The sequence below is a fragment of the Triticum urartu genome, chromosome 6A, assembly GCF_056163025.1.
Source record: "Triticum urartu cultivar PI428250 chromosome 6A, HENAU_Tu73, whole genome shotgun sequence".
Lineage (NCBI taxonomy): Eukaryota > Viridiplantae > Streptophyta > Magnoliopsida > Poales > Poaceae > Triticum > Triticum urartu.
This window is the reverse complement of record NC_141878.1, coordinates 593,564,985-593,636,081: the sequence shown is the minus strand read 5'-3', so window position 1 is coordinate 593,636,081 and position 71,097 is coordinate 593,564,985. Positions and strand designations below refer to the sequence as shown.

At 45.4% G+C, this 71,097-nt stretch overlaps 6 protein-coding genes and 1 pseudogene across 7 annotated transcripts in view; 3 read left to right on the top strand and 4 right to left on the bottom strand.

Moving 5' to 3' along the window:
- Nucleotides 1–421, bottom strand: part of LOC147966910 (uncharacterized) — a 1,507-nt gene extending 1,086 nt beyond the window's left edge. The window contains exon 1 of the mRNA XM_087527409.1: nucleotides 165–421. Coding sequence (XP_087383535.1) covers nucleotides 165–421 — 257 coding nt within the window. The remainder of the gene's footprint in view (nucleotides 1–164) is intronic.
- A 4,048-nt stretch (nucleotides 422–4,469) lies between these two features.
- Nucleotides 4,470–5,883, top strand: LOC125517057 (mitochondrial metalloendopeptidase OMA1-like). The gene is made up of 3 exons (XM_048682276.2): nucleotides 4,470–5,249; nucleotides 5,367–5,518; nucleotides 5,634–5,883. The coding sequence occupies exons 1-3, from the start codon at nucleotides 4,470–4,472 to the stop codon at nucleotides 5,881–5,883; spliced, it is 1,182 nt and encodes a 393-aa protein (XP_048538233.2).
- Nucleotides 5,884–30,472: 24,589 nt separating this feature from the next.
- LOC125517056 (mitochondrial metalloendopeptidase OMA1-like) lies at nucleotides 30,473–31,933 on the top strand. The gene is made up of 3 exons (XM_048682275.2): nucleotides 30,473–31,300; nucleotides 31,411–31,562; nucleotides 31,684–31,933. Exons 1-3 carry the CDS (start codon nucleotides 30,473–30,475, stop codon nucleotides 31,931–31,933), a joined length of 1,230 nt encoding a protein of 409 aa, XP_048538232.2.
- Nucleotides 31,934–34,062: 2,129 nt separating this feature from the next.
- On the top strand, nucleotides 34,063–34,875 carry LOC147966909 (protein FAR1-RELATED SEQUENCE 12-like). The gene is made up of 3 exons (XM_087530975.1): nucleotides 34,063–34,146; nucleotides 34,229–34,516; nucleotides 34,639–34,875. The coding sequence occupies exons 1-3, from the start codon at nucleotides 34,063–34,065 to the stop codon at nucleotides 34,873–34,875; spliced, it is 609 nt and encodes a 202-aa protein (XP_087387101.1).
- A 1,568-nt stretch (nucleotides 34,876–36,443) lies between these two features.
- Nucleotides 36,444–39,295, bottom strand: LOC125515529 (G-type lectin S-receptor-like serine/threonine-protein kinase SD2-5). The gene is made up of 2 exons (XM_087529151.1): nucleotides 39,101–39,295; nucleotides 36,444–38,991 (listed from the first exon to the last, which is right to left on the bottom strand). Exon 2 carries the CDS (start codon nucleotides 38,521–38,523, stop codon nucleotides 36,553–36,555), a length of 1,971 nt encoding a protein of 656 aa, XP_087385277.1. The 5' UTR covers nucleotides 38,524–38,991; nucleotides 39,101–39,295; the 3' UTR covers nucleotides 36,444–36,552.
- Nucleotides 39,296–48,000: 8,705 nt separating this feature from the next.
- On the bottom strand, nucleotides 48,001–51,594 carry LOC147966908 (G-type lectin S-receptor-like serine/threonine-protein kinase SD2-5; annotated as a pseudogene). The gene is made up of 2 exons (XR_015609094.1): nucleotides 51,379–51,594; nucleotides 48,001–51,269 (listed from the first exon to the last, which is right to left on the bottom strand). The product of XR_015609094.1 is annotated as a G-type lectin S-receptor-like serine/threonine-protein kinase SD2-5 (transcript).
- An 8,698-nt stretch (nucleotides 51,595–60,292) lies between these two features.
- Nucleotides 60,293–62,773, bottom strand: LOC125529037 (G-type lectin S-receptor-like serine/threonine-protein kinase SD2-5). Its single transcript, XM_048693444.2, has one exon. The coding sequence runs from the start codon at nucleotides 62,771–62,773 to the stop codon at nucleotides 60,293–60,295; it is 2,481 nt and encodes an 826-aa protein (XP_048549401.2).
- Nucleotides 62,774–71,097: the final 8,324 nt, after the last annotated feature.

The following is a 71,097-nucleotide window of genomic DNA, read 5'->3' as shown; positions in this document are numbered from 1 at the left end:
GGAGCACCGCCATGGCGCCTTCATGAAGGAAACGATGTCCACGGACGCCGCCGCCATCGGCCAGTACGGATGTAACGCCAACTTGAGTTTTTTTTTTTCAATTCATGCCATGCGTGATGGTTTCAGCGGCATTGGCACAAGTAGCTCCGATAAAAAGCACATACCTTTGAGCCAGCTGCAAATCATGCGCTGGGGAGGGTCCAGGGTTAGAAGTGGGCATTTGTTGAGGTGCAGGCTGATCTTCATCGGTGTATTGCGCTGGGGATGGTCCAGGGTTTGGAGTGGCTGTTTGTTGATCTTCCTCGGGGCGTTTGGAGTCAGAGTCTTCAACGCAGGGCTCTGGTTGGTCGTCGCGGTGGCGGCGTCCAGGCGGCATGGGTGGCGGTGGAGGAGGGGAGGAGCGCTGTGGTCCGGCCGCCATGACGGGGAAGGCACTAGGGCTTGGAGATTTCCTTGGGAGAGGAGGGGAAAGGTGCGGGGTTGGGCCGTGCCTCTGGACTGGACTGGACTACCGTGTTTTCCTTTCGAGTGAAAATAAGCTTCAAGTAGTAGTATTAGTTTTTTGGAAATGGCCAATGCTATTTCAAGTAGTAGTATTAGTTAACTTAGCCAATACTATTTCTACACGATTACTGTCTCCTAGTCCAAGCCGGCCACAGAATTACATGTCGTGATTAACTCCAATACTTGATCCTCTACTGCGTGATGATGGTTCTTCTTGCGACTCACAAGGCGAAATCAAAGGTATGGTTCAACAGTTTGATAATCGTTTCACCTCCGAGCCTTGTGATGATCTTGATGTTGTTCTTGATGCTATTCCTCACAAAGTTACACATTAGATGAATGGTTTTCTTTTTTGTGTAAATATAGAATTTCATTAACCAAGGTGGTTCTTTACAATCCTCTTGACAAAGATTGCTAATCTCATCTGGTTCAGTAGAAGTGCATGCTTTAGTCAATGCAACTAAACAGCCGACCTTATGGAAGAGACTAGGCAATACATTTATACGTCAACACTCCTCGTGTGTGGCTCCTTCCGGCCTAAACGTGAATCTAAAGTGGGCTATGATTTAATTGCGCCAGCCGGGTCTTGAACTCAAGACCTCTTGGCTCTAATACCATGTAAAAGTGCATGCTCTAGGTAATGCAAGTAAAGACCGATTTGATGAAAGAGACTAGACAATAAATTTATACGTCAAACAAGTCGTACGAGTAGATAATCTACCCATTTGAGCAAGTGTGTGAGCTACCTTGTTCTGTCCCCTACCCACATGGGTCACCGGGTCCTCTTATAGATAAAGAATAGACCAAGGTACACGGCTGAACGATATAGTGAGGTGAAAATTCATTTTTCATATTTCAACCTCGCATTAATTAAAATATGTGGGAGATGAAATGGACGTGGTACTGAAATTGGTTTGGAAATTCAAATGGACGCGGTCTAGAAATTTCAATTTCAATTTCATATTTTTATCCCACATTATATATATAGTTGCATTTCAATTTCATATTTCGGTCCGCATTATATCTACAGTTCCAGATTCCAAATATTAAAAAAAATCAAAAACCAAATTCTGGTTTAACAGATGCGGAAAACACAAAGAAAATTAATGCTACAATTTTCCATGGGAGAGGGATGGATAATGGCAGAGTCATCCATGCACATTACGTCCTTCTCTCTGGCACAAAAGGAGATGGGACCCTCCTCTTATGTGACATTCATTTCTATACCACGTATAAGGCAAAGCAAATCCACAAGCATATGAGTCCAAAAAGCAAGGACCTTGAAGCTAATGAAAGGCAGATGTTTACCCGGTACATGCTCCGCTAGAAAAGACTTTGGCTCCTCTTTTAGGTATATATAGGGTTCCCTCAAAAAAAAGGTATATATAGGATACATTACCATTAAGTAGGGCTGCTACATTTTTCACCGTACTTTGCAGATTGTTAGTCCATTGCTAAGTGTACTAGAAGAACACCCGTGGGTTGCAACGGGGCCACATTAAATTTAAAAGTTCAATATTAATATTCTCATATATATCAAATGACATTGGCGATCTTTTTTACCATCAATTCCTCACACACACACTCGGCCTCCCTCTTCCTCACTCTCTCCCCCTCTCCCTCTCTCTCTCTCTCTAACACACACACATATCCATCTTATTGGGTACGGGACCATAATTCATCTATTTCACACACACACGCTAGTACATAACAATATGGATTATGTGTATTATATTTGCCACCACAACTGAGGGAATTAATTTCATGTAAATCGGCCAGCCACAGCTCCAAGAATACGAGGAGGAGGTGGCCCGGGTCGGCGTCGGCGCCGTCCGGCACGGGCCACGGGCCCGCTTCCAAGCGCGTCTGCGCATCGGCCACCCACGCTGTGTCCTTCAAGTGCCACTTCCACCGCACCAACTCCCAGGGTCACGGCCATGGCCAGGGCCAGGGAAGCCGCCCTTCTTTGCCCCCTTCACCGGTCGCGGCCAACGCGGTGCCGCGGCACCCGGCCTCGCCGTCCTCGTCCTCCAGCACCGTCGCGACCCAGTGACGCAGCCCAAGCATCGGCCTCGAGAATCAAGAACGCTCGACAACGTAGAGGGAAGGAAAGGTCATATACATGTCATAAGAAAGGGAGTTTATTTACTGCTCCCTCGATGTATTGTTTCCTTTGTTTGGAGATTGATTACCATCCGTGAGTTAAGGTAAGGTTTACGTGATTGAGCGATTTTTTGAAAATCAATTATTTGTTTTCTAATTAACGTAATTGAGTGATTTAAGGTAAGGTTAATTAATTTAGATTTGATCTTTAGAGATTGTTCGTGATTGATTCTACATTACTAAATAACTTGCGCCAGTATGGAAAGTTCTGATCTGTTTAGATTTCTTTCGTTGTGTGAGAGGGTGACGCGAAAATAAACCGATGAAGTGAGGGGAGGGGACGAAAAAAATCTACGAAAAAAAACCAGCGAAGGTGGGAGGAGGTACCAAAAAAAACCATGGAAGGTGGGAGGAGACTACCAACTGCTTCATTAGGAGTAGAAATTATTAGAGATTAGAGATTATTTGTTTCCTGAAAATCTATTATTTGTTTCCTAAAGCAAATTGCATTAATGAGAGAGATTTCGTAGATTTGGCTAAGGTAGGAAAGAATCTATTATTTGTTTGCTAAAGCAAATTGCATTAATGGGGGAGATCCGTTGATTTGGCTAAGGTACGAAAGAATCTATTATTTGTTTGCTAAAGCAAATTGCATTAATAGAAGAGATCCGTTGATTTGGCTAAGGTAGGAAAGAATCTATTATTTGTTTCCTAAAGAAAATTGCATTAATGAGAGAGATTTGTTGATTTGGCTAAGGTAGGCGATTTTTGCGGTTCGTGGCGGCTTAGTGTGAGGTGGGACGAGGTACCAAAAAAAACCATGAGAGGTGGGACAAAAAAAACCTGGAAGGTGGGAGTTGTCCGTGGTTAACCTACGAAATTTTGTAGATTTTTTTAGGACGAAAAAAAACCTGGAAGCGAGACTACCAACTGCTCCCTTAGGAGTAGAGATTTGGTGGCGTACCTGGCAACACTTGGTAGGTTCCAAGTGTCTTACTTTTGCCGGGTTTATTTTGGGAAGCACTCGCCAAATAAGCAAATACTCCCTCCGTCCAAAAATAAATGACTCAATTTTATACTAAAATTAGTACAAAGCTGAGTCACTTACTTTAGGATGGAGGGAGTACTTATTTGACGAGTGCCCGCGGAAAAGAACTCGGCGAGCTGCCACGCACTTGGAGTAAAACATTTTTTCGGTAGTGAAGGTTGAAAAATCCAGTAAGAAAAAAAATCGGACCTCACCCAAGTTTAGAAATTTCAGAGATTTATTTTTTTTTGGGGGGGGGGATTCCATGTATCTAAATTCACGTAATTTAAATGGATTTTGATTGAATTTGAATTTGGGTTGAAATTAGTTTAAAGTTGGCTCAAAATTCCAAGGCTACGTATATTTTGACGCCGACCGAAATCACCGGAATTTCTGATTTTGGCTGAAATTTTGACTCCTATGGTACTAGCTAGCTAGAATCGGAGGAGAGACTCCTTCCTATGCGAGAAAACTTAACGACTTTTTTTTTTGACAAAAGAAAACTTAACGACTTAATCTCCCTCGATCGCAGACCAAAAATGCTAAAAGTACGGGGTCTTACATGCCTTTACACGCTCCTTTCTAACCAACTAAACATGCCCCCTGATTTTCAGGTGGGTGGGGCCCCTCCCTCCCCTTAGTCCAATCACAAATTGCCAGCTCAATCTCACCTTGTAAAACTCTGTAAATCTCCGTCGATGTAGCATTGCTGATCGCAGACTTGACCGAGATCGCAACCCTAATAAACCATGGCAACCTGTCGAGCACGCCACGACGTAGACGCTAGTACGACACGGATCCAAGAGCGCCCATCCCCAAGACTAGCTGAGAGAACATGAGCGCCTTGATCAGGAATCTGCGCCCCGCGCTGTCCGGGCTACTCCGGCCCAAGCCCGCCGCCCGAACGACTGTTCCGCCGCCGCCGACCGCCAGGCGCTACTACCACGCGCCTTCAACGCGGCGATCTCACGAGGCCCTGAAATCGCCCGGCCGTGACTCTCTCGTCCGTCGACCACCGCCGTCGCCGCAGGCACCAGCGGTCCCACGCCCACGGTACTACTCCTCCAGGCGACCAAGAAGTTCTAACGAGGTGAAAGTCCAGATAGTCATCGCGGGGGTCGTCATCGTCGGCGGTGTGGTGGTAACCATCTGCTACGGCACCTTCGAGACCGTGCCCTACACAAACCGCCGCCACTTCGTCGTCCTCACGCACTCGGGAGAGCTTGAGCTCGGCGAGTCGCAGTTCAACAACGAGAAGAAGGAGCTGGGCGACAAGGTCCTCGCTCCGTCCCACCCTGATTTCGTCCGTGTCAACAGCATCGCCGCGGAGATCATCCGCGCCGCCCGACGCAGCCTCGCCGGCCACGAGGACGATAAGCTCCTTGACGGAGAAACATGCGCCGGCGACGCGGCGCTGAGCCCGAAGAAGAAGGCTCCACTTGGAGCGTCGCAGGCAATGATCAAGCATCTCGACGGGTTCAAGTGGGAGGTGATCGTGGTCGACAATAAGCAAGTGAATGCCATGTGCGCACCCGGTGGCAAGATCATAGTCTACACCGGCCTGCTCGACAAGTTCAACACCGACGCTGAGATCGCCGCGGTGCTAGGCCACGAGGTATGTACATACCGTGCTAGCTAGATTATATTGAGTGGTTATTTGTACCGTCTCCTAGCAGCCGGCCGGACGGTGGATTCCCTTGTAACTTGGCATCTTGTGTAATTTTGCTTGTAGGTTGCGCACGCCATTGCAAGGCACGCCGCAGAGAAGCTCACCAAGCACATGTGGATTTTCATGCTCACGGTTTTCCTGCTCATCTTTATCGATGCGCCGGACCTTATTGATAAGCTGACCGAATACCTCCTCAGCCTGCCTTTCTCACGAAAGTATATACTCGGTTTCACATCATATATATCGTTCATGCTGATTTACAACTATTTTTCCTTGTAAAAGTTATTCTCCATGCATGATAAATACATGTTGCTTATATATCCTATGTAGGATGGAGATAGAGGCGGATCACATTGGAATCATGCTGCTCGCTTCCGCTGGTTTTGATCCACGCATTGCCCCTAAGGTCTACGAGAAGCTCGGAAAGGTCGGTGGGAATTCATCACCGTTGAATGAGTACATGTCTACTCATCCTTGCAGCAAGAAAAGAACGCAGCTTCTATTGGATGCCAAGGTCATGGACAAGGCCATGGCGTTATATACAGAAGCAAGAGCCAGAAAAGATGAAATTGATCAATGATTATTCGTCATCTTTTTATCAACACACATTCGAGACATTTGCCTCCGTGCACCCCCTTTAAAAACTTGTAAAGGATTTTTTTGTCCAAACATTTATATTATCTTAAAATAATAATTGAGATTATATGAGCAGTTAGGCCTTATCCCTACACATGATCACCGTATAGGCACATATATACGGGAGGGATTAGTATATAGAATCTGGGTATTGGGTGCAAAAATAGAAAAAGGAACATGGAACATTGGATTGGAGTTGGAGATGAGTGGCCCAGATCCAGGTGGAGATATCACAGGTGACATGAGGCTAGTGGGGAGTAACATATACTAGTATCATGCATATGATACTACCTCTATAGTGTATAGTATCATAAAGTAGTATCATAGTTGACCATATTTATTGCCATGCATGACACAAAGTAGCATAGCATTTAACATGATACGGTGTCTATTTATGTTACTCTAACCCTCTCTCTCTTATTTAATAGTGTGCCACATAAGTATGTTTGCTAGTCCCAAGTGCATGTTACCGGTTATGTTACTCTTACCATGGCCAGCCTGATGTACATTTTATGAAAAAACCTGACAATGGCATAGAACTTGACTTTTACAGTAACCACCTCACCTTTCTCGTATCCCATCGTTTTGTCGTTAATAAATAAGAGTATTTTTCAAATCCTGACAGCGTTGATGCCTCCTCTGTTCTATCCCATCACTAATTATACAAGAAAACTGAACACATCGGTCAACAAAAAGTATCTCAATATCTATCACAGATATTGTGTGCTGAGAAAATTGAGCCATCCCCTTCAGTTACATCTCAAACTAGACCATCCTGGGCACAAATATTTGAGTACATGTCAAGCTAGACCATCCCAGGCACAAATATATGGGTACATGTCAAGCTAGACCATCCCAGGCACAAACATATGGGTAAATATTTGAGTACATGTCAAACTGAGCCATCTCTTGTACACATATCTCTACTATTAAAGCAGAATCAAACGTCGTGATGGTTCGACCTCCTTTCATCCTCCCCTCGAGAGATCCCGCGCCGAAAAAATCGCTAGGAAAAGATCGGGCTCGCTTCCGCCCCTCTCTTGCTTCGTGCGTTGAAAACTGAAAAATAAAAACGGAAAACTGAAACACCCGCGTCCCACGACCCCGTCTTCTCCCAACCTCCTCGATCTCGAACCCCTCCATCTCTTGAGTCATGACGCTCGTGACGCACCCACGATCCACCCAAGCATCTCCTAATCCACTCCCACAATCCCCCAAAGACATCGTCTCCCTCCCCCACATTCCTCACTAAAGGGGGGCATCTAGCTATGAGCACGAGGAGGGCAAGCGAAGGTGAGAGGTGCTCGTGGCAGAGTACGGGGAGGTGCGGCACGGATTGCTGCTCACAATCCTGCCGCAGGGGAGATTCCCGGTAGCCACCACGCAGCTCTCGCTCCTCGTCGCGATCGCGTTGGTTGTGATGTGCCCGGCCCATGCGTCCATACCGTGTGGCTTTCTCCTCCATTGTCGTTCGCGGGCAGTGGATCGTTCGCGCTTTGCCATCGACTCGTCCTCCCTGCTCTCGCTCAGCCGCATCGTATTCGGGATCACCGGATCGACACACCTCTGGCCCTGCTCTGAGTGCGTCCGCCTATGGTGGGATCCCGCCTTTGTGGGTGGCCATGTCTGCTTTACGCTGACACGCCATCGTTTGGCTCGCGGTGCCTTCTCTCTGTACACAGGTGAGGAGCTGCCCATCTCTGTACTCTGAGATGTCGCCCCGCTATCCCCCTGTTCCGCCAATGACAACGTCTCCCCTGGCCGCCTGTCCCGCCCTTCCTTCAAATCGAGCCACTGCAGTCTGAAAGTAAGCTTCATTGTTGATTCATTTTTCTTTATGTTTTTGATTACACAGTGGTCTGAATGTCATGAGAGATCTTGTGGGTTCAATTATTAACTGAATTGATGATGTCACTTCATATGAGTTTGGAGATCTCGGGAGTGCCAACCATTGGCGACTCATTTTATAATTTGTAGTATAATGTTTACTTAGTTTCTGGCAAGATTAAGGTATACGTTTAGTTTATGTTGTGCCCATAAAGTGGTTCAAGAATTGCTCTTGTATAGAAGTGTAGACTAAAAATACAACGGATTAGCGGGCCACCATCGTGGTGGTGGGCGGCCATGTTTTAAGATCAAATGGTGAGGTAATATCGTATACTTGTACTAAATATGGTTACAACATTTACTTCATAGCCATGCTTGTTTTTGTCTTCTAGGCGGGCTCAGTTTGCACAGTCCTCGCCAATGACCATATCAGAGCCTGGATATAAGTAAACTTCTGGTTGGTATATTTTCTAGCTGTTTTACCTACCATTGTGCGTAATTAAACTGGCACGCCTGATTATGTTCTGTGGGTTTGCCCTCAGCTTGTAGGAATCCTGTTAGATACAAACAACCTTTCAAAGATGTGATCAGAAAAAGATTCAGAGGTAGTGCGATTGCTATTGTTCGGTAGCTATGAGCATAAGAGGCACGAATTATTTCAACAATGTAATGTACTACTCTTCATCTGACATTGATTTACATGCAGAACATGTATGGAGAAGTTGCAAAATCTTTTAATAATAACAGTTGGCAACTTTGACATTTCTTTCGACCAGTGATGCTTACTCACAATGATCATTCTTTCGTCGAGTTCTTGGAGAACACCTATAGAAAGTCATCCACAGATGGTAAGTTTTCTCCATAATATCTTCACATGGTTCCTCGCCTATATTTTGGAAATTCTTTGCTTAAGTTACAATATATTTATCCGTGTCTAAGATAAATTTGCAATATGCCCATTAAACTAAAACATCATTGATGACTTATTGCTGTTCAAATTAACTAGGTGATGGGTACTGATGGGGAACGTAGTAATTTCAAAAATATTCCTACGCACACGCAAGATCATGGTGATGCATAGCAACGAGAGGGGAGAGTGTTGTCTACGTACCCTCGTAGACCGAAGCGGAAGCGTTCACGCAACGTAGAGGAAGTAGTCGTACGTCTTCCCGGTCCAACCGATCCAAGCACCGTTACTCCGGCACCTCCGAGTTCTTGGCACACGTTCAGCTCGATGACGCTCCCCGGGCTCCGATCCAGCAAAGCTTCGGGGAGGAGTTCCGCCAGCACGACGGCGTGGTGACGATCTTGATGTACTACTGTCGCAGGGCTTCGCCTACGCACCGCTACAATATTATCGAGGACTATGTTGGCAGGGGGCGCCGCACACGGCTAAGAATATGATCACGTGGATCAACTTGTGTTCCTCTGGGGTGCCCCTGCCTCCGTATATAAAGGCTTAAGGGGGGGGGGGTGCGGCCGGCCTAGGAGAGGCGCGCCAGGAGGAGTCTTACTCCCTCCGGGAGTAGGATTCCCCCCCCCCAATCCTAGTTGGAATAGGATTCGCGGAGGGGGGAAAAGAGGAAGGGGGGCCGGCCCCCTCTGCTTGTACTATTCGGACCAAGGGAGGGGAGGGGCGCACGGCCCATCTCTGGCTGCCTCTTCTCTTTTCCACTAAGGCCCACTAAGGCCCATATATCTCCCGGGGGGTTCCGGTAACCTCCCGGTACTCCGGTAAAATCCCGATTTCACCCAGTTACGTTGTGACGTTTGGTAGCACACAAAGTGTTCCTCCGGCAAACGGGAGTTGCATAATCTCATAGTCGTAGGAACATGTATAAGTCATGAAGAAAGCAATAGCAACATACTAAACGATCGGGTGCTAAGCTAATGGAATGGGTCATGTCAATCAGATCATTCAACTAATGATGTGATCCCGTTAATCAAATAACAACTCTTTGTCCATGGTTAGGAAACATAACCATCTTTGATTAACGAGCTAGTCAAGTAGAGGCATACTAGTGACACTATGTTTGTCTATGTATTCACACATGTATTATGTTTCTGGTTAATACAATTCTAGCATGAATAATAAACATTTATCATGATATAAGGAAATAAATAATAACTTTATTATTGCCTCTAGGGCATATTTCCTTCAGTCTCCCACTTGCACTAGAGTCAATAATCTAGATCACATCGCCATGTGATTTAACATCAATACTTCACATCTTTATGTGACTGGTTCACATCTCCATGTGACTAACACCCAAAGGGTTTACTAGATTCAATAATCTAGTTCACATCGCTATGTGATTAAGACCCAAAAAGTGATCATGTTTTTCTTGTGAGAGAAGTTTAGTCAACGGGTCTGCCACATTCAGATCCGCATGTATTTTGCAAATTTCTATGTCAACAATGCTCTGCATGGAGCTACTCTAGCTACTTGCTCCCACTTTCAATATGTATCCAGATTGAGACTTAGAGTCATTTAGATCAGTGTCAAAACTTGCATCGACGTAACCCTTTACGACGAACCTTTTGTGTAACGCCCTCGATGCGGCTATATCTCCCATGTGTCGAAGCACGACTTAGAGGCATAACCGCATTGAAAGCAATGTCGCAAGTGAGGTAATCTTCACACAACCTATGTAATACATAAGGGAAAGAGATACATACTTGGCTTACAATCGCCACTTCACACAATTACAAGAATAAGGCATTACATCATCCAAATACAATCAAGGCCCGACTACGGAGCCAAAATAAAAGAAGAACCCCAAATGCGACAAAGGCCCCCGATCGACCCCAACTGGGCTCCACTACTGATCAATTAGAACGAAACAACACAAAGGACAAGATCTTCATCGAGCTCCTCCTGAGCTTGGTTGCGTCATCTGCACGTTCTCATCGGCACCTGCAAACTGGTTTTGGAAGTATCTGTGAGCCACAGGGACTCAGCAATCTTGCACCCTCGCGATCAAGACTATTTATGCTTATGGGTAAGGTAAAGGTATGAGGTGGAGCTGCAGCAAGCGACTAGCATATATGGTGGCTAACCTACGCAAATGAGAGCGAGAAGAGAAGGCAAAGCACGGTCGATAAAAGTATGATCAAGAAGTGATCCTATAGCAACCTACGTCAAGCATAACTCCAACAACCGTGTTCACTTCCTGGACTCCGCCGGAAAGAGACCATCACGGTTACACACGCTGTTGATTCATTTTAATTACGGTCAAGTTCAGGTTTTCTACAACCGGACGTTAACAAATTCCCATCTGCCCATAACTGCGGGCACGGCTTTTGAAAGTTCAAATCCCTGCAGGGGTGTCCCAACTTAGCCCATCACAAGCTCTCACGGTCAACGAAGGAATAGACCTCCACCCGAGACGTTCCGATCAGACTCGGTATCCCGGTACAACAAGACATTTCGATAGGGTAAAACTAAACCAGCAACACCGCCCGAATGTGCCAACAAATCCCGATAGGAGCTGCACATATCTCTTTCTCAGGGCACACTCAGATGAGCCAGACGTCGGGTAGGCCAGCCCAGAGTTGCCCCTGGTAGCCCCGAACATCGCTCAGTTGGACCAACACTCAGAGGAGCACTGGCCCGGGGGGTAAAATAATGATGATCCTTGGGCGCGCGACCCCCAAGGGAAAAGAAAAGGCTAGGCGGCGAATGGTAAAACCAATGTTGGGCATTGCTGGAAAAGCTTTACTTAAGGCGAACTGTCAAGGGGTTCCCATAATAGCCCAACCGCGTGAGGAACGAAAAATCCGGGAACATAACACCGATATGACGGAAACTAGGGCGGCAAGAGTGGAACAAAACACCAGGCATAAGGCCGAGCCTTCCCCCCTTTGCCAAGTATATAGATGCATTAATTAAATAAGATATATAGTGATATCCCAACAAGTAAACAAATGTTCCAACAAGGAACGGCATCTCCATGTTCCAACAAGGAACAAACTTCAATCTTCACTTGCAACTAACAACGCTATAAGAGGGGCTGAGCAAAGCGATAACATAGCCAATCAACGGTTTGCTAGGACAAGGTGGGTTAGAGGCTTGGTTCAACAATATAGGAGGCATGATAAGCAAGTGGTAGGTATCGCAGCATAGGCATAGCAAAAGAGCGAGCAACTAAGCAAGCAAAGATAGAAGTGATTTCGAGGGTATGATCATCTTGCCTGAAATCCCGCAAGGAAGAAGAACGAGTCCATGAAGAAGACAAACGGACGTAGTCGAACGGGTCCTCACAAACGCGACGTTATCAGAACCAACCCGAAGAATCAAACACCGGAAAAGATCACACAACACAGTAAACAACCAACACATGAACATGGTATGATATGCGGGATGCGGTATGCGATGCATATGCATGATTGGACAAGGAATGCATGAACCTGTCCTCAACTTGGACAACCAAGTGTGTCACTGGAAAGATGAGATAAAGTCGCTTCAAAACTATATAAAGATCACCGGAATCGGAGTTACGGTTTGGAAATGGTAAGCGATTCAAAATTGGCGCCGGTCTGCGATTTACAGCAAGTAGGCATCTAAATGCAACGAAATAAACATGCTACAGAATCCAAACATGGCAACAAAATACATGGTAGGGAAGCATTCATGATGCTTAACAAAAGACTGACACTAGCCACGGCCAATTCATCCATTAACAGGTTCAAACAAGCATGGCAAAAACGCAAATGGTAAACAGATCTCAGACTTAGTGAAATTAACACTTGTCTGAAATTTCAGATCATATAGCCCTCTTCGGAGCAACAAAACAACATGCTACAGGACCTGATTATGACAAAGAAGAACATGGCATGGAGCTACTCAACACGCTTAACAAAAGTCCCTTAGTGACCTTGAGCCAAAAGGGATCCGAAAATATACTAACGAGCACACGAACATAGCAAAAACATAATCAGTTTTCAGACTTAGTGAAAACTGACACATGCTGAAATATAACTCAAGTAGGCATGTTAACGAGCTCGATGCACTCACTACGGTGCAAGTCATGGCAAGACAAACATACATCCATTAAGAAGGAACAAAATACAAGCTAGACATGGCAATAACAATAGCATAGCATGCACGGATCAATTACAACAACATCGGCAAAATCGCAAACAAGTTGATGATCTGCCCAGATTCACAACGAAGCAAAAGTAGAGCTCGATTGACTCAAGCTAGGGTGCTCCATAATTTCAAGCAGAGACATGGATGGATAGAGCACTACAATATTAACAAAACACCCTTACTGATCATCCTCAAAAGAGGCACGGATCACTAGGAAACAGCATGAACATAAGGCATCGTGAACTAAACAATCCCAGGACTTAGTGAAATTACTAAGTCCCTGAAAACAGAATTACCGAGTGCCTCACTTTGCAAGCTTGCACTAGTCACCTCACACATCACAAAAATACATGGGTTGCACCTCTGGAAAGATGACAAAACCCTTAACAAAACATATGTAGAACTCATGGGCATATCATGCACACAATAATTATGGCAAAAATGACAAATGTCTAAGATGAAGTAGCAGATCTGACAATTAACTCCAGTAGCCCTCTTCTAACAGCATTTCAGGCATCAAGATGAACTCAAATGAAAATGATGCAATGGAATGAAATGATGTACTCTCTGAGATGAACCTTTTGATATGCTACATGCATGAATCGGATCTACGGATGCAAAGTTACGAGGCCTCGAACATAGGCACATGGATCTGCAATTCTCAGGACTTAGAAGAAATTTACCTCCGCGAAAAGTCAACGCGGGATGAGGTGGTGCGGGATGGCTAGATCCGGGACATGGGGAGGCGTTTGGATGGAGGGAGTGGTGGATCTGATCCCGATCCACGGGATCTCGCCGGAGACGACGGAGATGGCAGCCGGAGTGGAAGAAGATGGCCGGAATGGAGCGGGGAGGCGGGGACGGCTCCGGTGGCGCCGTGCGGAAGTCGAGGCGGCGCACGACCGCGGCGAAACGAGGCGGCGGTGGTGGCCGGCGGGCGGCGGCGCGATCTCCGGCGGGCGGCCGGACGAAGGGCGGCGAGGTGAGGCGGCGCGGCGAGGTGCGAGGCGGCGGGGCGCGGCGGCCGGCGGCGAAGGCGCGCGGGCGCGAGCGGCGGCTTGGGCGCCCAGGCGGCGGAGGGAAGCGCGCGGCCCGGAGCGGCGAGGCGCGGGCCGGCCGTGGGCCTGGTGGGCCTGGCGGCGGGGAGGAGAGAGAGGAGGGTGAGGTGGCGGCGCGGGATTGGCTGAGGCGGCGGAGGCGATGACGTGGCGGCGCGGGATTGGCTGGAGTGAGGTGGCCGGCGAGATGGACGCGTCCGCCGGCAGGCAGACATGTCCGGCGACGCGGAGGGAGTTGGATCTAGGGTTGGACTGCGCGAAAAATTCGGAGGAGAGCACATATTTATAGGTAGAGGGAGCTAGGAGAGTCCAAATGAGGTGCGGTTTTCGGCCACGCGATCGTGATCGAACGCTCTAGATGATGGGGCAAGGTTAGGTGGGTTTTGGTCCAAATTGGAGGGGTGTTGGGCTGCAACACACACGAGGCCTTTTCGGTCCCTCGGTTAACCGTTGGAGCATCAAACGAAGTCCAAATGGTACGAAACTTGACAGGCGGTCTACCGGTAGTAAACCAAGGCCGCATGACAAGTCTCGGTCCAATCCGGAAATGTTTAATCCCCGCACACGATAAGAAGGTAGAAATGACCACCGGAGGAGAACGAAGCGCCGGATTGCAAAACGGACAACAGGGAAAATGCTCGGATGCATGAAACGAACATGTATGCAAATGAAATGCACATGATGACATGATATGCAATGCATGACACGCAAGCAATGACATGGCAACAATAGCGAATAACTAGAGGACACCTGGCACATCGGTCACGGGGCGTTACATTTTGTCACCTCCGTAGTCGAGAAACATATCCTTATTCCAGTATGGATAATTTTGACCGCTGTCCATTGATCTACTCCTAGATCACTATTGTACTCCCTCTCTTAACACAGTGAAAGAACATGCGGTGCCCCCATGTTTGGTTTTGGAAATTGATGACAATCTCTATGGACTAATGGTTGCCTTGAGTTATATTTGAAGGTTTTGTCCATAGGCTTTTCTTGGAGTACATGTGTTGGTTTCAAGAAAAGTTTGTGTCGACCAAGGTGCTATTCAAGGAATTATCCAAAGATTGGTCATTTGAGAGTTGAGCTTATTGCAAGCATGTCTTGAAGAAGAAGATTGTGTGATCATTCATGTTTACCTTCAAGACATCATCCAAACGAAAAGAGTTGGAAAGATTCAAGGTTGATCAAGACTAAGTCAAGAGTGAATCAAGTTGATCAACTCACAAAGCATAGAAGATGTACCGAGAGGGATCAAGTGATCCCATGGTTTGGTAAGCATTGTCCATTGTGCTTTGTGTACTAACCCATGGTCTATGTGAGAGTTCTACGTGGGGTTAGGTACATGTTCATGGGCTTGTGTCAAGAGGAAGATATCTCTCAACCCATGGAGAGGATGACATCAAGTGGTGATCGTCATCAAGATTGCCGTGTGCAAGTTCAAGTGGATCATCGCGAAGAGATCAAGTGCTTGAAGCTTGCCGGCCATTGTGGTGACAATGGACTTGTGAAGATGTGCCGAAGAGTGGCTCACCCATAGTGGTCTATGGGGGAGCGATCATGTAGTCTTCATCGTGCCAACACAATCAAGAAAGGTGGTCCAACTTGAGGAAGTCAAGATCGTCATCATCTAGCTCAAGTGGACCATGTGCAAGGCAAAGGTTTGCCCTTGATAGGTTTTCTATTTTACCGGTCTCATGATGGTAGTTGGGAGACCGGGTTATAGGATCGATTGCCGTACTATCAAGGGGGGCTCTCGATGAGTAGCTTGGTCGTATCGTTCGTAGAGAGCTCAAACCATTGCATCCTTGCATCATCTTTCTTGGTTCTTTTTTGGTTCTCTTTGTGAGTCTTAGAGCTTATGGTCATCTTGATGACAAGCTTGAGTTCATCGAAAACGGAGTTCGCATGCTTCTTCTATGATGTTTTCGATGTTGGAGGTTTTGCCGGTTCTTCTCGGTTGGAGGTTTCACTCCTCTATTTGTTGGCATTCCTCCCCTGCCTCTTCTTACTATAACCAGTTGCTGTTTTGATGCTACTCGTCGTCTTGTTTTCAACAAGCTTGAGTTTGCTCAATTCGGAGCTCATATGCAGAAGTTATGGCAGTTCTGATTTTCTTGAGTGTGGTTTTTGTCAGGGTCCCACTGGTAGTACCGTGGTACCCAGCGGTAGTACCGCTGAGGAGTCACAAGCGGCAGTACCGCTCCGCAGTGGTAGTACCGCCTTGCCTCCGCGGTAGTACCGCTTGATGGTCTCAGCAGTAGTACCGTTGCGGCTCCGTGCTCCTGCCGCCTCGACTCGAGTGCGCTTTTTCTCGTGTCGGGTTTTGCGGCACTTGCTGCGGTAGTAGTGGCGGTAGTACCGCTTATTAGCGGTAGTACCGCCCTGCCTCCACGGTAGTATCGCTCTGGGTCCCAGCCCCAGCCCCTTTTCTTCTGGCGCGGCAGTACCGCTGAAGGGGAGCGGTAGTACCGCTTATGAGCGGTAGTACCGCCCTGCCTCCGCGGTAGTACCGCTCTCTGCGGGGCTGAGTGGGGGATAACGGTTGGATTTTCCCCCTCCTATAAAAGGGGGTCTTCTTCCCCTTTGAACCTTATCTTTTGAGCTCGTGTTCTTCCCCCATTGTTGACCTTCTTCGAGCTTGCTAACTCTCAATACCTCCATGGATTCTTGCTAGTTTTTGAGGGAAAAGAGAGAGGAGATCTAGATCCACATTTCCACCAATCACTTTCTCCTCTATGTGAGGGGAACCCCTTGGATCTAGATCTTGGAGTTCTTGGTGTTCTCTTTCTTGTTCTTCCTCTCATTTTCCTCCCTAGCATTAGTTGCTTCGGTGGATTTGAGAGAGAAGGACTTGGGCACTCCGTGTGCCCTTGCCATTGCATTTGGTGCATCGGTTTGAGTTCTCCACGTGATACGTGGAAGTTACAAGTTGAGAAGCTTATTACTCTTGGGTGCTTGGTACCCTTGAGCTTGTTCCTCTTGGGTGCTTGGGCGCCCTAGACGGTTGTTGGTGTTCGGAGCTCAATCATTGTGGTGCAAAGCTCTGGGTAAGCATCGGGGTCTCCAATTAGGTTGTGGAGATCGCCCCGAGCAATTTGACGGGTACCGGTGACCGCCCCCAAGGGTTGCCAAAGTGTACGGGTTCGGTGACCGCCCCCAAGGGTTGCCATTTGTACGGGTTCGGTGACCGCCCTCAAGGGTCCCTTAGTGGAATCACGGCATCTTGCATTGTGCGAGAGCGTGAGGAGATTACAGTGGCCCTAGTGGCTTCTTGGGGAGCATTGTGCCTCCACACCGCTCCAAACGGAGATTAGCATCCGCAAGGGTGTGAACTTCGGGATACATCGTCGTCTCCGCGTGCCTTGGTTATCTCTTACCCGAGCCCCTTTTACTTATGCACTTTACTTTGTGATAGCCATATTGTTTCTTGTCAGATATCTTGCTATCACATAGTTGCTTATCTTTCTTAGCATAAGTTGTTGGTGCACATAGGTGAGCCTAGTTGTTTTAGGCTTTGTGCTTGGCAAATTAACCGCTAGGTTTATTCCGCATTTGTTCAAGCCTAAACCGTAATTATTTTAAAACGCCTATTCACCCCCCCCAGGCGACATCCACGATCTTTCACACAGTGTATGGTATACAATAGATCTGGTACACAGCATGGCATACTTTATAGAACCTATGACTGAGGCATAGGGAATGACTTTCATTCTCTTTCTATCTTCTGCCGTGGTCGGGCTTTGAGTCTTACTCAACTTCACACCTTGTAACACGGGCAAGAAACTTTTTCTTTGACTGTTCCATTTTGAACTACCTCAAAATCTTGTCAAGGTATGTACTCATTGAAAAAACTTATCAAGCGTCTTGATCTATCTCTATAGATCTTGATACTCAATATGTAAGCAGCTTCACCGAGGTCTTTCTTTGAAAAACTCCTTTTAAACACTCCTTTATGCTTTGCAGAATAATTCTACATTATTTCCGATCAACAATATGTCATTCACATATACTTATCAGAAATGTTGTAGTGCTCCCACTCACTTTCTTGTAAATACAGACTTCACCGCAAGTCTGTATAAAACTATATGCTTTGATCAACTTATCAAAGCGTATATTCCAACTCCGAGATGCTTGCACCAGTCCATAAATGGATCGCTGGAGCTTGCATATTTTGTTAGCACCTTTAGGATTGACAAAACCATCTTGTTGCATCACATACAACTCTTCTTTAATAAATCCATTAAGGAATGCAGTTTTGTTTATCCATTTGCCAGATTTCATAAAATGCGGCAATTGCTAACATGATTCGGATAGACTTAAGCATAGATACGAGTGAGAAACTCTCATCGTAGTCAACACTTTGAACTTGTCGAAAACCTTTTGCGACAATTCTAGCTTTGTAGATAGTAACACTACTATCCGTGTCCGTCTTCCTCTTGAAGATCCATTTATTATCAATGGCTTGCCGATCCTCGGGCAAGTCCACCAAAGTCCACACTTTGTTCTCATACATGGATCCTATCTCAGATTTCATGGCCTCAAGCCATTTATCAGAATCTGGGCTCATCATCGCTTCCTCATAGTTCGTAGGTTCGTCATGGTCAAGTAACATGACCTCCAGAATAGGATTACCGTACCACTCAGGTGCGGATCTCACTCTGGTTTACCTACGAGATTTGGTAGTAACTTGATCTGAAGTTACATGATCATCATCATTAGCTTCCTCACTAATTGGTGTAGTAGTCACAGGAACAGATTTCTGTGATGAACTATTTTCCAATAAGGGAGAAGGTACAATTACCTTATCAAGTTTTCTACTTTCCTCCCACTCACTTCTTTCGAGAGAAACTCCTTCTCTAGAAAGGATCCATTCTTAGCAACGAATGTCTTGCCTTCGGATCTGTGATAGAAGGTGTACCTAACTGTCTCCTTTGGGTATCCTTTGAAGACATATTTCTCCGATTTGAGTTTGAGCTTATCGAGATGAAACTTTTTCACATAAGCATCGCAACTCCAAACTTTAAGAAACGACAGCTTAGGTTTCTTGCCAAACCATAGTTCACACGGTGTCGTCTCAACGGATTTAGATGGTGCCCTATTTAACGTGAATGCAGCTGTCTCTAATGCATAACCCCAAAATGATAGTGGTAGATCAGTAAGAGACATCATAGATCGCATTATATCTAATAAAGTACGGTTATGACGTTCGGGCACACCATTACACTATGGTGTTCCAGGTGGCGTGAGTAGTGAAACTATTTCACATTGTTTTAATTGAAGGCCAAACTCGTAACTCAAATATTTTACCTCTGCGATCATATCATAGAAACTTTTATTTTCTTGTCACGATGATTTTCCACTTCACTCTGAAATTCTTTGAACTGTTCAAATGTTTCAGACTTATGTTTCATCAAGTAGATATCCCCATATCTGCTCAAATCATCTGTGAAGGTCAGAAAATAATGATACCTGCTACAAGCCTTAATATTCATCGGACCACATACATCAGTATGTATGATTTCCCACAAATCTGTTGCTTGCTTCATTGTTCCGGAGAACGGCGTTTTAGTCATCTTGCCCATAAGGCAGGGTTCGCAAGCATCAAGTGATTCATAATCAAGTGATTCCAAAAGCCCATCAGCATGGAGTTTCTTCATGCGCTTTACACCAATATGACTTAAACGGCAGTGCCACAAATAAGTTGCACTATCATTATTAACTTTGCATCTTTTGGTTTCAAAATTATGAATATGTGTATCACTACGATCGAGATCCAACGAACTTGTTTCATTGGGTGTATGACCATCGAAGGTTTTATTCATGTAAACAGAACAACAATTATTCTCTGACTTTAATGAATAACCGTATTTCAATAAACATGATCAAATCATATTCATGCTCAATGCAAAAACCAAATAACACTTATTTAGGTTCAACACTAATCCCGAAAGTATAGGGGAGTGTGCGATGATGATCATATCAATCTTGGAACTACTTCCAACACACATCGTCACTTCACCCTTAACTAGTCTCTGTTTATTCTGCAACTACTGTTTCGAGTTACTACCATTAGCAACTGATCCAGTATCAAATACTGAGGGGTTGCTATAAACACTAGTAAAGTACACATCAATAACGTGTATATCAAATATACTTTTGTTCACTTTGCCATCCTTCTTATCCGCCAAATACTTGGGGCAGTTCTGCTTCCAGTGACCAGTCCCTTTGCAGTAGAAGCACTTAGTCTCAGGCTTAGGACCAGACTTGGGCTTCTTCACTTGAGCAGCAACTTGCTTGCTGTTCTTCTTGAAGTTCCCCTTCTTCCCTTTGCCATTTTCTTGAAACTAGTGGTCTTGTTAACCACCAACACTTGATGTTTTTCTTGATTTCTACCTTCGTCGATTTCAGCATCACGAAGAGCTTGGGAATTGTTTCCGTTATCCCTTGCATATTATAGTTCATCACGAAGTTCTACTAACTTGGTGATGGTGACTAGAGAATTCTTTCAATCACTATTTTATCTGGAAGATTAACTCCCACATGATTCAAGTGATTGTAGTACCTAGACAATCTGAGCACATGCTCACTGCTTGAGTTATTCTCCTCCATCTTTTAGCTATAGAACTTGTTGGGGACTTCATATTTCTCAACTCGGGTATTTGCTTGAAATATTAACTTCAACTCCTGGAACATCTCATATGGTCCATGACGTTCAAAACGTCTTTGAAGTCCCGATTCTAAGCCATTAAGCATGGTGCACTAAACTATCAAGTAGTCATCATATTGAGCTAGCCAAACGTTCATAACGTCTGCATCTGCTCCTGCAATAGGTCTGTCACCTAGCGGTGCATCAAGGACATAATTCTTCTGTGCAGCAATGAGTATAAACCTCAGATCACGGATCCAATCCGCATCATTGCTACTAACATCTTTCAATACAATTTTTCTAGGAACATATCAAAATAAACATAGGGAAGCAACAACGCGAGCTATTGATCTACAACATGATTTACAAAATACAACCAGGACTAAGTTCATGATAAATTTAAGTTCAATTAATCATATTACTTTAAGAACTCCCACTTAGATAGACATCCCTCTAATCCTCTAAGTGATCACGTTATCCAAATCAACTAAACCATGTCCGATCATCACGTGAGATGGAGTAGTTTCATTGGTGGACATCACTATGTTGATCATATCTACTATATGATTCACGCTCGACCTTTCGGTCTCCGTGTTCCGAGGCCATATCTGTATATGCTTGGCTCGTCAAGTATAACCTGAGTATTCCACGTGTGCAACTGTTTTGCACCCGCTGTATTTGAACGTAGAGCCTATCACACCCGATCATCACATGGTGTCTCAGCATGAAGAACTTTCGCAACGGTGCATACTCAGGGAGAACACTTCTTGATAATTGGTGAGAGATCATCTTAAAATGCTACCGTCAATCAAAGCAAGATAAGATGCATAAAAGATAAACATCACATGCAATCAAAATATGTGACATGATATGGCCATCATCATCTTGTGCCTTTGATCTCCATCTCCAAAGCATCGTCATGATTTCCATCGTCACCGGCATGACACCATGATCTCCATCATCTTGATCTATATCAATATGTCGTCACATGGTCATCTCGCCAACTATTGCTATCGCATAGCGATAAAGTAAAGCAATTACTTGGCGCTTGCATCTTATGCAATAAAGAGACAACCATAAGGCTTTTGCTAGTTGCCGATAACTTCAACAAAACATGATCATCTCATACAACAACTTATATCTCATCACGTTTTGACCATATCACATCACAACATGCCCTGCAAAAACAAGTTAGACGTCCTCTACTTTGTTGTTGCAAGTTTTACGTGGCTGCTACGGGCTTAAGCAAGAACCAATATTACCTACGCATCAAAACCACAACGATAGTTTGTCAAGTTGGTGCTGTTTTAACCTCGCAAGGACCGGGCGTAGCCACACTCGGTTCAACTAAAGTTGGAGAAACTGACACCCGCCAGCCACCTGTGTGCAAAGCACGGCGGTAGAACCAGTCTTGCGTAAGCGTACGCGTAATGTCGGTCCGGGCCGCTTCATCCAACAATACCGCTGAACCAAAATATGACATGCTGGTAAGCAATATGACTTATATCGCCCACAACTCACTTGTGTTCTACTCGTGCATATAACATCAAACCATAAAAACCTAGGCTCGGATGCCACTGATGGGGAACGTAGTAATTTCAAAAAAAATCCTACGCACACGCAAGATCATGGTGATGCATAGCAACGAGAGGGGAGAGTGTTGTCTACGTACCCTCGTAGACCGAAGCGGAAGCGTTGACGCAACATAGAGGAAGTAGTCGTATGTCTTCCCGGTCCAACCGATCCAAGCACCGTTACTCCGGCACCTCCAAGTTCTTGGCACACGTTCAGCTCGATGACGCTCCCCGGGCTCCGATCCAGCAAATCTTCGGGGAGGAGTTCCGTCAGCACGACGGCGTGGTGACGATCTTGATGTACTACTGTCGCAGGGCTTCTCCTAAGCACCGCTACAATATTATCGAGGACTATGTTGGCAGGGGGCTCCGCACACGGCTAAGAATATGATCACGTGGATCAACTTGTGTTCCTCTGGGGTGCCCCTGCCTCCGTATATAAAGGCTCAAGGGGGGGTTGCGGCCGGCCTAGGAGAGGCGCGCCGGGAGGAGTCCTACTCCCCCCGGGAGTAGGATTCCCCCCCCCAATCCTAGTTGGAATAGGATTCGCGGAGGGGGGGAAGAGGAAGGGGTCCCGGCCCCCTCTCCTTGTCCTATTCGGACCAAGGGAGGGGAGGGGCGCGCGGCCCATCTCTGGCTGCCTCTTCTCTTTTCCACTAAGGCCCACTAAGGCCCATATATCTCCCGGGGGGTTCCGGTAACCTCCCGGTACTCCGGTAAAATCCCGATTTCACCCAGTTACATTGTGACGTTTGGTAGCACACAAAGTGTTCCTCCGGCAAACGGGAGTTGCATAATCTCATAGTCATAGGAACATGTATAAGTTATGAAGAAAGCAATAGCAACATACTAAACGATCGGGTGCTAAGCTAATGGAATGGGTCATGTCAATCAGATCATTCAACTAATAATGTGATCCCGTTAATCAAATAACAACTCTTTGTCCATGGTTAGGAAACATAACCATCTTTGATTAACGAGCTAGTCAAGTAGAGGCATACTAGTGACACTCTGTTTGTCTATGTATTCACACATGTATTATGTTTCCGGTTAATACAATTCTAGCATGAATAATAAACTTTTATCATGATATAAGGAAATAAATAATAACTTTATTATTGCCTCTAGGGCATATTCCCTTCAGGTACAGTCCTCCAGAGCAAAAGCATTCAGTTTCAGGGATATCACAAGATGCTAAAAATTCCAATTAAAGTATTTTGGTCATAAGACATGTAATAATCGACTTCTAAAAAATGAACTAGACGATTAAAGTTTCTGGAAAGAACGCAGAGGTAACTTACCTGATAGCTAGGATTATATATTTAAGGGGTAAAGTTTGTTTTTTGGATTGCTTGAGGTAGGGCTACAAGGAACAAAGGAGTGGCACTTGGAGATGACGGGGGCCAAAAATCCACAAACCTCTACCTATAAGTGCTAACATAGTAGCAAGATTCAGATATATTAAGCAAGAACTTGGTAGATGGAGATAAGTACAACAAGGAGATCTCCCTTGCGTCTTATGCAGTGTGGCAAATTTGGAAAGAAATAAGTGGAGATCTTTTTAGGCCAAAGAGATGGATCTGGAAGAGTTTCTTTTTGGCTGGGTGGAAGAGTTGGTTTCTGAAGTTATTTAGAATGTTAACCTCCCTTTGGAGGCATTTGGCACTTATCCTTTGCTCCTGTACAACCGAGCTGACTTCTTGACATCCTTGAAATTTCTTTTCTACTTTTTCATCTTCTTATGTTGCCTCTTGGGTAAGCTTCAACCTGTTTCCTGTAGGAAAAATAAGATTGAAAAAGTATATTATTAGCCTGCATCAATTGCAAGCGTAACATGTCAGATTGTACACAATGATGGCCCTTTTGTATGGAAGAAAAAGTGAGATGATTACAGATAATTATACTTGAGATGATTGCAATAAGTAAGCATAAGAAGAGCGATGCAAATCACATACGATTTTTGTACAATGCAAAAAAGGCAGCCTTAGTGTCATCACCATCCATCGCTAGGTCATACAAAAAATAGGTCTGACTTTAGTTCTACGTGAATTAATTTAGTTTGAGTAACAATGATGGGAAGAACCTAACATGGTTTAATCATTGAAGGTAGGCACCACACATGGCTTCCATCTTTGATTCATCTAGGATTCTGAAGGAAATATGCCCTAGAGGCAATAATAAAGTTATTATTTATTTCCTTATATCATGATAAAAGTTTATTATTCATGCTAGAATTGTATTAACCAGAAACATAATACATGTGTGAATACATAGACAAACAGAGTGTCACTAGTATGCCTCTACTTGACTAGCTCGTTAATCAAAGATGGTTATGTTTCCTGACCATGGTCAAAGAGTTGTTATTTGATTAACGGGATCACATCATTAGTTGAATGATCTGATTGACATGACCCATTCCATTAGCTTAGCACCCGATCATTTAGTATGTTGCTATTGCTTTCTTCATGACTTATACATGTTCCTATGACTATGAGATTATGTAACTCCCGTGTGCCGGAGGAACACTTTGTGTGCTACCAAATGTCACAACGTAACTGGGTGATTATAAAGGTGCTCTACAGGTGTCTCCAAAGGTACATGTTGGGTTGACGTATTTCGAGATTAGGATTTGTCACTCCGATCATCGGAGAGGTATCTCTGGGCCCTCTCGGTAATGCACATCACTTAAGCCTTGCAAGCATTGCAACTAATGAGTTAGTTGCGGGATGATGTATTACGAAACGAGTAAAGAGACTTGTCGGTAACGAGATTGAACTAGGTATTGGATACCGACGATCGAATCTCGGGCAAGTAACATACCGATGACAAAGGGAACAACGTATGTTGTTATGCGGTCTGACCGATAAAGATCTTCATAGAATATGTAGGAGCCAATATGGGCATCCAGGTCCCGCTATTGGTTATTGATCGGAGACATGTCTCGGTCATGTCTACATTGTTCTCGAACCCGTAGGGTCCGCACGCTTAAGGTTTCGATGACAGTTATATTATGAGTTTATACGTTTTGATGTACCGAAGGTTGTTCGGAGTCCCGGATGTGATCACGGACATGACGAGGAGTCTCGAAATGGTTGAGACATAAAGATTGATATATTGGAAGCCTATGTTTGGATATCGGAAGTGTTCCGGGTGAAATCGGGATTTTACCGGAGTACCGGGAGGTTACCGGAACCCCCGGGAGCTATATGGGCCTTAGTGGGCCTTAGTGGAAAAGAGAAGAGGCAGCCTGAGATGGGCCGCGCTCCCCTCCCCTCCCTTGGTCCGAATAGGACAAGGAGAGGGGGGCGGCCCCCCTTTCTCTTTTCCCCCCTCCGCGAATCCTATTCCAACTAGGATTGGGGGGGGGGGGGAATCCTACTCCCGGAGGGAGTAGGACTCCTCCTGGCGCGCCTCTCCTAGGCCGGCCGCACCCCCCCCCCCCCTTGAGCCTTTATACACGGAAGCAGGGGCACCCCAGAGGGAAAAGTTGATCCACGTGATCATATTCTTAGCCGTGTGCGGCGCCCCCTGCCACCATAGTCCTCGATAATATTGTAGCGGTGCTTAGGCGAAGCCCTGCGACAGTATTACATCAAGATCGTCACCACGCCGTCGTGCTGACGGAACTCTTCCCTGACACTTTGCTGGATCGGAGTCCGGGGATCGTCATCGAGCTGAACGTGTGCTAGAACTCGGAGGTGCCGTAGTTTCGGTGCTTGATCGGTCGGGCTGTGGAGACGTACGACTACATCAACCAAACGCTTCCGTTGTCGATCTACAAGGGTACGTAGATCACACTCTCCCCTCTCGTTGCTATGCATCACCATGATCTTGCGTGTGCGTAGGAAATTTTTTGAAATTACTACGTTCCCCAACAGATTCATGGTCAACGCTTCCAATCAATGATGACAGATGTTGTCGTTAGATGTCCAACGCTTCATTATCCATGTTTTAACCTGGGGCGCTTAGTGCATGACCATCATATGAAACCGATTGTAGCCCTGGTCATCACACTTCCATTATCTCACTAACCATATCATTATGACAATCTTAATGCTCGATCATGTGTACCTTTGTGATGTCGAGAGTCATGATGCTACCATAAAAAAGAGTCGTGATGGAGATTTGGTGAAGCTTAAGAGAAGAAGAAACACGATGTGTGGAGTCAGAGACAGTTTGAGACGTAGGAGGAATCGATGCCTTGTCTTGTTCAAGGTTGGGCGTTTGATAAGGAAGCCTGCACTGGATGAAGGGGTTGGTCGGTTCCGTAGGACATGTTCGCCTTTTTCTGTTATATATATGTTTGGGTGCTTTGTATCACTACTTGATCTGGCTCCTCTCGGTAATTTATTCACACAAATCAAAGATAAGCTAGGGACCCAGTTTATTCACGCACAAGTGTTGTACGTGCCCCGAGAATGTAACATGCTAGCACACATGTTGGTCACTATGGGTGCTGGGCTAGCTCAAGGTGAGCGACGTGAGTGGTTTCATAGCTATCCGGTGGATGTAACCCGTGATGTAACCGGCGTTTCAGCTGTGATTTAAATGGAATACGTGTGTTCCATCTAAAAAAAATCTAAGGGCTTTTTCGCAAAAAAGCTCCTGGACTGGATGAGGAATATCAAAGGAATGTGTAGTGCGGCTCAAAAATATATGTGGTGTTGAAAGAGTGACGTGAGGATTTGACATTCATTTGGATGCAGTCTTAAACAACATGAGCATTTGCATTTTCATTTGTAGTAGAATAACAAGTCAATAGACTATTGCCTTTATTTATAGATTCTCTTGTTCCGTGGACTACAAATGCCATTCTCTGTTTCCAGAAATGATTACTAATATTTCAGTAGATCTGTAGATGGCAATGTTTCATTTCGGTTTCAGTTTGATTTATGCAATGTATCATCTTGTCCCGCTTTTTAAAACATAATTTGACATTACATGATGAGGGGTTAATATTTACAAAGTCTATTACTAACAGAAGATCCTTTTCCTAACAGAAGAGACCATGTTACTCTATATCCTGCTGTTTTGCTTCATGTCCTTACAAATTCTACATCATGTTAATGTTGGTAATGTTGTTTTTCTTTTACAGATTTTATAGGTGTAGAAAGAGTTTGTGTGAGAGATCGAGAGTGCAAGAGCGCCGGTGGTACAAGTTGGACGCATGGAAGATTTCAGCTCGTAATATTTGCTTCGAATTGTACACAAAGGTTCTTTATTTTGTTAACCTGAATAGATATTCCAGGGAATGTCATTCCATTTTTATATGATCATACGCCATTCTTCTACTGCTGCAGTGCATCTCTTATAAGCGACACTGATTAAACTGTTATGAGCATCCTTTACTTTGCTGCAGTTTTCCTTGTGAAATGCTTTCCCTATAAAGAATTTGAATGACCAGTGGAGTACTTTCTCGAGAGAATTTCATTACATAGAACATCCATATCAAGAGATCTATTGTTTTCGGATTAACCGTTGGATATCTCTTGATCTTATTATGGGTCCACGGATTGCTGGTGTATTTAGCCGTCTTATCACTGAGATTTCACATATAAATAATTAAATGAAGATCCATACAAGCAAAATCCATACGTGAAGTGTGATGTTGGTCTGTGGACGACAATCATCAGCTCATTCTTTGTATAGTCAATTTAGTTTATACTTACCGCATCTTTGTCATATAATATGTATGCGTATGACGTATAAATATATTTCTAGCGCTTGATGCATGTTTTTTACTCACCACATGGCCACACTATAAAAAGGAGAACGGAAAATAATGAGTAGAAACAGGGTTTTGGTATTTGCAGGTGATTTATTCCACCATGAATGTACTATATCCCTCTGATTTCTATTTTCACAAAGCCAAATCACCACAAAACAAATAACCAAGTTTAAGAAATATAAACTATGATTATATATCTTTATTATTAAAGGGTTGTTTGTGGTGGAGGTACAATTAGCGTTATGTAGAAATCAATTTTAAGAAAGAAAACTAGGAAATCGTTGTCGCCATTTGGCTTGATGTGGCCGCGATGCTCCTGCCACAGATGGGTGGTGGCGGGGGGAGAGTATTACATATCAAGTGATATACACCAGAGATGAGGAGAGAGAGTATTATATACAATGCATGTGAAGGAGGGATGTGACCTACATAAACATGTGTCCATACACAAGGGCCGACATACGAGGACAATGATCCTCGTGATATTGATAAAATCATGCGACATTTAGTTTAGAGCATCAGACATGCCTTCTCAGACCGAATCATGATGCCTCCTCTGTTTTTTAGAGCATGAGATAGAATCATGTTCTCAAGTATGAATGGATATTACATGACATCATGTTCGACGAACATTTGTCATTTCAAGCAATTATTTCTCACTATATTTTGTGTTATTCCGTGGCAACGCACGGGCAACCAACTAGTTTGGGTACATGTCAAACAGGGACATCCCATGCACACAATCTGAGTACTTGTCAATATGGAGCATCCTGGGCATACACAAGAGACACAAATACATATCCAGTCATACGTTGCATGATAGGATCGTTTCTAGTACATGACCAACAAGACTGGAAATGGACTGAAATGATCACCATTGAACAACCATTGCTATAAAAAATCTACCTCCGGTTATAGTGCTTCTTGCTCATCGAGCTTCATGTGCTGAAAAGATCACACAAAACAAATACGATTCAGTTTGAGCACATGACCATGTTAGTGTTGTACATCTATACTTAAACATTTACTCGTGAACTAATCAAATGAATATCCATAAACAATACATTTCGTTAGCAGGAACAAACCTCTAAATTGAATAGTCATTTGAACACTTCACATAGCATCATCACTCCACTAACAATAAGAATTGATCAGGTGAAACTTTTGTCGTGTGTATTTTTCTTAGAGCATGTCCATACATCATGGACACCACTCACAAATGCTACATTTGCGTGTGAAGAAGACATTAAAGGTTGCACGCATAGTTTTAAATAGCCGGCTATAGAGCTATAGCCTTTTCGATAGGGTGCGGCTAAATGGTCTTATGTACAAATAACCTGCTATAGTCCGCTATAGCTGATTTTGGGGTCCACCACTATTTGGCATGTCAAACAGGGAAACCCTCGGCCTTGGCGAAGGGCCATGTCGTGTAGCCGCTGTGGCCAGCAACTTCAGAAACAACGTCAGGAGGCCGCTGACCCTTCAGTGTGTCGTGAGGTTGCGGCAGAGAGGATGGGGGTCTGCTTCAACTGCCTGAGGAGGGAGGGTAAGCTGAAGAAAAATTTACATTTTCTAGCGGAGCATGTATGTACAGGGAAAGCATCCATCGTTCAACACTTTTTAGGGATCTTTGCATGTATATGAGCTTTTTGCCATCTTGTCAGGAAAGAGAAAGAGAGAGCGCAGAGAAGGATGGTGCATGCATGTTTTATATCCTTTGTCTCCCATACAAAAAGCAACCCTTTTATTTCACAGTGACATTGTAAATCACTCATATCTTCTAAACCAAAATTCCATCTCCAATCTCATTTTATATTTGAATTCGTGGCGACGAGATCATTAAAACAACATAAAATGTTGATGAATTTTGAAGTTGTTTAGTTTTCGCCATTTCAGTTTCACATTGATAGTCGTGACGTGAAAATTAATTTTCATATTTCAGCCTCACATTAATTAAAATATGTGGAAGATGAAATGGATGTGCAACTGAAATTGGTTTGGAAATTGAAATGGACGCGGTCCGGAAATTTCAATTCCAATTCTATATTTCATTCCCACATTATATATACAGTGGCATTTCAATTGCATGTTTCAGCCTCACATTAATGGAAATGGATGCAGTACATGAAACTGGACTGGAAATTGAAATGGATGCGGTCTAGAAATTTCAATTTCAATTTCACGTTTCAGTCTCACATTATATATACCAATTACATTTCAATCCCTCTGCTGGTACTAGATTTGGCATGCAGGCGGACGGCGTCCGCGAGCCCGCACGCATCCATGAGATGGAAATTAAGCCTAGCACGCTTATTAATCCATCTGCCTGCATCCCTAGTACTCCGTACTAGAATCGGAGGAGGAGGAGACCCTATGAACCTCAGACTCCAGTACTTGTAGAAGAAGGTGGTACCACATTGGACAAAACATATAACAAGACCGAGACGGACATGGCTACAGGTATGGCGCAGCCCTAATAAATCATGGCAACCTGTCGACCGCGCCACGACGTAGACGACATTATTACGATATATACGGATCCAAGAGGCATCCCGGCGAGCGGCGCCCCGAAAAGATCCACCGTACCAATTCTAACTTGGACAACATGAGCGCCTTGATCAGGAATCTCCGCCCCGCGCTGTCCGGGCTACTGCGGTCCAAGCCCGCTATCCGAACGCCTCTTCCACTGCCGTCGTCGACCGCCCCGCGCCCGCGCTGCTACCACGCGCCGTCGACGCGGCGATCTCACGAGGCCCTGCGATCGCCGCCCCGCCTTGGCCGCCTCTTCCAACGTGACTCTCTCGTCCGTCGACCACCGCCGTCGTCGCCGCATGCGCCAGCGGTCCCACTCCCACGCCCACGGCACTACTCCTCCAGCCGGCCAAGAAGTTCCAGCGACGTGAAATCCCAGATAGTCTTCGCGGGGGTCGTCATCATCGTCGGCGGCGCGGTCACCATCTGCTACGGCACCTTCGAGACCGTGCCCTACACCAACCGCCGCCACTTCGTCGTCCTCACGCACTCGGGAGAGCTCAAGCTCGGCGACTGGATCTTCACCGGGGAGAAGAAGAAGCTGGGCGACAAGGTCCTCCCTCCGTCCCACCCTGCTTTTGTCCGTGTCCACGGCATCGCCTCCGAGATCATCCGCGCCGCCGGACGCAGCCTCGCCGTCCACGATGACAATAAGCTCCTTGACGGCGAAATATGGGTCGGCGACGCGGCGCCGAGCTCCAAGAAGAAGGCTCATACTCTTTGGGGAACACCGAGGCAGCCGACGACCAACCACCTCGACGGGTTCAAGTGGGAGGTGATCGTCGTCAACAATAAGCAGGTGAACGCCATGTGCGCGCCCGGTGGCAAGATCATAGTCTACACCGGGCTGCTCGACAAGTTCAACACCGACGCTGAGATCGCCACGGTGCTAGGGCACGAGGTACGTACGTTAGCTTGCAAAAACATCTTATATTGTGAGACGGAGTACCTCACATTGGGTGGTTGTTTGTATCGCCTCGTATCGGCCGGCGGATTCTCTTGTAACTGTAGGTTGCGCACGCCATTGCAAGGCACACCGCAGAGGGGCTCACCAAGAACATGTGGATTCTCATGCTCACGGTTTTCCTTGGCATCTTTATCGATGAGCCAAAGATGATTGATAAGCTCGCCAAATACCTCCTCAGCCTGCCCTTCTCACGAAAGTATGTATCATGCAGCCTGTTGATTTAGGATTATATATTATTAACTTCCTTTGAAATGTTGTTCTTCATGCATGATCTTGTACAAGCTAGCTAATGTTACCTACATATAAATGCTATGTAGGATGGAGATAGAGGCAGATCACATTGGAATCCTGCTGCTCGCTGCCGCTGGTTTCGATCCACGCATAGCCCCTAAGGTCCATGAGAAGCTCGGAGAGCTCGGTGGGAATTCATCATCGTTCAAGGAGTACATGTCTACTCATCCTTGCAGCAAGAAAAGAACGCGGCTTTTACTGGATTCCAAGGTCATGGATAAGGCCATGGCGTTATATACAGAAGCAAGAGCGAGAAAAGAAGAAATTGATCAATGATTCTTCATCTTGTATCAAATTAAGATGCAATCTTGACATTTGCTTCCATACACAAGCACCCTTAAAAGCTTGTAAAGGGTGATGTTTTTCTGTCCAAACACTTGTTATCTTAAAATAATTGAGATTATATGAGCGGTAGGCCTTATCCCTACACAGTGATAACCGTATAGGCACATATATACATGACCTGGATATAATCGAATGTAATTTTGCACAACCTCTGTGTTGTACCACAACTCGCATTCTCTGCCGCCGCCATATCCTACTCCTACTACATCGCCTTCTATCTCCAAATGCGCTACCTGGAAAGATACAAAAAACATCAGATGCAAGCACAATACCAACTGAGCTTCCTCAACTAGGCTAGTAACGTTGTGTATAATCATACATGAATCCGGCCATATATAATGGATATCTTAAACAACGGTGAAGGAGATGAGGAAGCAAAAAAAAAATTGCGGGGGGGAAGAAGAAGCACAATTGTGCAGCCACGACCACTTTAGAAAGACTTCGAGAGACGCAAAAGGACTTAATCAAGGGCGATTGTGTGGTGTTCCAGTGCAACATTGGTGGTTTCTTAGAGCTAAAGACATCATGCCACGCTCATGAGCATAGCTATGACGATGGCGGCAGGACCATAACGACAAGTACTAGTTGAAGCCAACCTCCAATCACCATTCCATTGTTCTTGCCATCAGTGTCGGCGCCTAGAAAGGAAGAATTTTGTCCAGCGGTGTTTTCCAGAAATGCATGGGATGACAACGTAGTAATGCATGTTTATCACCGAAGTCCTATATATAATATCTCGAGTGCAGGGTGGTTTACAATAAAAACGATTGTTTCTCTTAATTCTATCAGACATATCCAATGGCTTATATGAATTATGAGTGGTATTTTGATGTCCCTGGAGAAAAAAATGTATTTTAATGTATTAATTTGTCTCTCTTTGAATAGAATTTTCTCTCTTGGATTATAATTTATTTGTTTCTTTTGCTAATATACTCCTTTCAAGTTTCATCAGTTTGATTAATATGTACTTTGAGTAAGTTTTCTTTGTTGAACAAAAAGAAAATCTAATGCCGGAGTCCTCATCTAATATGCATGATGAAGCGCTGGTCAATTTCAACTATGCAAAAGCGTGCACATTTTGAGTTAGGTACTAACTCATGTTTACTAATTACTACGAACGATGTTCAACATGGCGGAGCTAGACATAATCAGCTTGGGGGTGGGGGGGCGAAAGACAAAATATGAGTGTTGGGGCATGGAAGCTAAAAGAGTTTTTCTAACCCCTCGCAAAAAAATCCTTCACAACTTGGTTTAATGTTCTCTGCCATTGATGTTCAATGAAACAAACTATTCCTAATCCTGCATAAGTAACCCTTTAAGGTAGGAACTCCCATGACAATTCACGGGTATATGTATTAGATGTACCAACTAAAATTTGTGGACAAATACTTGTGAGTATTAATGTTCCTTCTTCTTGAACAAAAGTACTATTTTTTCTAAACATCTCTAAAACCTACTTAAAAGTATACTTATAAGTATAGCTTATAAGGTGCATTTCATTTGAGAGAAAGGTGGGTATGCCGGAGATATCCACATTCACATGGTTGGCGATATCTGTTTTTCTTTTGGTAGACTGTTTCAGAAGTGGACGACATCTAACAAAATATTTTGGGCTTATTTGGTTCGCATGATTCTATAAACACAAGAAGTGGAAAATCACAGGTTAGAATGACATGGCATATTGAATCCTATATAGGAATAGAAAACACATGATTTTGTAATCAAAATTGTTTGGTTGCTTAGGATTGGCATGTCAAGTTGCTTTCTCAGACCCCAACATAAACCACCTTATCCTCACTTAGATTGTTCTTTTGGAATTTTCTACAACATTAGGTGCATGGCATAGTTATCACAAAAGCAGTGAATTTTTTTTTGTAGAATTGCATGCAAAGAGACCATATGGATAGCTCCGATGGTTTCTAATCCTACATACCAAACAAAGCCTACAGGAAAATCTTCTAAGAAATGAAACCCTCCAAAATTTCTCTGGAATTTCTTTGAACCAAAGAGTCCCTTCATATTATCTCTTCCTGAGACAACATGTTCCACGGGATTGCTCAATGGAGCTTTTCATCCAACAGTACGTGGAATTGCGGTCCGTTCAAGAACCAGACTGGGGGTTTCGGGACAAGAGGACTACTACAGTAAGCTTAACTTCATAAGATTAAAGTATTTTCTTCATGATGAGCTGAGACTAAGCTAGGATGAATTGTTGTTTCCATGCAGGGTGAGATTGTCCTGAGAACAAATCTGCCGATCGAAAAGCATGCCAGCGAGGTGTACACAAGATCGGTGTACGAACTGTTTGTGCAAGCCATACACAAATCTGAACCTTATGTGGTGGAGGCAGTCATACCCAACCTGAGGTACATAGCACGGCATCCCAGCAATGAAGCAAGGGAGAAGTGGTCTAGGGTGGAATATGAGGTCAATGTTAGAGAAGACGGCGAAGTGTTCACGTGCGTGTGCAAGCAGTTTGAGCATACGGGGTTGCTCTGCTGCCATGCCGTCAAGGTAAAAATTCTCTATCAATACTATCTTCCATCCATTGCTACTGCAGTATTCTTTTGCTCCTACCTTTATCTGCGACATATTGCATACACCCTTCAACACCTTCATGCTTTGAATTTTGTCAGGTAATGATCCACCTGGGCGTGCATGAGATACCAAGGCTACACGTCATGCCACGCTGGACTACCAAGCCACTGCAGTGCCAGATGCACTGCCGTGGTGAACCGCAGGATGAAACGTGCCAGCAATGCAGGCACTCCGTGCTGCATGATAAGCTCTTCGGCCTAGCGCGCCGCGCCTGTGAGGATGAACGGTACTATGAGGTCCTCATGAGCGGCCTCGACAGAATGGGTCGAGGATGAATGTGTGTGTGAGCGCGTGTGAGGGTGTGGGGGTGGGTGCATGCGTGTGTGGGCGTGTGGTGTGCGCGTGCACCTCTGAATGACTGAACCTGACTGCGCATGAATGAAGTAGGGCAAACCAGTATTTTGCATGTTTTCCAATGGCCTGGCACCATGGTTGGTTTCCAAGGGGACTCGCCCTTTGTGTAGGTTGTCCGTTTGTGTCCGTCGTGACACCTCCTGAATCCGCCAAACAAAACAGATTGCATAGAAACATTCAGTTTCGTACTATAATATCTAGTATAACACATCCTTTTGAAGGAATATGCTCAGGTTCAGAGTTTCTAATGGAACACAGAGCAGGTGCTGACTTACAGCTTCCTTCTCTGAACCTTCTTCAGTTAACTGAACCCCTTCTTCAGGAACAGATGCTTCATCGTCAGACACTTGTTCTGGAAGCACCGTGACGGACTGTGACATTATCATAGAAGGGAGACATGAAGAATCATAGATAATTAGCAACATTCGCATCCAGGACCTTAACCGTATCCATCAAGCCGCGGATGGATTGATAATGTGAGCTCCGTGCTTTCACTCCTGCTACTATTATTTTCTTGTCTAGTTATGATGGAGCGTCTGTTTATCCTGGTTCTCTATTTGAGATACGCTATATTCATTCAGTCAAGGAGGATCATAATGTGCATTAGCATGTATGCAGGTGAATGGATTCTGCGGTAACAGAGGTTTAACAAATGGATTTTGAGTACTTCTGCTCATGGATGGATCGATAGTGTGAGCTCTGTACTTCTGGTGTTGCTGTTGTTATTTTCACGTCTATTTTCATGGAGCTTCTGTTTATCCGGTTGTCTATTTTAGATACACTAGATTCAGTTAAGGAGAACTGTAATGTCTGTAGAGAGCTTAATTGGCGATGGGGGCATATCTGTTTTCAGTTCAGTCATCTGAAGTAGAAAAATTAGGGGTATGACAAGATTAGGCGAAATCAAAAACAGCACAGTTTGTAGTATTTTGTCTTGTGAAGGTGAGTTGTTTATTCTGCTCTCTACTAATGAAGTTTATTTCAGTGCATGTATTGAACGTTTTTCCTATGTATGACAAGATTAGGGGTACTTGAGCTTGCTATTAACACTACTTCCTGGATCACCTCCATTATCACCTGAATGGTCTCGCAAGCAGTCCCTTCCCTTCTTAGAAAAATCATGGAACTCATCGATTCAGTCCACCAGAATAATAAAAAACGTAGTAGTAGCCAATTTTCCTTCAGAAGTTAGATGTTATATTGCCGCACTGTATAACATGGGTCGCAGAAGAGGAGGGTTGCATGAGTAAGGTTCAATGTGCCCTCCTGAATATCTAAGCAGTTTTTCTTGCTTTTACCTAGTCCCGAGTCCTAACCTTTTGTATATTTTTTTTTCTGTTTGATTTGAATCAGTAGGGCCTTAGAACCCCGGGCCAAAAGGTTCTTTCTCATGGCGTCTCTGCCTCCTAGGGAGGCCCAGTCAAGAACGAACTGTCATTGCGCTCTTCATGGAGAACTAGATTTCGTGCTTTAAAGGTACACAACCATACAACTTCAATGAACAATCATTAGAAACATATACTTTCCAAAGTACAAATATGGTATGCTACAAAAGACAAATTGCATGAGTTATTTCTTCTGCTCATTAACCATCTGTTTCACCTTGGGCCAGATAGCATCGATGTCTGGGATGTAACTGAATATGTGGATGGATTATCTTGAACAGGCATGACTGAATTTGCATCGAAAGTTTCTATGCTAATTGCACCTTCCAATGCTTTGATCACGGCTGACATTGAAGGCCTTCGAATGCTGTCTTGTTGCAGGCACCATATTGCGAGTTTCATCATTTGAATCACTTCCTCCTTGTGTGAGACCATATCCTCACCATGCTTGTCAATCAGATCAATCAAATGGTTGTTTTGGGCTTTTTCTCGTAACATATTTATGAGCTGAACATCCTCCTCAGGCTGAGAGCTGTCAATATTTTTTCTTCCACTTACTATTTCCATGAGAACAACTCCAAAGCTGTAGACGTCAACTTTTTCAGTGATTCGCGAAGTTAACCACTCAGGTGCCAGATATCCAGGTGTTCCTCTCATCATAGTCATTACCTTACTTTGATCCCTATTTATTAACTTACAAAGCCCAAAATCAGCCACTTTAGCATTGAATTTGCCATCCAAGAGAATGTTTTGTGGTTTGATGTCCAAATGAGCAATTATATGCCTGCACTCCTCATGAAGATAACATAGGCCTTTGGCAATACCCAGAATGATCCTCCACCGGGTGCACCAATCAAGAGGGGCATTGTTATGGTGGTAATAGATCCACCTATCAAGCGACCCTCTTGACATATATTCATACACTAGAAGCCTCTCAGATTTCTCTGCGCAGAACCCAATCAACCTGACAAGATTGATATGTTCTATGCTGCCAATAGTCTCTACTTCTGCCAAGAACTCTTTCTTGCCTTGTCTGGCACCTTCCAAACGTTTCACCGCAACTTTCTCTTCACCTAATTCCCCTTGAAAAACTGAACCAAACCCACCGTCTCCTAGCTTCTTACTGAACCCTTCAGTGCATTCGCTCAGCTTTTCGAAAGAAAACCTTGTCAGCATTCCAGGCAATTGATCAAAATCAAATTCATCTTTCTCTTCATATTTCCCCATCCTCTTTAGACAAAGACATATACCAGTGACAAGTAATAAAAGAGCACCAATAGCTCCAAGTGTAGCTCCTAACATCACCTTCGTTTTGTTTTCATCAATTTGCACCTTGAGGTAAGCAGTAGAGTTGTAGCCAACATCCTCATGCTTCATTGATTGCAAGGAGAAGACCTTTGTCACCCACACACATTCTCCATAGGAATCATTGTGGTAATAACTGAAGATAATGGCCCTACAGGAGCAGCTCTTCAAGCAGGCTTTCTTACAATGAGCCATGCTTTTGGCGTTCACTACCGTGTAGTTCTTATCAAAGTAAGAAATGGAGGGAAGGGCCAATAGTCGATGCCGTTGTTTTTCTTGACAAGAGATTGGAGTTAACGGTGTGCAACCAAGATGGGGCCGTCGTTCGTCCACCGCCTTGAAGAAAGTGTTCTCATACGGACAAATGCATTGGGCCCCGATGCATATGCCATACTCCCCACAAACTGTTGGGTCATCACAATCATCTATCTGCATTACTTCATACAAAATAGATCTGTCATCCCAGTCGTACAACCTCAAGTGTCCATTTGACTCTAGTTTCATGTATTGGTTGGATTCACTTGCTGGCAATGAGATACCACCAAACCTATCTGACTGCACAAAGATCGTGAGGCTCCCGTTCATGAATGTAACCCTTGTTAAATCATTTTCCTTCCTGTGATCGGCCGCCGAGTAATAGAATGAAAAGTAGAGTTGTGGTGGTGTGGATTCAACATAAGCATATAATCCGTGTGGGAGTACTGTGATATAGAACTGATTCTTAGTCGTATTTGTTGCAGAGGCACTTGTTATGAGCTTCATACCTTCTAGAAGTGACTGCCCACGGATCAATGTATCGGTAGGATGATCAAATGACTGCCACACTGTCGCATTTTTCTTGTCAAACAACATCAGATTTCCAATCCCGCTGATCACCATGCCTGCTACAGACTGACCTGAGGTGCTGCTCGACCAGACGTGGCTACCATCAACATCACGGAGGACTAAATTTCCGTGCGAGGTAAACTCAAGGGTGGCATTCTCCCTGACAGGGTGATCCCGGTTGGCAGACCAGACAACCTGCTCCAGAAAAAGCCGGTTCCTTGCATAGCTGACAACAGAAACAGCAAAGAGGGACACGTCGCACACGGGGGGGAGGCACAAACGAACCCCGCGGCAAAGGCGAACCTGGAGCTAGAATTAGCTCCTTGTGGTACAAAACTGGTGACAGCTGGGTCCACGGTGGGCATATCATAGTAGGAGGAGGAGGCGTTGTTGATCCACACCATCGAAGGTTTGGCCATGGAATAGTTAAAGGGCTGCGAGGTGGAGAGTAATGGCGCCGTAGTTGTAAGTACAAGGATGAAGAGATTGGCAGGACCCATGCCGCTTGGGAGGAACCAGAGTCTACAATTAAGAATAATCAGTTGATTCTCTTGGCTCATGAATCATGATAAGCCGCCAAGAAACTGGGGAAGAACTAGTAGAAGATTAGAGCAAAATCACAAGGTCGCACCTTATGGTCCTGAGCTGCCGACGGAGAAGATCATGCCGATCACCGGAAAAAGGATGGCCGGTGATCCCCGGGTTGCGTGCCCGGACTCGTTGGGAGCAATGTTTTGTGATTCTGGAGATGTCACTGATTTGCTCTGCTGACCCAAGACTTCCATTGGTAGTTGCCGAGTATGCAAGTCAACAAGTCTCTGTGGGCTCCCCGTGTGGTGTACCGCTCACCACTTGCCTCTCTTATGATTAAGACAGTAAAGCGATGATGTGCTGTTCCAGTCAACAGAAACATTGATTGGTTGGCCCATTGCTAGGTAGTAGCCAGTACAAGTCTCTAATCCCTGTCGGCCAGGAAATTATTGATGTTCTCCAGTCAGCAAAAACAGGTATGATTTATTATGGTAAGAAGAAAGAATATCTCCATCATGCTTGACAAGTCTGAGCCCCTGCACTAGTACAAAATCAAGCGCATCTCTGAACTTCTTTCTGTGGCAATGTGAAACTCTGAACTTGTTCGCTGTGTCGAAACCAATCTGCCCACAGGAATATAATCTTTTATCCTCAAAATATACGTTTGATGACGAGGGCGTCTCCATCGTGCTTGACAGGTCTGAGCCTGGGCTGGTACAAAAATAAGTCTGCTAGATGCAGCTTGTTCAGAAATTCGGGTCGTGTTGGCCGTGGGTTATATATATCTGAACTTGCATACATGAGAAACCACCAAGAAACTGGGAATGAACTAGCACTTGCAGAGTAGAAATAAGATCACACGGTTGCACCTGATGATACCAAGCCTCTGGTGAAGAAGATGAGATTGCCGGAAAAAGATACCGGTGTTGGGTGCCTCGACTCGCTGGGAAAGTTTTTTTTTGGTGATTTTGGAGATGGATTGGTCTGACTAGTTCAGAAGTGTCGCTGACTGGCTAGCTGTACTCTACTGGGCCCAGTTTTCCATGGCAGTTTGTGGCCTGGATCACTAGTGTGTACAAGTTAGGAAATGTGTGCTCCAGTCAGCAAAAATCATTTAAGGCAGAAGGGGTATCTCCATCATGCTTGCCAGGTCTGAGCCTGCACTGGTATAACTTCAGTTTGTGTCTGCCGTGTGGTGGGTATCTCTGAAGTCTGAACTCTGTTCTTCAACAATGGGTAACTAACTCTGAACTTGTCAACTGCGTTGAATCCAAACCAAATCAACACATGTTTGATGAAGCTTTCACCTGTGAGGATGGCATGTGGGATCTGGAGCAACATGTCTCTTGGATGATGGTGTCATATATACACACACACTTAATTGGTGATCGATCATCTTTTATGGTGCAGTACGTCTACTTAGGTGGCAATGCCACGAATCTTTGTACCAGATTAATCACATCTTTATGCCGAACAACTCTGCAAGCAGGCACAGGTTCATCCATGAGTGTTCCGGATATGGATATGAGCTGAATACGCGACAAATTTATCGGTTGTTATTATTCATATATGTGACTAGTAGTATATTAGTATATCAAAATGTTAATTTTTGTAATATTTGTAAATGTAAGTATGTAACATTGCTACTGACCCAGTATGCGGCATAATTCTTCAGCTTTTCTTGTGAGGGAATTGTATGATTGTTTCAGCAGTAAATATTTCTCATAACTCGAGTGATCATAAATTTTTTTTTGTTAGAACCGGCGATCATCATTTTTTTTGGGAAGAATATCAAGCGATCATGAAATAATTAGTGAGTACCACTTTTTCTGAGGTAAATCGAGTGATCATGGTTTTATTAGTGAGATTGAGTGATCATATTTTGTTTTCCTAAAAAAACATTTGTTTTCAGGAAAATTGAGTGATGTTATTTTTTTATCAAACATCCTAGCCAAGAGGCAGGCCTCCCACTGGGTTGGGCTTCTGATCGCCAGCCGCCGCTCAGATGCCCATTCGCTGCAACAACTCCACAGGAAAGAAGTGGTGGTAACATTTGTACACTCTGGGGGGCAAGAAGTTTTTCCCCTAGGGCTTTGGCGGCGCTAGGGTTCCACACCTTCCTCCGGCGATCTACCGCCGGAGTCCACGAAAAACCTGCCTGATGGCTGGGGTTCCGGCTACGGGGAGTCAACCAATACCTGCAGGAGTAAATCCGGCGGAGTGCTTGAAGGATTTAGCGCAAGATCGGGTGGTGCTTGAGGATGCGGAGAAGATGGCGGGACTGCGATCTGAGGATCAACCTATCAATGAGGCATCTGATCAGTCGGGGGGGAGGGGGGGGGAGAGGATGCGGGTAGTGATCGAGAAGGGGATGGTCAGGAAGTGGAGGACGAAGAAGAAGCAGGGGAGTAGTATGGACCCGAAGCAGACTTGGATGATCAGTTTGCTGGGATGAACTTACATGGGGAAGAGATGGAAGATCTAGATTTTTCTGGTGAAGTAGAGGAGCTGATCAAAGAGGTGCATTGGCTGGGGATTTTTAGGGTTCATACAACTCGGCCCTTCGGGCACTCGGCGCTGCTGAATCAGATGCGCAATGCTTGGGCTGCTGCGAAGGGGGTCACGTTCAATATCAAAGGCCCAAATTTGTTCCTTGTTCAGTGTCATTGTCTTGGGGATTGGAAGAGGATCATGGACGGGGGGCCTTGGCTGTTCCGCGGGGCACCGGTAATTATTCAAGAGTATGACGGGTTCTCAGATGTCTCTCAGTATAAACTAAACAAAGTCCCAGTGTGGACGAGGATCAAAGGCTTGTCGCCAGGGCTAACGGCAAAGAAGTCGCTGGCAGAAAAGGTTGCAGCTAAGGTGGGAGGTCCACCGATCACGGTGATAGTGAATGAGGGGGTGATAAACCCTAATAATACGCTGAGGGCGAGGGTGTTTTTGGATGTCAATGAGCCCCTTGTCCGTTTTGTGCCAATAACCCTAAAGGAGAGTAAGAGGTACCCAGTGGCTTATGAGAAACTCCCTGACTTCTGCTACCTTTGTGGCTTGATGGGTCATATAGTTGAAGAGTGTGGGGATGGTGTGCATGATCCAAGAACCTATGAATGGGGGGATTGGCTTCTCTGGGCACCGGAGCCGAACCCACAGGCTCAAACAGATCGGGACGGGGGAGGAAGAAGTGGTGGTAGAGGAAGAGCGGGTGGAAGAGGAGACAGAGGAGGCAGGCAGGGAAGAGGCGATGCGGGGGAGGAAGAAACAGAAGAGCAAGAGATTATGCAGGAGAAGAGGATGCGAGATACCAGCCGGGACATCAGGGAGTAGTGGAAAAAAAATTCGTAAGAGGCTGGTCTCTTCTGATGGCACGCTAAATGTTAGAGGGCAACCCGTCCCTAATCTTGCAGGCAAAGTGGCGGATATTGTCCTTTTACTGGAGGGAGGCTCAACCTCAACAGATAATGATGGAGGGCAGAAGACACCGGGGAAGGTACCGATAGTGAAGAGAAGGAAGCAGGGTGAGAAAGGAGATGTCCGACAGGATGAACTGATGACGGAGGCAGCCTCCCACGAGGAGGACCGCCGAGCCAAATGAATGCTTTGTGTTGGAACTGTCGCGGTTTGGGCAACACCGCGACAGTTCGGGAAGTCCGTGATCTCACGGCAAAATTTGCCCCGGCCATGTTGTGCTTAGTAGAAACTCAATTGTCGAGCGCACGTGTCGAGATTTTAGCTCAATCGTTCGGATATGATAGATCCTTTTCTGTTAGTAGCTCAGGACGGAGTGGAGGTCTTGTAATTTTCTGGAATGAATCAATAAAGCTAGAAGTTACCGGCTACTCGAAATATCATATAGACACTAATATATCTGATCTTGGACCTTCGCCATGGAGGTTAACCTGTGTGTACGGAGAAGCACAGGTGGCGGAACGATATAAAACATGGGACACGATGTGCTCTATTTCGGCGGCGTCAACGCTGCCTTGGGCAGTGTTGGGAGATTTGAATGAGGTTCTAATTCAGTCAGAACATGAAGGAGTCAACTTGAGAGGCCAAGGGCAGATGGAGGGATTCAGGGATGCCCTAGATGTTTGTGGCTTGATGGATCTAGGCCACAAAGGAAGATGGTGGACATTTCAGAAGAGGGTTGCAGGTGGGACTTACACAAGAGTCTGCCTCGACCGAGCAGTCGCAGATGCAGCGTGGAGTTCCCTTTTTCCGCTCGCGGAGGTGAGCAATGAGACTGTAGCGTGCTCTGATCACGGGCCTATAGTGCTGAAGCTATTGGATGATGAGGATGCGAGGAGGAAGCCGAAGAGCTTCAAGTACGAGGTAATGTGGGAGAGACACCCAGAGTTACATTCATTCATAGAAACGAACTGGAATGGCAAACCTAAGGGTTTTTCGGCAATTGAGGTCATAGATAAACTTAAAGATCTCAGCGAACATTTATACAGCTGGGATAGGCATACTTTTGGTAATGTAAAGAAGGAGATCAAGCAACTCGCGAAAGAGCTTGAGGTGTTAAAGAACGTACCAGGAAGAACAGAACCGAGCCATCTTGAAATCAAAGTGGTTGACAGACTGGTCGAGCTATACCACAGGGAAGAGATCATGAGTAGGCAGCGGTCGCGAGTAGACTGGCTTACTTATGGTGACAGCAATACAAAATATTTCCAGCAAAGAGCATCGATGCGAAGGAGAAAAAACAAGATCACGGCCCTGGCTAGGCTGGATGGGCAATTAACGGAGGATGCAGAAGAGTTAGAGGGTATGACAAATGAATTTTATAAAGGCCTCTACACCTCAGAGGGATGCAACAATATGCAAGAGGTTTTGGACTCGGTTCCGGTGAAGGTGACGAATGATATGCGAGCACAACTGGACGCGGTGTATACGGAAAAGGAGGTCAAATCAGCACTTTATCAGATGTTTCCTATGAAGGCGCCGGGCCTGACGGATTCCCGGCACATTTCTTTCAGAAGCATTGGGGGGTCTGTGGAGAAGAGGTGACTAAGGCAGTGCTGGCGATAGTCGAGGGAAACGAAAGTGCAGAAGGTATTAACCAGACGTATTTGGTCCTCATACCGAAGGTAAAAAACCCTTCTCACTTATCACAGTTCCGACCGATCAGTTTATGTAATGTGCTTTATAAGATAGCTTCTAAAGTTATCGCCAACCGCCTGAAGAATGTGCTCCCTGAGATCATTTCAGCTGAATAATCGGCCTTTGTTCCCGGCCGTTTAATCACAGATAACATCATCATAGCATATGAATGCTTGCATTTTATGAAACGCAATAAAGCTATCAAACACAGACATTGTGCTCTTAAATTGGACATGACGAAGGCATATGATAGGTTGGAATGGGAATACTTACGAGCTATCATGCTGAAACTGGGGTTTTCTCAGAGATGGGTTGATATTGTTATGAACTTGGTCACATCAGTCTCTTATTCAGTTTTGTTTAATGAAAAGAAGTTGGAGGAATTTAGACCTAGCAGAGGAATTCGTCAGGGAGATCCTATCTTCCCTTACCTGTTCTTATTGGCAGCGGAGGGCCTTTCAGGCCTATTGAAAAATTTAAGTGAGTCATCCCAACTGGGTGGGATACAAGTGGCGCCACTAGCTCCACCTGTTAACCACTTGTTATTCGCAGATGATAGCCTGCTGTTCTTTAAAGCAACCGGGGGAGGGGCGACCGAGGTGTCAAACCTGTTGGAGAACTATTGCCAGGCTTCAGGTCAGAGGATTAACACAGCTAAGTCTTCTATCTTTTGTAGCAAGGGATGCCCAAACGCTATAAAGGTTGAGATTAAAGCCATGCTAAATGTTCCCAATGAATCCCTGAATGAAAAGTACCTAGGATTGCCTTCTGATGTAGGCAGTTCTAAAAATGGAGCTTTTAAGTACTTGAAGGACAGGCTGTGGAGCAAGGTGAAGGGATGGATGGAAAAATGTTTGTCTTCACAAGGAAAGGAAGTCTTGGTTAAATCAGTGGCACAAGCAGTCCCAGTGTTTTCAATGTCATCTTTTAAGCTACCTCGGGGCCTTTGTGAGCACCTAAACAAGCTAATAAGGCAATTCTGGTGGGGAAGCAGGGAAGGTAAATGTAAGCCAGCTTGGGTTTCTTGGAAGTCTATGACTCAGCCCAAATTCATGGGTGGGCTAGGGTTTTGGGATTTTGAGCTTTTCAATCTAGCTCTTTTGGCAAGACAGTCCTGGAGACTTCTGCAGTGTCCAGATTCTTTGTGTGCGAGAATTTTGAAGACTGTCTATTATCCTTAAAGCACAATTCTGGAAGCTGAACTTGGGAATCGGCCATCACAGGTATGGCGAGCCATAATGGAAGGAAGAGATGTCCTCAAGCAAGGGATTATCAGGAGAATCGAAGATGGATCAACGACGAGGATATGGGTAGATAACTGGATACCGAGGAACGCTATCATGAGGCCGTTAGCGTGTCTATCGGCCAACCCCCCAATCTTCGTAAGTGAGTTGATTGATGCACATAATGCGGCATGGAATAGAGAAGCGCTTGATGCTAATTTTATTGCTGCGGATACCCTGGCTGTCTTGGGCATTCCGATCTGCACTAGACAAATGGATGATCAATGGGCATGGAACTTTGAGAGGAATGGAGTTTTTTCTGTAATATCTGCTTACAGAATGTTGGCTGACACAAAGCGCAGAAGAGAGGAATGGTTAGAAGGAAGATCTGGGTCCTCAGATTTTGTTGCTGAAGCTAAATCATGGGCGTCACTATGGTCTGTTAAAGTTCCCGGAAAAATACGTCATTTCTTGTGGAGATTATCTAAGCTGTCGATCCCAACAGAGGATGTAAGACACGCAAGGAAAATGGCGGATGATGGAAACTGTCAGCTATGTGGAATGGCAGATTCATGGCGACACTCACTTTTTGAATGTTCTGTTGCAAGGTGCGTTTGGGCACTGGTTGATGAAAACATACTTGATTTTATTCAAGCTACCCCGGAGCCGAATGCTAAGATGTGGTTATTTTCAGCCATAGATCATCTACCACAAGATAGCCTGATAGTGATGACAGTAACTATGTGGGTGATTTGGTGGGCTCGTCCTAAGGCTATTCATGAGGGAGACCTACAGAGCCCACACGCGACTCATTCGTTTGTAAAGAGTTTCATTGATGAAATTGCAACTATTCAGAATGGGTCGGCTACAAGGAGCGACTCGCATGCAGCAGCGAGACATGGTGTCAGGCAAGGATGGATACCGCCTGATCATGGTGTTGTCAAGATTCAGGTAGACGGGGGAGTTGTCAGAAACAGGAGAAGAGGAGCAGCTGCCACCATAGGAAGGAACCACGATGGCCAGTTCCTCGGTTCCTCAGCAATGGTGTTTGATGAGATCAATGATCCACCGATGCTAGAAGTGCTGGCCTGCCGTGAGGCACTAGCCCTAGCTCAGGATTTACACTTTGATCAGATTGTTGTTGCCTGTGATTGCAAATCTGTTGTAGAGGAAATTAAGAAAGAGACGGCAGGAAGATATAGCATGATTATTAAGGAGATCCAAAGCCAGGCAAGACAATTCACACGTTGCGACTTCATCTTTGAAGGACGGCAAGGGAATGTTGATGCTCATAACCTAGTTAAATTCTGTACTTCTCTAGTTCAAGGGCGTCATTTGTGGCTGGGAGTACCCCATGATCCCTTTGTTATTCATGTAAACCGAAACATTAATCAATAAAGTTTGGTTTATCGCTCAAAAAAAAAACTCCACAGGAAAAAAAAGCTGCCACCTGGATGGCTCCGTCTCCCCTCCCGCCGCGCCGGCACCACCGCGGACCCCAAAAGGTCCGACGACCAGCTGCCGCCACTACCCCGGCATGGTCACCCCACGTGGCTTGATGAGCACTCCGACCTCCTGCCGTGCGGTTCTACGCAGAACCGCGCACAATCCTCACCTCGCGCGACCGAGGGGTTCCTCCCGCGCGCCTGCGGCGGCGAGGAGCGTGCAGCACCGGTGGCCCGACCCTGCTTCTTCTCCAGGGAGCGTCTGCTACCCCAGGTTTGGTTCTGCTTCAACCTCTGCCAGTTCAGTAAGTTCTACTGTATTCCCCGCAAAAAAAAAAGTTCTACTGTACATCCCAAATGGAACTGTAGTGGGCTCTGAATCAAATTCGACTGATAATACTTATGCTGTTTAGTCTCAGTGAAAATCAAATTCGAACTTAATGGGTTGTGTTTATCAGCCCTCCTGTAAGTTTGATTGCAGAAACCTTGATGCGTACATTTTCACTGCATTGGAAAGCACTGAAGCCTGTCTAGGCCAAATATTCAGAACACTAGGCATATCTTGCCTGCAATTCGAATTGTTTGTCGGTACACTGTGAGTTGCAACTTGCAGAAGAACATGGAGAAAGCCTCGGACCCCCCATTCTGCTCGGTTTAATGTAGCTACTAACTTTCATCCCAATTCCCAGTTGAGTTTCATAAATTCAGCTAACTAAATGTCAACTATTTTTTATGTCAAAAAAGATGTCAAATAATTTCACTTCTTATGCATTTCCATAGAGTATGGTGTCACACCCAATCAAACATAATGGCAGGGGAGGGAGACAAAATCCATGTTAGGCAAGAGAAGCATACTCATTCAGTGCCTGTCTCACCTTGGACATATAAGATTAACGCTGGAACAACACGGTGTTCGATATGTGGATGCATTATCTAGAATAGTCACTAACTAACACAGTTTCACCCTACCACAGCACTGACAGCAGGAACTCTTCCCTCTAAGCATTGTCCCTCCTTCAAACCATCTCCTCGTATCTTTTCTGGCATACGTCACGTGGCACTACTATTTTTTTTCAGCTCTAAAGGTATGAGTCGACAACGAGACACTTCACCGGACAATCAAACACATATATTGACCGGAAGTTGTTCTTTGATGCCATCCACACATACTTCCAGAGTAGGACAAGATACAAAAGCAAAAACATACAAGTTAAATTTCTAAAGCACATTAGCCACACGTTTCACCTTGGGCCGGATAATATGGATGCTTGAGCTGGGACCGAATATGTGGATAAATTATCTTGAACAGGCATGATTGAATTTGCATCAAAAGTTCTACGCTCATCCCACCTTCCAATACCTTGATCACAGTTGACATTGAAGGCCTTCGAGTGCTTTCGTTTTGCAGGCACCATACTGCGAGCTTCATCATTTGAATCACTTCTTCCTGACGTGACAACATATCGTTACTATGCTTGTCGATCAGATCAATCAATTGATTGTTTTGTTCCTTTTCCCGTAATAAATTTATGAGCTGAACTTCCTCCTCGGCATGAGAATTGTCAATATTTTTCCTTCCACTTACTATTTCCATGACAACAACTCCAAAGCTGTAGACATCCACTTTTTCAGTGATCCGCGATGTCAGCCATTCAGGTGCAAGATATCCAGGTGTTCCTCTCATCACGGTTACTACCTTGCTTTGATCCCTGTTTATTAACTTACATAGTCCAAAATCAGCCAATTTGGCATTGAAATTGTCATCTAAGAGAATATTTTGTGGTTTGATGTCCAGATGAACAATTTTTCGCCTGCACTCCTCATGAAGATAACATAGGCCCTTGGCAATATCCAATATAATCCTACAACGAGTGCACCAATCAAGACGGTTGTTGTTATGATGGTAATAGATCCACCTATCAAGCGACCCTCTGGACATATATTCATATACCAGAAGCCTCTCAGACTTTTGTGCACAAAACCCAATCAGGCTGACAAGATTGATGTGTTCAATGCTGCCAATAGTCTCGACCTCTGCCAAGAACTCTTTCTTTCCCTGTCTAGCACCTTCTAAACGTTTTACTGCAATTCTTTCTTCACCTAATTTCCCTTCAAAAACTGACCCAAACCCGCCTTCTCCGAGTTTCTTATCGAATCCTCCAGTGCATTCAGTCAACTTCTCAAGAGAAAACCTTGTTGGCATTCCAGGAAATTGATCGAAATAAAATTCCTCGTTTTTGTCTTCATACTTCCTCCTCCTTTGTCGATAAAGAGTGACCGCAATGATAAACAATACAAGAGTAGCAATAGCTACAAATGTAGCAACTAACAACACCCTTTCGTTTATGAGCTGAACATCCTCCTCAGGCTGAGAGCTGTCAATATTTTTTCTACCACTTACTATTTCCATGAGAACAACTCCAAAGCTGTAGACGTCAACTTTTTCAGTGATTCGCGAAGTTAACCACTCAGGTGCCAGATATCCAGGTGTTCCTCTCATCATAGTCATTACCTTACTTTGATCCCTATTTATTAACTTACAAAGCCCAAAATCAGCCACTTTAGCATTGAATTTGCCATCCAAGAGAATGTTTTGTGGTTTGATGTCCAAATGAGCAATTATATGCCTGCACTCCTCATGAAGATAACATAGGCCTTTGGCAATACCCAGAATGATCCTCCACCGGGTGCACCAATCAAGAGGGGCATTGTTATGGTGGTAATAGATCCACCTATCAAGCGACCCTCTTGACATATATTCATACACTAGAAGCCTCTCAGATTTCTCTGCGCAGAACCCAATCAACCTGACAAGATTGATATGTTCTATGCTGCCAATAGTCTCTACTTCTGCCAAGAACTCTTTCTTGCCTTGTCTGGCACCTTCCAAACGTTTCACCGCAACTTTCTCTTCACCTAATTCCCCTTGAAAAACTGAACCAAACCCACCGTCTCCTAGCTTCTTACTGAACCCTTCAGTGCATTCGCTCAGCTTTTCGAAAGAAAACCTTGTCAGCATTCCAGGCAATTGATCAAAATCAAATTCATCTTTCTCTTCATATTTCCCCATCCTCTTTAGACAAAGACATATACCAGTGACAAGTAATAAAAGAGCACCAATAGCTCCAAGTGTAGCTCCTAACATCACCTTCGTTTTGTTTTCATCAATTTGCACCTTGAGGTAAGCAGTAGAGTTGTAGCCAACATCCTCATGCTTCATTGATTGCAAGGAGAAGACCTTTGTCACCCACACACATTCTCCATAGGAATCATTGTGGTAATAACTGAAGATAATGGCCCTACAGGAGCAGCTCTTCAAGCAGGCTTTCTTACAATGAGCCATGCTTTTGGCGTCCACTACCGTGTAGTTCTTATCAAAGTAAGAAATGGAGGGAAGGGCCAATAGTCGATGCCGTTGTTTTTCTTGACAAGAGATTGGAGTTAACGGTGTGCAACCAAGATGGGGCCGTCGTTCGTCCACCGCCTTGAAGAAAGTGTTCTCATACGGACAAATGCATTGGGCCCCGATGCATATGCCATACTCCCCACAAACTGTTGGGTCATCACAATCATCTATCTGCATTACTTCATACAAAATAGATCTGTCATCCCAGTCGTACAACCTCAAGTGTCCATTTGACTCTAGTTTCATGTATTGGTTGGATTCACTTGCTGGCAATGAGATACCACCAAACCTATCTGACTGCACAAAGATCGTGAGGCTCCCGTTCATGAATGTAACCCTTGTTAAATCATTTTCCTTCCTGTGATCGGCCGCCGAGTAATAGAATGAAAAGTAGAGTTGTGGTGGTGTGGATTCAACATAAGCATATAATCCGTGTGGGAGTACTGTGATATAGAACTGATTCTTAGTCGTATTTGTTGCAGAGGCACTTGTTATGAGCTTCATACCTTCTAGAAGTGACTGCCCACGGATCAATGTATCGGTAGGATGATCAAATGACTGCCACACTGTCGCATTTTTCTTGTCAAACAACATCAGATTTCCAATCCCGCTGATCACCATGCCTGCTACAGACTGACCTGAGGTGCTGCTCGACCAGACGTGGCTACCATCAACATCACGGAGGACTAAATTTCCGTGCGAGGTAAACTCAAGGGTGGCATTCTCCCTGACAGGGTGATCCCGGTTGGCAGACCAGACAACCTGCTCCAGAAAAAGCCGGTTCCTTGCATAGCTGACAACAGAAACAGCAAAGAGGGACACGTCGCACACGGGGGGGAGGCACAAACGAACCCCGCGGCAAAGGCGAACCTGGAGCTAGAATTAGCTCCTTGTGGTACAAAACTGGTGACAGCTGGGTCCACGGTGGGCATATCATAGTAGGAGGAGGAGGCGTTGTTGATCCACACCATCGAAGGTTTGGCCATGGAATAGTTAAAGGGCTGCGAGGTGGAGAGTAATGGCGCCGTAGTTGTAAGTACAAGGATGAAGAGATTGGCAGGACCCATGCCGCTTGGGAGGAACCAGAGTCTACAATTAAGAATAATCAGTTGATTCTCTTGGCTCATGAATCATGATAAGCCGCCAAGAAACTGGGGAAGAACTAGTAGAAGATTAGAGCAAAATCACAAGGTCGCACCTTATGGTCCTGAGCTGCCGACGGAGAAGATCATGCCGATCACCGGAAAAAGGATGGCCGGTGATCCCCGGGTTGCGTGCCCGGACTCGTTGGGAGCAATGTTTTGTGATTCTGGAGATGTCACTGATTTGCTCTGCTGACCCAAGACTTCCATTGGTAGTTGCCGAGTATGCAAGTCAACAAGTCTCTGTGGGCTCCCCGTGTGGTGTACCGCTCACCACTTGCCTCTCTTATGATTAAGACAGTAAAGCGATGATGTGCTGTTCCAGTCAACAGAAACATTGATTGGTTGGCCCATTGCTAGGTAGTAGCCAGTACAAGTCTCTAATCCCTGTCGGCCAGGAAATTATTGATGTTCTCCAGTCAGCAAAAACAGGTATGATTTATTATGGTAAGAAGAAAGAATATCTCCATCATGCTTGACAAGTCTGAGCCCCTGCACTAGTACAAAATCAAGCGCATCTCTGAACTTCTTTCTGTGGCAATGTGAAACTCTGAACTTGTTCGCTGTGTCGAAACCAATCTGCCCACAGGAATATAATCTTTTATCCTCAAAATATACGTTTGATGACGAGGGCGTCTCCATCGTGCTTGACAGGTCTGAGCCTGGGCTGGTACAAAAATAAGTCTGCTAGATGCAGCTTGTTCAGAAATTCGGGTCGTGTTGGCCGTGGGTTATATATATCTGAACTTGCATACATGAGAAACCACCAAGAAACTGGGAATGAACTAGCACTTGCAGAGTAGAAATAAGATCACACGGTTGCACCTGATGATACCAAGCCTCTGGTGAAGAAGATGAGATTGCCGGAAAAAGATACCGGTGTTGGGTGCCTCGACTCGCTGGGAAAGTTTTTTTTTTGGTGATTTTGGAGATGGATTGGTCTGACTAGTTCAGAAGTGTCGCTGACTGGCTAGCTGTACTCTACTGGGCCCAGTTTTCCATGGCAGTTTGTGGCCTGGATCACTAGTGTGTACAAGTTAGGAAATGTGTGCTCCAGTCAGCAAAAATCATTTAAGGCAGAAGGGGTATCTCCATCATGCTTGCCAGGTCTGAGCCTGCACTGGTATAACTTCAGTTTGTGTCTGCCGTGTGGTGGGTATCTCTGAAGTCTGAACTCTGTTCTTCAACAATGGGTAACTAACTCTGAACTTGTCAACTGCATTGAATCCAAACCAAATCAACACATGTTTGATGAAGCTTTCACCTGTGAGGATGGCATGTGGGATCTGGAGCAACATGTCTCTTGGATGATGGTGTCATATATACACACACACTTAATTGGTGATCGATCATCTTTTATGGTGCAGTACGTCTACTTAGGTGGCAATGCCACGAATCTTTGTACCAGATTAATCACATCTTTATGCCGAACAACTCTGCAAGCAGGCACAGGTTCATCCATGAGTGTTCCGGATATGGATATGAGCTGAATACGCGACAAATTTATCGGTTGTTATTATTCATATATGTGACTAGTAGTATATTAGTATATCAAAATGTTAATTTTTGTAATATTTGTAAATGTAAGTATGTAACATTGCTACTGACCCAGTATGCGGCATAATTCTTCAGCTTTTCTTGTGAGGGAATTGTATGATTGTTTCAGCAGTAAATATTTCTCATAACTCGAGTGATCATAAATTTTTTTTGTTAGAACCGGCGATCATCATTTTTTTTGGGAAGAATATCAAGCGATCATGAAATAATTAGTGAGTACCACTTTTTCTGAGGTAAATCGAGTGATCATGGTTTTATTAGTGAGATTGAGTGATCATATTTTGTTTTCCTAAAAAAACATTTGTTTTCAGGAAAATTGAGTGATGTTATTTTTTTATCAAACATCCTAGCCAAGAGGCAGGCCTCCCACTGGGTTGGGCTTCTGATCGCCAGCCGCCGCTCAGATGCCCATTCGCTGCAACAACTCCACAGGAAAGAAGTGGTGGTAACATTTGTACACTCTGGGGGGCAAGAAGTTTTTCCCCTAGGGCTTTGGCGGCGCTAGGGTTCCACACCTTCCTCCGGCGATCTACCGCCGGAGTCCACGAAAAACCTGCCTGATGGCTGGGGTTCCGGCTACGGGGAGTCAACCAATACCTGCAGGAGTAAATCCGGCGGAGTGCTTGAAGGATTTAGCGCAAGATCGGGTGGTGCTTGAGGATGCGGAGAAGATGGCGGGACTGCGATCTGAGGATCAACCTATCAATGAGGCATCTGATCAGTCGGGGGGGAGGGGGGGGGGGAGAGGATGCGGGTAGTGATCGAGAAGGGGATGGTCAGGAAGTGGAGGACGAAGAAGAAGCAGGGGAGTAGTATGGACCCGAAGCAGACTTGGATGATCAGTTTGCTGGGATGAACTTACATGGGGAAGAGATGGAAGATCTAGATTTTTCTGGTGAAGTAGAGGAGCTGATCAAAGAGGTGCATTGGCTGGGGATTTTTAGGGTTCATACAACTCGGCCCTTCGGGCACTCGGCGCTGCTGAATCAGATGCGCAATGCTTGGGCTGCTGCGAAGGGGGTCACGTTCAATATCAAAGGCCCAAATTTGTTCCTTGTTCAGTGTCATTGTCTTGGGGATTGGAAGAGGATCATGGACGGGGGGCCTTGGCTGTTCCGCGGGGCACCGGTAATTATTCAAGAGTATGACGGGTTCTCAGATGTCTCTCAGTATAAACTAAACAAAGTCCCAGTGTGGACGAGGATCAAAGGCTTGTCGCCAGGGCTAACGGCAAAGAAGTCGCTGGCAGAAAAGGTTGCAGCTAAGGTGGGAGGTCCACCGATCACGGTGATAGTGAATGAGGGGGTGATAAACCCTAATAATACGCTGAGGGCGAGGGTGTTTTTGGATGTAAATGAGCCCCTTGTCCGTTTTGTGCCAATAACCCTAAAGGAGAGTAAGAGGTACCCAGTGGCTTATGAGAAACTCCCTGACTTCTGCTACCTTTGTGGCTTGATGGGTCATATAGTTGAAGAGTGTGGGGATGGTGTGCATGATCCAAGAACCTATGAATGGGGGGATTGGCTTCTCTGGGCACCGGAGCCGAACCCACAGGCTCAAACAGATCGGGACGGGGGAGGAAGAAGTGGTGGTAGAGGAAGAGCGGGTGGAAGAGGAGACAGAGGAGGCAGGCAGGGAAGAGGCGATGCGGGGGAGGAAGAAACAGCAGAGCAAGAGATTATGCAGGAGAAGAGGATGCGAGATACCAGCCGGGACATCAGGGAGTAGTGGAAAAAAAATTCGTAAGAGGCTGGTCTCTTCTGATGGCACGCTAAATGTTAGAGGGCAACCCGTCCCTAATCTTGCAGGCAAAGTGGCGGATATTGTCCTTTTACTGGAGGGAGGCTCAACCTCAACAGATAATGATGGAGGGCAGAAGACACCGGGGAAGGTACCGATAGTGAAGAGAAGGAAGCAGGGTGAGAAAGGAGATGTCCGACAGGATGAACTGATGACGGAGGCAGCCTCCCACGAGGAGGACCGCCGAGCCAAATGAATGCTTTGTGTTGGAACTGTCGCGGTTTGGGCAACACCGCGACAGTTCGGGAAGTCCGTGATCTCACGGCAAAATTTGCCCCGGCCATGTTGTGCTTAGTAGAAACTCAATTGTCGAGCGCACGTGTCGAGATTTTAGCTCAATCGTTCGGATATGATAGATCCTTTTCTGTTAGTAGCTCAGGACGGAGTGGAGGTCTTGTAATTTTCTGGAATGAATCAATAAAGCTAGAAGTTATCGGCTACTCGAAATATCATATAGACACTAATATATCTGATCTTGGACCTTCGCCATGGAGGTTAACCTGTGTGTACGGAGAAGCACAGGTGGCGGAACGATATAAAACATGGGACACGATGTGCTCTATTTCGGCGGCGTCAACGCTGCCTTGGGCAGTGTTGGGAGATTTGAATGAGGTTCTAATTCAGTCAGAACATGAAGGAGTCAACTTGAGAGGCCAAGGGCAGATGGAGGGATTCAGGGATGCCCTAGATGTTTGTGGCTTGATGGATCTAGGCCACAAAGGAAGATGGTGGACATTTCAGAAGAGGGTTGCAGGTGGGACTTACACAAGAGTCTGCCTCGACCGAGCAGTCGCAGATGCAGCGTGGAGTTCCCTTTTTCCGCTCGCGGAGGTGAGCAATGAGACTGTAGCGTGCTCTGATCACGGGCCTATAGTGCTGAAGCTATTGGATGATGAGGATGCGAGGAGGAAGCCGAAGAGCTTCAAGTACGAGGTAATGTGGGAGAGACACCCAGAGTTACATTCATTCATAGAAACGAACTGGAATGGCAAACCTAAGGGTTTTTCGGCAATTGAGGTCATAGATAAACTTAAAGATCTCAGCGAACATTTATACAGCTGGGATAGGCATACTTTTGGTAATGTAAAGAAGGAGATCAAGCAACTCGCGAAAGAGCTTGAGGTGTTAAAGAACGTACCAGGAAGAACAGAACCGAGCCATCTTGAAATCAAAGTGGTTGACAGACTGGTCGAGCTATACCACAGGGAAGAGATCATGAGTAGGCAGCGGTCGCGAGTAGACTGGCTTACTTATGGTGACAGCAATACAAAATATTTCCAGCAAAGAGCATCGATGCGAAGGAGAAAAAACAAGATCACGGCCCTGGCTAGGCTGGATGGGCAATTAACGGAGGATGCAGAAGAGTTAGAGGGTATGACAAATGAATTTTATAAAGGCCTCTACACCTCAGAGGGATGCAACAATATGCAAGAGGTTTTGGACTCGGTTCCGGTGAAGGTGACGAATGATATGCGAGCACAACTGGACGCGGTGTATACGGAAAAGGAGGTCAAATCAGCACTTTATCAGATGTTTCCTATGAAGGCGCCGGGCCTGACGGATTCCCGGCACATTTCTTTCAGAAGCATTGGGGGGTCTGTGGAGAAGAGGTGACTAAGGCAGTGCTGGCGATAGTCGAGGGAAACGAAAGTGCAGAAGGTATTAACCAGACGTATTTGGTCCTCATACCGAAGGTAAAAAACCCTTCTCACTTATCACAGTTCCGACCGATCAGTTTATGTAATGTGCTTTATAAGATAGCTTCTAAAGTTATCGCCAACCGCCTGAAGAATGTGCTCCCTGAGATCATTTCAGCTGAATAATCGGCCTTTGTTCCCGGCCGTTTAATCACAGATAACATCATCATAGCATATGAATGCTTGCATTTTATGAAACGCAATAAAGCTATCAAACACAGACATTGTGCTCTTAAATTGGACATGACGAAGGCATATGATAGGTTGGAATGGGAATACTTACGAGCTATCATGCTGAAACTGGGGTTTTCTCAGAGATGGGTTGATATTGTTATGAACTTGGTCACATCAGTCTCTTATTCAGTTTTGTTTAATGAAAAGAAGTTGGAGGAATTTAGACCTAGCAGAGGAATTCGTCAGGGAGATCCTATCTTCCCTTACCTGTTCTTATTGGCAGCGGAGGGCCTTTCAGGCCTATTGAAAAATTTAAGTGAGTCATCCCAACTGGGTGGGATACAAGTGGCGCCACTAGCTCCACCTGTTAACCACTTGTTATTCGCAGATGATAGCCTGCTGTTCTTTAAAGCAACCGGGGGAGGGGCGACCGAGGTGTCAAACCTGTTGGAGAACTATTGCCAGGCTTCAGGTCAGAGGATTAACACAGCTAAGTCTTCTATCTTTTGTAGCAAGGGATGCCCAAACGCTATAAAGGTTGAGATTAAAGCCATGCTAAATGTTCCCAATGAATCCCTGAATGAAAAGTACCTAGGATTGCCTTCTGATGTAGGCAGTTCTAAAAATGGAGCTTTTAAGTACTTGAAGGACAGGCTGTGGAGCAAGGTGAAGGGATGGATGGAAAAATGTTTGTCTTCACAAGGAAAGGAAGTCTTGGTTAAATCAGTGGCACAAGCAGTCCCAGTGTTTTCAATGTCATCTTTTAAGCTACCTCGGGGCCTTTGTGAGCACCTAAACAAGCTAATAAGGCAATTCTGGTGGGGAAGCAGGGAAGGTAAATGTAAGCCAGCTTGGGTTTCTTGGAAGTCTATGACTCAGCCCAAATTCATGGGTGGGCTAGGGTTTCGGGATTTTGAGCTTTTCAATCTAGCTCTTTTGGCAAGACAGTCCTGGAGACTTCTGCAGTGTCCAGATTCTTTGTGTGCGAGAATTTTGAAGACTGTCTATTATCCTTAAAGCACAATTCTGGAAGCTGAACTTGGGAATCGGCCATCACAGGTATGGCGAGCCATAATGGAAGGAAGAGATGTCCTCAAGCAAGGGATTATCAGGAGAATCGAAGATGGATCAACGACGAGGATATGGGTAGATAACTGGATACCGAGGAACGCTATCATGAGGCCGTTAGCGTGTCTATCGGCCAACCCCCCAATCTTCGTAAGTGAGTTGATTGATGCACATAATGCGGCATGGAATAGAGAAGCACTTGATGCTAATTTTATTGCTGCGGATACCCTGGTTGTCTTGGGCATTCCGATCTGCACTAGACAAATGGATGATCAATGGGCATGGAACTTTGAGAGGAATGGAGTTTTTTCTGTAATATCTGCTTACAGAATGTTGGCTGACACAAAGCGCAGAAGAGAGGAATGGTTAGAAGGAAGATCTGGGTCCTCAGATTTTGTTGCTGAAGCTAAATCATGGGCGTCACTATGGTCCGTTAAAGTTCCCGGAAAAATACGTCATTTCTTGTGGAGATTATCTAAGCTGTCGATCCCAACAGAGGATGTAAGACACGCAAGGAAAATGGCGGATGATGGAAACTGTCAGCTATGTGGAATGGCAGATTCATGGCGACACTCACTTTTTGAATGTTCTGTTGCAAGGTGCGTTTGGGCACTGGTTGATGAAAACATACTTGATTTTATTCAAGCGACCCCGGAGCCGAATGCTAAGGTATGGTTATTTTCAGCCATAGATCATCTACCACAAGATAGCCTGATAGTGATGACAGTAACTATGTGGGTGATTTGGTGGGCTCGTCCTAAGGCTATTCATGAGGGAGACCTACAGAGCCCACACGCGACTCATTCGTTTGTAAAGAGTTTCATTGATGAAATTGCAACTATTCAGAATGGGTCGGCTACAAGGAGCGACTCACATGCAGCAGCGAGACATGGTGTCAGGCAAGGATGGATACCGCCTGATCATGGTGTTGTCAAGATTCAGGTAGGTGGGGGAGTTGTCAGAAACAGGAGAAGAGGAGCAGCTGCCACCATAGGAAGGAACCACGATGGCCAGTTCCTCGGTTCCTCAGCAATGGTGTTTGATGAGATCAATGATCCACCGATGCTAGAAGCGCTAGCCTGCCGTGAGGCACTAGCCCTAGCTCAGGATTTACACTTTGATCAGATTGTTGTTGCCTGTGATTGCAAATCTGTTGTAGAGGAAATTAAGAAAGAGACGGCAGGAAGATATAGCATGATTATTAAGGAGATCCAAAGCCAGGCAAGACAATTCACACGTTGCGACTTCATCTTTGAAGGACGGCAAGGGAATGTTGATGCTCATAACCTAGTTAAATTCTGTACTTCTCTAGTTCAAGGGCGTCATTTGTGGCTGGGAGTACCCCATGATCCCTTTGTTATTCATGTAAACCGAAACATTAATCAATAAAGTTTGGTTTATTGCTCAAAAAAAAAACTCCACAGGAAAAAAAAGCTGCCACCTGGACGGCTCCGTCTCCCCTCCCGCCGCGCCGGCACCACCGCGGACCCCAAAAGGTCCGACGACCAGCTGCCGCCACTACCCCGGCATGGTCACCCCGCGTGGCTTGATGAGCACTCCGACCTCCTGCCGTGCGGTTCTACGCAGAACCGCGCACAATCCTCACCTCGCGCGACCGAGGGGTTCCTCCCGCGCGCCTGTGGCGGCGAGGAGCGTGCAGCACCGGTGGCCCGACCCTGCTTCTTCTCCAGGGAGCGTCTGCTACCCCAGGTTTGGTTCTGCTTCAACCTCTGCCAGTTCAGTAAGTTCTACTGTATTCCCCGCAAAAAAAAAGTTCTACTGTACATCCCAAATGGAACTGTAGTGGGCTCTGAATCAAATTCGAATGATAATACTTATGCTGTTTAGTCTCAGTGAAAATCAAATTCGAACTTAATGGGTTGTGTTTATCAGCCCTCCTGTAAGTTTGATTGCATAAACCTTGATGCGTACATTTTCACTGCATTGGAAAGCACTGAAGCCTGTCTAGGCCAAATATTCAGAACACTAGGCATATCTTGCCTGCAATTCGAATTGTTTGTCGGTACACTGTGAGTTGCAACTTGCAGAAGAACATGGAGAAAGCCTCGGACCCCCCATTCTGCTCGGTTTAATGTAGCTACTAACTTTCATCCCAATTCCCAGTTGAGTTTCATAAATTCAGCTAACTAAATGTCAACTATTTTTTATGTCAAAAAAGATGTCAAATAATTTCACTTCTTATGCATTTCCATAGAGTATGGTGTCACACCCAATCAAACATAATGCAGGGGAGGGAGACAAAATCCATGTTAGGCAAGAGAAGCATACTCATTCAGTGCCTGTCTCACCTTGGACATATAAGATTAACGCTGGAACAACACGGTGTTCGATATGTGGATGCATTATCTAGAATAGTCACTAACTAACACAGTTTCACCCTACCACAGCACTGACAGCAGGAACTCTTCCCTCTAAGCATTGTCCCTCCTTCAAACCATCTCCTCGTATCTTTTCTGGCATACGTCACGTGGCACTACTATTTTTTTCAGCTCTAAAGGTATGAGTCGACAACGAGACACTTCACCGGACAATCAAACACATATATTGACTGGAAGTTGTTCTTTGATGCCATCCACACATACTTCCAGAGTAGGACAAGATACAAAAGCAAAAACATACAAGTTAAATTTCTAAAGCACATTAGCCACACGTTTCACCTTGGGCCGGATAATATGGATGCTTGAGCTGGGACCGAATATGTGGATAAATTATCTTGAACAGGCATGATTGAATTTGCATCAAAAGTTTCTACGCTCATCCCACCTTCCAATACCTTGATCACAGTTGACATTGAAGGCCTTCGAGTGCTTTCGTTTTGCAGGCACCATACTGCGAGCTTCATCATTTGAATCACTTCTTCCTGACGTGACAACATATCGTTACTATGCTTGTCGATCAGATCAATCAATTGATTGTTTTGTTCCTTTTCCCGTAATAAATTTATGAGCTGAACTTCCTCCTCGGCATGAGAATTGTCAATATTTTTCCTTCCACTTACTATTTCCATGACAACAACTCCAAAGCTGTAGACATCCACTTTTTCAGTGATCCGCGATGTCAGCCATTCAGGTGCAAGATATCCAGGTGTTCCTCTCATCACGGTTACTACCTTGCTTTGATCCCTGTTTATTAACTTACATAGTCCAAAATCAGCCAATTTGGCATTGAAATTGTCATCTAAGAGAATATTTTGTGGTTTGATGTCCAGATGAACAATTTTTCGCCTGCACTCCTCATGAAGATAACATAGGCCCTTGGCAATATCCAATATAATCCTACAACGAGTGCACCAATCAAGAGGGTTGTTGTTATGATGGTAATAGATCCACCTATCAAGCGACCCTCTGGACATATATTCATATACCAGAAGCCTCTCAGACTTTTGTGCACAAAACCCAATCAGGCTGACAAGATTGATGTGTTCAATGCTGCCAATAGTCTCGACCTCTGCCAAGAACTCTTTCTTTCCCTGTCTAGCACCTTCTAAACGTTTTACTGCAATTCTTTCTTCACCTAATTTCCCTTCAAAAACTGACCCAAACCCGCCTTCTCCGAGTTTCTTATCGAATCCTCCAGTGCATTCAGTCAACTTCTCAAGAGAAAACCTTGTTGGCATTCCAGGAAATTGATCGAAATAAAATTCCTCGTTTTTGTCTTCATACTTCCTCCTCCTTTGTCGATAAAGAGTGACCGCAATGATAAACAATACAAGAGTAGCAATAGCTACAAATGTAGCAACTAACAACACCCTTTTTTTGTTTGAAGTAGATGCAGAAATGGTGGGGCTAAACTGCACCTTGAGGTAAGCAGACGAGCTGTAACCAAATGCTTCAGGCTGTATTGATTGCAAAGAGAAGACCTCCGTCAACCAGTCGCATTTTCCAAGGGAATTGTTCCGGTGCCTAAATATAACAGCCTTGCAGGAGCAATTCTTCAGGCATGCTTGCTTACAGTCATCGATGCTTGTCGCATTCACAACTGTCGGTTTTTTGACAAAGTAAGAAATATTAGTAAGTGTGAAGAGTTGATGGTGTTGAATTTCTTGACAAGAGATTGGAGTTATTGGGGTGGAACCAAGATTTGGCTTCCGTTCCTCCACTGGCTTGAAGTACCGTGAATTTGAATTGTTCTCAAGTGGATAAGTGCACTGTACGCCCATGCATATGCCGTACCGTCCGCAGACTGTTGGGTAAGCACAATAATCTATTTGCATTACATCATACTCCACGGGCCATGATAGACTAGACCATTCATATATCCTCATGTGTCCATCTGAATCTAATCTCATGTACCGGGTAGAATTTGCTGGTGGCAGTGAGAACTGATGATATATATCTGACTGCACAGAGACGGTGAGGCTTTCATTCATGAATGTAACAGTTATTGGATCATTTCCTTTCTTGTCGATGGACGCCCAGGATAAACGGTAGTATAGTTGTGGTGGTGTGGATTCAGCATAAGCATGTAATCCATCTGGGAGTACAGTGATATAAAACTGATTTGGATTCATCATATTTATTGCAGAAGTACTTGCTGTGAGCCTCGTACCTTCCACAAGTGACTGCCCAGGGACCAATGTGTCGGTAGGATGATCAAATGACTGCCACACTGTTGCATTTCTCTGATCGAACAACACCAAATTGCCTATATCGGTGATCAACATTCCAGCCACAGACCGGCCTGAGCTGCTGGTGGACCAGACATGGCTACCATCATCATCACAGAGGACCAAGTTCCCATCCGAGGTAAACTCAAGGGTTGCATTCTCTGTGACAGGGCGAGCCTGGTTGGCAGACCAGATTACCTGTGGCTGCGGAGTTATGGCATTATTAAGGTTGAACCCAAGATTCATGTAAATGAACACCGCAAAGAGGAAATCGTTGCATGGTGACTGACGGGAGACACATGTGAACCCTGCGGCAACATCAAGTTCAGAGTCAGGGCGAGCTTGAGTTTCTGGTCCTAGAGAACGGGTGACGATGGTGCGGAGGCGGCTGCTGAAGCCGCGGCGTTGAAATTCGTTGTTGATCCAAACCGTCGAGGGTTTCGCCATGGAATAATTCAAGGTCTGTGCCGCCAAATGCAAGGGTGCTGCAGCCGCAAGCACGAGGAAGAAGAGAACGGCAGGACCCATGGTGCTTCAAACCGAAACTGTAACCAGTAAACCAGTCAGTTATTGGCCCTATGGTAAGCAAGCTCGAGATGAGCTTTGCCTTTGCGGAGTAGTACAAGCAAAGATCACAAGGTCTAACCTGTACTGCACCGCTGTGTAGAAGATGGTCTAGCCAGCGTGGGTGGCGCCTGAACTCTCTTTCTGGTTATCCGTTCTCTTCTCCAGTTCTCTGCAGTTTTTGTTTTGTTTTTGACAGTGCCCAGTTCTCAAGAGTTTGAAAGATGGATTGCACTTTTTCCGCTTTTTTAGAGAATAGATGGAGGTGACTAGTTCAAAAGCTTCACTGCCGGCCTTGTGCCGGCCCACGGTATGTCATTTGTTTACATGGTAGTTGCAGCTGCCGGCCCAAGGTATGTCATCAGTTTACATGGTAGTTTATGGTGCCGGCCTAAGTTATTTCCATTTCTTTACATGCCAGTTGATGGACCTGGACTGTGCATCAACAAGTGTCACCTGCAGATCGTCCCTGTTGAAACATGACGCCATGTTATTCATCCAAAAGACCAAGAGAGGTTCATTACATTCTTTTGCTAGAGTGTAAGATATATATGGGAATTTATGTGAGTGGGTTCAGTGGATATAAATGTGTTGCTCATGATCTCGAGCTACTAACAAAAGACCTAGTCTGGACGAATTCTACATGATTAAATTTGTAGGATGAAATTTCCATTGGTTGTTCCCTAGGAAAATCCAAAAGATTACATGTCAAAAGTTTTGAGTGGGCGTAAATTTTTCTTTGGAATGTAGTGCAAAGGAATAATTAGAAAATTCTCTAGATCAGAGAGTCCCTAATGAGGATCTTGAATTCTTAGCGATTGAGTTTTAGTGCAGTTGAACCCATGGTGTTTTAGCGGTGGCGCCGAAATACTACATTTGAACCTGCAACTAAAATGTATGAGAATGTGATGTATGCTCAAAAGAATTCAAACTCACATTCTTGCCTACGGCACACTAGTTATGTTTTTTCTTTCATGGCCGGTATTGCACATATCTACTCCCTCCGAAATGTGTGTGTGCGGCGGCAGCCATTGATGCGATGGAGGCCGGCTCCCGCTGATCTCCGAAATGTGTGTGTGCGGCGGCAGCCATTGATGCGATGGAAGGCCGGCCAAGAAGGTAGCTCCCCCACATGTACAAACACAAAAACATCATGGACATGGGCTCGATGGGAGATGTATGTACGCACATCGGCCGTAAGCCCATAACTCAGTCCGAATTGGTTGAATACTTTCCAAATACGTACTTACATATAGATTGGACCGATGCACATCACAACTCGACGACAGACGGACACGATCTAGATACGCTAAAGGTACTATTTCTACAACTCTGATCGGTCGACATCGATCCCTCGCTGCCTCCCCGAGTTAACCGATCTGCACCCCCCGCCGGCCGGCCAGATGGACAGCGACGGCAACGGCATCTGCTTCCCCTACGACGTGCTCATCGGCATCATCGGCCGCCTCCCCTGCCACGCGCTCGTGGAGTCGCGGCGCGGCTGCCGTGCATGGCGCGATATCGTCGACACCCACAAGCTCCTCCTTCGACACTTCTTCCCTCGGGCCCCTTCAGCGGCATCTTCACCAACAACTTCGGATCCGACGACGAGTCCTCCTTCTTTGCCCCGCCGGCGTCGCGATCGGAGCAGCCTCCCGTGGCTCGTGACGGGCCTGTGTTCCGGGCCTTTCGGCGTCCACTCTTTCGGCATGACTGGGCCTCGGTGCTCCACTACTGTAACGGTCTCCTTCTCCTCCGGGACGATTCATCCGAATTTTATGTCTGTAAGAGCATCTCCAACGGTCGCATAAAAATTCCGTGCCCAATAAACGTTATCGCGCCATTGTAGCACTTTTAATGCGCCGGTACCAACTTTGCTTTGGCAGGTGCCCAAAAACGCGCGTCCAAAAAGCAGACAGTTGTAAATTGTGAAGCGCGCACAATCCGGCGCCCAAAATATATTGCGCGCGATAGCGTTTTTCAGCGCGCGCCCAAAAACTTTTAGCGCTACAGCTTCTGCTGGAGCTGCCCAGCGCCCAAAACACTAAACTTTTAGTGCACGGAGCTCTTTTTGGGCACCTGTTGGAGATGCTCTAACCCAGCGACAATACGATGCGCTCAGCTGCCACCCATGGGGTCGTATCACCACGGCATGTTCCTCGCCTTCGACCCCGCCGTGTCGCGGCACCACAAGGTATTCCTCCTTCCAAGAGGAAAGAGCCAACCATCCATGGAAGAAAAGATCCAAGCTTTGATGGAAGTAAAAAATACCGAACCACAAACCTGGTTGGAGTACGTGGAGTATGAAGAAGAGCAGCTATCGGAAGGAGGCCAACATCAGATAGACACAAAAGAGCATGCTGAGTATGTCAGAGACTTGGATACATCATCACCATCAAGATTAGATGAATTGTCATTGGCATCACAAGAAGGCGAGGTTTCAATGCCGGAACAACAGGAGATGCATGTCCATGTGCCAGGGCTCGAGGTACCAAACCAAAAGGTGATCTCTGTACTGGTGTTCTCCTCAGAGAACGGTCAATGGGCAAGCCGGCAGTGTGTGCCGGGGCGTTGCGCCCCTGGGCACCTCTACGACATGTTGACCGCACCGCATCCTAGCTACGTGAAAATATGGAAGTCAGCTGAGTACTGGCAAGGGTCTCTCTATGTACACTGCTGGAATGACATTATTATGATCTTGCGGGAATTTGAGGGGTCATACGACATGGCCCAGTTGCCTGGTAAGCCTTACATCGAGAAAAGATATGGAAGTATGCATAAGTTGCCCAAGAGATCTGTGTTAATGAATTATGAGAGAGAGGTTCGTTATGTGGTGCTCGATAATTCCCAACTACAGGTTTGGACATTGACAGAATCAACTGATGACCAGATAGGGTGGATGCTAGCACACGAGACATGCCTTAGTCCTTATAATAATGGAATACTGTCCATGAAGCCCAAAGTGCCTTGGAAGGTGGTCGTAAACGATAGAACATTACTTAGTTTGTTTGAACCGCATAACATTAATGGGTTCATATATGACGAGAAGGATGACACAACTAATGACGACGTAGATGATGACACTGGTGATGATGAAGAAAAAGACATCCATGAGGCAGATGGGTTCGATGGCACTACTGGTGATCTTGATGATGATGGTGATGGTGACGGTGAAGAAGATGCACACGAAGATGAAGATGACGACTTCAAAAGCGAAGAGGATTCCGAGTACTCTTGGGAGTCAAATGAGCACAACTTTATAGATGTTGAAAGTGATGAAGATGATGACTTCAAAAGCGAAGAGGGTTCCGAGTACTCTTGGGATTCAAACGAGCACAACTTCATAGACTCTGGTGAAAGTGACGCCTACCTTGGGAAGTATGACTCTTTCAAGATCGTGGGGTTACATCCACACAAGGATGCAGTCATGGGCGGATTTAGGCCCCAGGCAGAAGGGGCGGTGGCCTGGGGCGTGAGGTCCATGTCCTTCATATATTTGTGTACTGTGGCTACAGTAATTTGCTACAGTCAACAGAGCTGCCTGGGCCTTGGCTCATTCCTAGGTCCGCTACTGGATGCAGTGCTCCTCAAATTCTCCGGTGCCGTTGTGGCATACCATCTTGGGACCTCGAGGATGCAATGTCTAGGACGGTGCCTTTTGAGAAACACTAACACGCAAGATAATGGTGTCGACGCTGCGTTTCCTTATCGTCCGTGCTCTGTCGACGCACTTCCGGCAACTAAACTGTCTTATAGTCCATAGGGTGATCCGTAGCTGTAACTACTTTTTTTTTGAGGATCTGTAGCTGTAACTACTTGAAAGGAAGAAAGAGCGTGATAAAAATAGAGCGTACGTACCGAATTACTCATGTGGTTAGCGAACTCCAAATTAGCACTGAGAGCGTACGTACCATTCAATATGTTGCACAGTATCTTTTACTAGCCTGCTTGTCTTTACCAGGTGGGTACTTGTGGGACGTAGAAATTTATATACTGTACTATATAAGATTTCTTTCAAAAGGTTTCAATGGATGTAAATTGTTCTTTGTAATGTAGTGCAAAGTAATCATCATTAGAAAATTTTCCCATAGGATTCCATACTACAAATCAAAGAACCCACGCAGAAAAAATCTCAAGGATTCTGATTCTTCAGAGTTCATATCAAAATCGTTTGAATCAAAGAGGCACCAATTGATTGGTCGAGTTTTAGTGCAGTTGAACCCACGGTATATTTATGTTGATGCTGATATGCAAGATTTGAACCTGCAAATAAAAAGTATGACAATGTGCCGCATGCCCAAAAGAATTCAAATCCAAACTCTTGCCTAAGCCACACTAGTCATGTTTTTTTTATGATCCGTATTGCACATTTCTATGTTATAAGCACACAACGCATCTATATTTCTTTCCATGATTTTCTATAGACATCGGACAATTTGGTAGGGAGGAGTCGGTTTGCTCTAGCCTCTAGCATATCAGGTAGCATTAACGCAAAAATATGTGCCTCCGAAATATGTGTAACAGCCATTGATGCGAAATATGTGCCTCCGAAATATGTGTAACAGCCATATCAGCTAGCATATCAGGTAGCGGTAACAGCCATTGATGCGATGGAAGGCCGGCCATGAAGGTAGCTCCATCACAATTACTACGTCTATATATAGCTCGTTATGTACGCCGGCCGTATATGGGAATTGGATGAATAAGTTCCAAGTACGCACATACATAGATTGCATCGATGCACAACTCGACAATGGACGGACACGATCTAGCTAGGCTAGCTAGAGGTACTGTTTCTACAACTCGATCCATCGCCATCTATGACCTAGCCCGTACTTGTCTTGGTCGCTCCGATCCCCATGGTCCCTGGATCCCTCGATCGGCGCCGCCTTCTCTGAGGTAGCTGATCTGCGCCCGGGAGGCCGGGCAGATGGACGGCGACGGAGACCACAACGGCCTGTGCTTCCCCTACGACGTGCTCGTCGATATCCTCGGCCTCCTCCCCTGCCAAGCCCTCGCAGAGTCCCGGCGCGTCTGCCGTGCGTGGCGCGCCACCGTCGACACCCACAAGCTCCTCCTTCCACATTTCTTCCCCAAAGGCCCCTTCCCCGACATCTTCACCAACAACTTCGGATCCCACGAGCTGTGTTTTGATTTTTGGCCGAGAAAAACAGATTTCGGCCATCTCGGCCTAGGGCGAAAAGTCTCTTTCGGCCGAAATTGGTCAAATTTGACAAATTTTGGTCAAACATCAGTCAAATATTGGTCAAATTTCAACCGAAATTTTTGAGAATGACCGAAATTCGGCCATCTCGGCCTGGGGCGAAAAAAATCTCAAACCAAAATCCAAAACGCAGCCCACGAGGAGTCCTCCTTCTTCGCCCCGCCGCCGCCGCGCTTGGAACAGCCACGTGGGGCTCACGACGGGCCCATGTTCCAATATCCTCTCTTTCGGCATGACTGGGCTTCCGTGCTCCATTGCTGCAACGGCCTCCTTCTCCTTCGGGAAAAATCATTCTTTCTCCAAAACAAATCATCCGAACATTATGTCTGCAACCCGGCGACTGTGCGATGCACTCAGCTGCCACTACCGCCAGAGGAGGAGGACGAGGACGAGGAGGAGGTTTGGCGGTACCATAGGGGCATGTTCCTCGCCTTCGATCCGGCTGTGACACTGCAGTATGAGGTATTCCTACTTCCAAGAGGAAAGATCCAACCGGCAGTGGAAGAAAAGATCCAACCGTTGATGGAAGTAAATAATACCGAACCGCAAACCTGGTTGGAGTACCTCGAGTATGAAGATGAACTACCAGAAGAAGACGACATCAAAGACCATGTTGGGTACGTGAGAGAGTTTCATACATCGTCACCATCAAGATTAGATGTGTTGGCCAAGGAACTGCCATTGCCATCGCCATCGCAACAAGGTCAGGTTTCGCCACCGGAGAAACAAAAGATGCATGTCCAAGTGATGAGGGCCGAGGAGCCAAAGGATAAGGTGATCTCTATACTGTTGTTCTCGTCAGAGACCGGTCAGTGGGAAAGCCGGGAATTTGTGTCGGGGCGTTGCGCACCTGGGCACCTCTACGACATGGTGACCGCGCCGCATCCTAGCTGCGTGAAAATATGGAAGTCAGCTGAGTACTGGCAGGGATCTCTCTATGTACATTGCTGGAATAACATCATTACGATCCTGCGCAAATTGGAGGGGGAGTATGACATGGCCCAGCTACCAGGTGAACCTTACATCGAAAAAAGACGTCAAGATATGTATGAGCTGCCCGAGAGATCTGTAGTATTGAGCTACGAGAGAGGGGTTCGCTATGTGGCACTTGACAAATTGCAACTACATGTATGGGCACTGACACAATCAGTCGATGGGCAGATGGGGTGGATGCTAGCACACGAGGCTGATCTTAGTCCTTATAATAATGAAGTGCAATTTTTCATTACGCCTAGAGTGCCTTGGGAAGCGGTTGCAAAGAACAAAGCATCACTTAGCTTGTTCGAAAGGTATAATAGTAAGGACTCCATATCTGATGAGGAGGATGATCAATGTGACACAACTGATGACGTTGATTTTTATGCCGGCAAGGAAGAAGAAGAAGGCATCCATGAGTCGGATGGGATCGATGGCACAACTAGTTACATTGACGATGATGGTGACGGTGAAGAAAGAGATGCACGCGAAGATGAAGATGCTGAATTGGAAAGTGGAGAGAGTTCCGAGTACTCTTGGGACTCAAACAAGGACAACTTCATATTCCCAAATGAATTTGACGACAGCCAGTTTGGGGAGTATGACTTTTTTAGGATCATGGGATTACATCCGCACAAGGACGTGGTGCTCCTCCAAACCGCAGGTGGTGTTGTAACATACCATCTTGGGACCTTGAGGATGCAATTTCTAGGAGCGTGCCTTGTGAGAAACCCTCACTCACACGGCCATGGTATCTCTGCTGCATTCCCTTACCGCCCATGCTACGTCGATGCGCTTCCGGCAGCTAAGCTACCCTCCAATTCACATATAGCATATTGTGGGTGGTGATCCGTAGCATGTAACTATTTGGAAGCAAGAACGAGTGCGATGAGGATAGAACGTATGTTTAATACGATTTATGCAGCTGTGTTATTTAGTTTCACGTGCCATGGTTGTTCGGATAGAAATAACTAAGTTTATGTCAATCACCAGTCTTCATGTATTCTAGTTTTTGAACGCACACTGCCTTTTCAACAGCTGGATGGGTTTGAGGGGATCATAGAATTTATAAACTGTATAGTTATGAGTAATTAAGATTTTGCATGGATTCCTTTATTTTACAGCTGTATTTATCCTTGTTGCACATAAGCTGTATTTATCTGTAGCATGTAACTATTTGGAGGGAATAACGAGCGTGAAGATAGAACATAAGATCTATACATTTCGTGCAGTGGTGCTATTTAATTTCACGTGCTATGGTTGATCAGACGTTGGATCAATATCAACCAATCGATTGGTCGGAGAGAAATAACTAAGTTTATATCATTTACCAATCTTCCTGTCCATGAGTTCTTGAACACACTGTCTGTCTGTTCATCAGCCGGGTGCTTGTGAGGGGGTCATATAATTTATATACACCCCCCCCCCCCCCCCCCCCCCATATGTTTTGTCTAGATTTATACCAAAAAGTCTTATATTTTGATCAGAGGGAGTATATAGTTACGAGTAATTTTTTGCATGGATGTATACCCTTTATTGTACTGCTGGATATACTTGTTGCACGCATGCATAATCTGCTTGCAGAGGTGGTATGCGATATTCTTCCAGGGCTTCACAGGCTAGCTCTAGTTGCTTGAAGCTGCTTAAATTAATTAAATGCTATGTTTCACTAAGCATCCTACTCCCTCCGTTCCTAAATATAAGTTTATTTAGAGATTTCAATACGAACTACATTTGGATGTATATAGATATATTTTAGAATGTAGATTCACTCATTTTGCTCTGTATCCAGTCCGCATTAGGATATCTACAAAGACCTATATTTAGGAATGGAGTAGCAAAAACAACTAGCTGGTAACAAACTATAGTACATGAGTTTGAATTGATCCACCCATTGAGACTGCTGTTTTCCTTTTTTGCAAAATAATTCTTGTATTAAGGAAAAGTTAACCATTACACCGCTCAAGACTTCCTCACGGACAGAGACAAGGCAAACAGTTGTTGGGCCTTGCGTCCTACCAAAATTTTCCATAAAATGACTAGCACTGTTAATTACCCTACGACGAATGTGAGTAATACAAGAATAATT

Bases quoted from the DNA above. Each gene is read 5' to 3' on its own strand.
- LOC125529037 (XM_048693444.2), bottom strand. From the start codon at position 62,773: ATGGGTCCTGCCGTTCTCTTCTTCCTCGTGCTTGCGGCTGCAGCACCC.
- LOC125517056 (XM_048682275.2), top strand. From the start codon at position 30,473: ATGAGCGCCTTGATCAGGAATCTCCGCCCCGCGCTGTCCGGGCTACTG. The intron at 31,301-31,410 runs GTACGTACGTTA...TTGTAACTGTAG, and splicing joins CCACGGTGCTAGGGCACGAG to GTTGCGCACGCCATTGCAAG. The intron at 31,563-31,683 runs GTATGTATCATG...AATGCTATGTAG, and splicing joins AGCCTGCCCTTCTCACGAAA to GATGGAGATAGAGGCAGATC.
- LOC125517057 (XM_048682276.2), top strand. From the start codon at position 4,470: ATGAGCGCCTTGATCAGGAATCTGCGCCCCGCGCTGTCCGGGCTACTC. The intron at 5,250-5,366 runs GTATGTACATAC...TTTTGCTTGTAG, and splicing joins CCGCGGTGCTAGGCCACGAG to GTTGCGCACGCCATTGCAAG. The intron at 5,519-5,633 runs GTATATACTCGG...TATCCTATGTAG, and splicing joins AGCCTGCCTTTCTCACGAAA to GATGGAGATAGAGGCGGATC.
- LOC125515529 (XM_087529151.1), bottom strand. From the start codon at position 38,523: ATGGTGATCAGCGGGATTGGAAATCTGATGTTGTTTGACAAGAAAAAT.
- LOC147966909 (XM_087530975.1), top strand. From the start codon at position 34,063: ATGGAGCTTTTCATCCAACAGTACGTGGAATTGCGGTCCGTTCAAGAA. The intron at 34,147-34,228 runs GTAAGCTTAACT...GTTTCCATGCAG, and splicing joins GGGACAAGAGGACTACTACA to GGTGAGATTGTCCTGAGAAC. The intron at 34,517-34,638 runs GTAAAAATTCTC...GAATTTTGTCAG, and splicing joins TCTGCTGCCATGCCGTCAAG to GTAATGATCCACCTGGGCGT.